This window comes from Triticum aestivum, chromosome 7B (genome assembly GCF_018294505.1).
Source record: "Triticum aestivum cultivar Chinese Spring chromosome 7B, IWGSC CS RefSeq v2.1, whole genome shotgun sequence".
Lineage (NCBI taxonomy): Eukaryota > Viridiplantae > Streptophyta > Magnoliopsida > Poales > Poaceae > Triticum > Triticum aestivum.
The window spans coordinates 409650331-409722419 of NC_057813.1; the positions used below are offsets into that span (position 1 = coordinate 409650331).

The 72089-nt window shown below is 46.6% G+C and overlaps 1 protein-coding gene across 10 annotated transcripts; it reads right to left on the reverse strand.

Annotated features, from left to right (window-relative positions):
* Nucleotides 1-32832: 32832 nt before the first annotated feature.
* LOC123156927 (tetratricopeptide repeat protein 27 homolog) lies at nucleotides 32833-54492 on the reverse strand. Of its 10 annotated transcripts, none has more exons than XR_006478546.1 (22): nucleotides 54009-54492; nucleotides 53499-53754; nucleotides 51882-52189; nucleotides 50969-51035; nucleotides 50353-50653; nucleotides 48639-48697; nucleotides 47771-47860; nucleotides 46085-46176; nucleotides 45900-45998; nucleotides 45744-45821; nucleotides 42306-42390; nucleotides 42149-42207; nucleotides 42002-42071; nucleotides 41394-41485; nucleotides 40473-40535; nucleotides 40332-40398; nucleotides 39555-39770; nucleotides 39359-39478; nucleotides 36945-37097; nucleotides 35621-35714; nucleotides 34852-34913; nucleotides 34458-34754 (listed from the first exon to the last, which is right to left on the reverse strand). XR_006478546.1 is itself a non-coding variant. In XM_044575123.1 (22 exons), exons 1-20 carry the CDS (start codon nucleotides 54410-54412, stop codon nucleotides 35654-35656), a joined length of 2739 nt encoding a protein of 912 aa, XP_044431058.1. In that variant the 5' UTR covers nucleotides 54413-54492; the 3' UTR covers nucleotides 34458-34754; nucleotides 34852-34858; nucleotides 35621-35653. The 10 variants fall into 10 exon arrangements, 6 of the variants coding, with proteins under 6 accessions (XP_044431059.1, XP_044431056.1, XP_044431058.1 ...); XR_006478547.1 differs by having other exon boundaries at nucleotides 35621-35698; nucleotides 50969-51050; XR_006478545.1 differs by having other exon boundaries at nucleotides 50969-51050.
* Between the last annotated feature and the right edge of the window lie 17597 nt (nucleotides 54493-72089).

The following is a 72089-nucleotide window of genomic DNA, read 5'->3' on the forward strand; positions in this document are numbered from 1 at the left end:
CTTGGTGGCAGTGATTGGAGAATTCTGTCAATGACGCTATCATCCGGAAGATTAACTCCCAGTTGAATCAAGTGATTATTATACCCCAGACATTTTGAGTATATGCTCACTGACAGAACTACTCTCCTCCATCTTGCAGCTGTAGAACTTATTGGATACTTCATATCTCTCAATCCGGGCATTTGCTTGAAATATTAACTTCAACTCCTGGAACATCTCATATGCTCCATGACGTTCAAAACGTCATTGAAGGCCCGGTTCTAAGCCGTAAAGCATGGCACACTAAACTATAGAGTAGTCATCAGCTTTGCTCTGCCAGACGTTCTTAACGTCGTCAGTTGCATCAGCAACAGGCCTGGCACCCAGCGGTGCTTCCAGGACGTAACTTTTCTGTGCAGCAATGAGGATAATCCTCAGGTTGCGGACCCAGTCCGTGTAATTGCTACCATCATCTTTCAACTTTGCTTTCTCAAGGAACGCATTAAAATTCAATGAAACAACAGCACGAGCCATCTATCTACAAACAAACATAGATAAGCAAAATACTATTAGGTACTAAGTTCATGATAAATTTAAGTTTAATTAATCATATTACTTAAGAACTCCCACTTAGACAGACATCTCTCTAGTCATCTAAGTGATCACGTGATCCAAATCAACTAAACCATAACCGATCATCACGTGAGATGGAGTAGTTTTCAATGGTGAACATCACTATGTTGATCATATCTAATATATGATTCACGCTCGACCTTTCGGTCTCCATGTTCCGAGGCCATATCTGCATATGCTAGGCTCGTCAAGTTTAACCTGAGTATTCCGCGTGTGCAAAACTGGCTTGCACCCGTTGTAGATGGACGTAGAGCTTATCACACCCGATCATTACGTGGTGTCTGGGCACGACGAACTTTGGCAACGGTGCATACTCAGGCAGAACACTTCTTGATAATTTTAGTGAGAGATCATCTTAAAATGCTACCGTCAATCAAAGCAAGATAAGATGCATAAAGGATAAACATCACATGCAATCAATATAAGTGATATGATATGGCCATCATCATCTTGTGCTTGTGATCTCCATCTCCGAAGCACCGTCGTGATCACCATCGTCACCGGCGTGACACCTTGATCTCCATCATAGCATCATTGTCGTTTACGCCATCTATTGCTTCTACGACTATCGCTACCGCTTAGTGATAAAGTAAAGCAATTACAGGGCGTTTGCATTTCATACAATAAAGCGACAACCATATGGCTCCTGCCAGTTGCCGATAACTTCGGTTACAAAACATGATCATCTCATACAATAAAATATAGCATCACGTCTTGGCCATATCACATCACAACATGCCCTGCAAAAACAAGTTAGACATCCTCTACTTTGTTGTTGCAAGTTTTACGTGGCTGCTACGGGCTGAGCAAGAACCGTTCTTACCTACGCATCAAAAACCACAACGATAGTTCGTCAAGTTGGTGCTGTTTTAACCTTCGCAAGGACCGGGCATAGCCACACTCGAATCAGCTAAAGTGAGAGAGACAGACACCCGCCATCCACCTTTAAGCACGAGTGCTCGTAACGGTGAAACCAGTCTCGCGTAAGCGTACGTGTAATGTCGGTCCGGGCCGCTTCATCTCACAATACCGCCGAACCAAAGTATGACATGCTGGTAAGCAGTATGACTTGTATCGCCCACAACTCACTTGTGTTCTACTCGTGCATATAACATCAAAGCATAAAACCTAGGCTCTGATGCCACTGTTGGGGAATGTAGTAATTTCAAAAAAATTCCTACGCACGCGCAAGATCATGGTGATGGCATAGTAACGAGAGGGGAGAGTGTTCGTCCACGTACCCTCGTAGACCGTAAGCGGAAGCGTTAGCACAACGCGGTTGATGTAGTCGTATGTCTTCACGATCCGACCGATCCAAGCACCGAACGTACGGGGCCTCCGAATTCAGCACACGTTCAGCTCGATGACGATCTCCGGCCTCCGATCCAGCAAAGCTCCGGAGATGAGTTCTGTCAGCACGACGGCGTGGTGACGATGATGATGTTCTACCGGCGCAGGGCTTTGCCTAAACTCCGCAACGATATGACCGAGGTGGAATATGGTGGAGGGGGGCACCGCACACGGCTAAGGAACGATCCGTGGATCAACTTGTGTGTCTATGGGGTGCCCCCCACCCCCGTATATAAAGGGAGAGAGGAGGAGGAGGCCGGCCTAAGGGGAGGCGTGCCCTAGGAGGGGGAAACCTACTCCAAGTAGGTTTCCCCCCTCCCTTTCCTATTCCAAGAAGGAGGGGGAAGGAAGGAGGGGGAGAGGGGGGAGGCAAGGGGGGCGCCGCCCCCCCCTTCCTTGTCCTATTCGGACTCAAGGGGAGGGGGCGCGCCACTTGCCCTGGCCGGCCCCTCTCTCTCTCCAATAGGGCCCATCAATGCCCATTACTTCCCGGGGGGGTCCGGTAACCCTCCGGTACTCCGGTTTTTCTCCGAAAACACCCGGAACACTTCTGGTGTCCGAATATAGTCATCCAATATATCAATCTTTATGTCTCGACCATTTCGAGACTCCTCGTCATGTCCGTGATCATATCTGGGACTCCGAACAAACTTCGGTACATCAAAACTTGTAAATTCATAATAAAACTGTCATCGTAACGTTAAGCGTGCGGACCCTACGGGTTCGAGAACTATGTAGACATGACCTAGAACCATTCTCGGTCAATAACCAATAGCGGGACCTGGATGCCCATATTGGTTCCTACATGTTCTACGAAGATCTTTATCGGTCAAACCGCATAACAACATACGTTGTTCCCTTTGTCATCGGTATGTTACTTGCCCGAGATTTGATCGTCGGTATCCAATACCTAGTTCAATATCGTTACCGGTAAGTCTCTTTACTCGTTCTGTGATGCATCATCCTGTAACCAACTCATTGGTCACATTGCTTGCAAGGCTTATAATGATGTGCATTACCGAGAGGGCCCAGAGATACCTCTCCGACGATCGGAGTGACAAAACCTAATCTCGAAATACGCCAACTCAACATGTACCTTCGGAGACACCTGTAGTACTCCTTTATAATCACCCAGTTACGTTGTGACGTTTAGTAGTACCCAAAGTGTTCCTCCGGGAAACGGGAGTTGCATAATTCTCATAGTTACAGGAACTTGTATAAGTCATGAAGAAAGCAATAGCAGTATACTAAACGATCAAGTGCTAGGCTAACGGAATGGGTCATGTCAATCACATCATTCTCCTAATGATGTGATCCCATTAATCAAATGACAACACATGTCTATGGTTAGGAAACATAACCATCTTTGATTAATGAGCTAGTCAAGTAGAGGCATACTAGTGACTATATGTTAGTCTATGTATTCACACATGTATCATGTTTCCGGTTAATACAATTCTAGCATGAATAATAAACATTTATCATGATATGAGGAAAAAAATAATAACTTTATTATTGCCTCTAGGGCATATTTCCTTCATAATGGACCTGCCGTAGCTCTCGTGTAAAGGTAGGGCAACCGTCCTCAAAAGGTAGGCACCCGCCAACACCAAGCGCACGCTCGTCGATGTTGAGGCCGCCGCACCCGTCGGTCTGGCGGGGGTCGTCGTGGCATCGATCCATGGTGACACGCGCGTCTCCCCGTCACCCCTCCGGGGCTCAACATTGGCCTGGACGTGCTTGAGGGTTAGAGGAGGCCATCGAGACGTCGTGGTGGTCTTGATTTAGCTGTGCCCGCGTCGGCTGCCGTGGTGGGGATTGCACCATGTGGACGGCCCCCTCCGTTCGGCCAGCAGTACGAGCGGTTGTTGTCGCTTGGGGAGGTCATGGTAGGCCAGCTCGTCGTGAGCCCCCAGCTTCGGCAAAACCGAGCAGGCTCTGGATGGTGGCACGCCATTCATCCATCTGCTCGGCTGCTGGCAGAAACCTCAGCAGCAGCTGAGCTCACGCCATAGCCTCCGTGGATGTGCTTGGCATGGATGTTAATGACGTCGACTGCACCGTTGCCTAGCTCCTGATGGTGCCAGCGATGGCGGTAGTGCCCACGTCCACTCACCTGTGGGACGACCACTTGGGCAGCGGGGTCGCGCGGCGGTGGCGCTCGAGGGTCAGCGGTTCTGTCGAGCACAGCAGTCTGGTTGGCTAGTCTGGGAGGAGGCGCGTGCGCCGCGGTCGCTCCCGTGGTGGGGACGGTCAGAGGGCGATATCCTAACCCGAACTGAGCATCGTCACTGCAGATGTGCTTGTCAGTGGGAGGAGGAGGTGCGAACAGAGTGACCCCCTCACCTGCACCTTGTGGAGCATGACCTCCATGGCGTTGCTGATGTTGTTCTCCTCCGACGTCTCCAGCCCCCATGTCGGCCGTGGGGGGAGTGGCGACGGTGCCACCTGATTCAACCACGCCCCCAGCAGCGTTCACACCCTTGCTCGCCCCCGCATCCTTCGAGGCACTAGAGGTCGTGGCGACGGAGCCTTTGAGCTGGACGGATGGGCCGAAGGGTTGGACTTCTTCTTCTTAGGCGCCATGGTCGATGGCATCGTCGAAGACGAAGATGGTGGTGAAGACGACGCGTTGTGCATGCTTTCAGGTTCGCGCAAGCGAGTCCCCTACCCGACGCGCCAAAGATGTCACGGGATATCCATGGCCACCTATGGGACCAGAAGGCCCCTTGCTAGTTCGGCAGGGGGACGTCGCGTCGCACAAAGAGCAGACCAGCGCACGGCAGCACGGCAGAGATCACACAAGCAATTTACCCAGGTTCAGGCCGCCGCGAGGTGTAAAACCCTACTCCTGCTTTGGTGGATTGATGGTGGAATGGAGGTGGTGGTGCGTAGTACACTTGCCCGGCAAGGGATGCCTATGGGAAGTAGCCACTACGCGTGTACGGGTTTAGCAATTTCCCAACCAGCTAACCCTTCCTACGAGTGCCATGGGCCTCATTTTATAGATTAAGGGGTCACCACAATGGAAAAGTAGTCATTATCCACTGATATGATAGCAAACAGTGCTATCATACCTAACTATGCGGGCTGACAGAGCGCATTAAATGTGTCGCTTAGTGTCACATCACTGGTTGCCCGGCAAGGCTTGCCGGGCTTATCTTGCCAGCTTCGCGCCTGTTCTCTTGACACGTCGCGGGACGGGTGCCGTCTGTAGGTTTCTTCTGTAGGAAATGGCCTCCATGTGGCCAATGAATGCCACTTAATCATCTTGCGGCTTGACACTGCACTGATGGACGACGTGGGTCATGCTTGAGTGGTTGGTGGAGTGGTTTTGCCTCCGCGAGCCCCAGCAAGCTCTGTCGGGGTGCTCTGGTTGCCTGCTTCTGGTGGTGGCCTTGCCCCTTGTCGGGCTCACCTGCCTGGCAAGGGAGGCCCTTCTCTTACCGATATCTGGCTCCTCTATCTTGATCTTGGCCTCTCTGAGCTGCATGTTGGTTCTTCAAATATCTTGGTCTCTCAATCCCTGACTTGGCTTGGTGCTTCAATCTTGTTATTGTGCCTATGCATAGTATGGGCAACAGACCAAGGGTTTGTTGCACTGACATATGTCATCCACATATAATATTAGAAATACTACAGAGCTCCCACTCACTTTCTTGTAAATACAGGCTTCTCCAAAAGTCTGTATAAAACCATATGCTTTGATCACCTCATCAAAGCGTATATTCCAACTCCAAGATGCTTGCACTAGTCCATAGATGGATCGTTGGAGCTTGCACACTTTTTTAGCACCTTTAGGATTGACAAAACCTTCTGGTTGCATCATATACAACTCTTCTTTGAGATATCCATTAACGAATGCAGTTTTGACGTCCATTTGCCAGATTTCATAATTATAAAATGCGGCAATTGCTAACATGATTCGGATGGACTTAAGCATCGCTACAGGAGAGAAAGTCTCATCGTAGTCAATCCCTTGAACTTGTCAAAAACCATTTGCAACAAGTCGAGCTTTGTAGATGGTAACATTACCATTAGCGTCAGTCTTCTTCTTGAAGATCCATTTCTTTTCTATGGCTCGCCGATCATTGGGCAAATCCACCAAAGTCCATACTTTGTTTTCATACATGGATCTTATCTTAGATTTCATGGCCTCAAGCCATCTGTCAGAATCTGGGCTCATCATTGCTTCCTCATAGTTCTTAGGTTCACAATGGTCTAGTAACATGACTTTCACTATAGGATTACTGTACCACTCTGGTGTGGATCGTGCTCTGGTTGACCTACGAAGTTCTGTAGTAACTTGACCTGAAGTTTCATGATCATCATCATTATCTTCCTCTCTAGTAAGTGTAGGCATCACTGGAACTGATTTCTTTGATGTGCTACTCTCTAATTCGAGAGAAGGTATGATTATCTCATCAAGTTCTACTTTCCTCCCACTCACTTCCTTCGAGAGAAACTCCTTCTCTAGAAATGTTCCGTTCTTAGCAACAAAAATCTTGCTTCGGATTTGTGATAGAAGGTGTACCCAATTGTTTCTTTAGTGTATCCTATGAAGACGCACTTCTCCGATTTGGGTTCGAGCTTATCAGGCTGAAGCCTTTTGACATAAGTGTCGCAACCCCAAACTTTAAGAAACGACAGCTTAGGTATGTTGCCAAACCAGAGTTCATAGGATGTCGTCTCAACGGATTTAGGCGGTGCCCTGTTTAATGTGAATGCAGATGTCTCTAATGCATAACCCCAAAATGATAGTGGTAAATCGTCAAGAGACATCAAGACCGCACCTTATCAAGTAAAGTACGGTTACGATGTTCGGACACACCATTACGCTGTGGTGTTCCAGGTGGCATGAGTTGCGAAACTATTCCGCATTGTTTTGAATGACGGCCAAACTCGTAACTCAAATATTCGCCTCTGTGATCAGATTGTAGAAACTTTATTTTGTTGTTACAATGATTCTCCACTTCACTCTGAAATTCTTTGACCTTTTCAAATGTCTCAGACTTGTGTTTCATTAAGTAGATATACCCATATCTGCTCAAATCATCTGTGAAGGTTAGAAAATAACGATACCCGCCGCGAGCCTCAACACTCATTGGACCGCATACATTAGTATGTATTATTTCCAATAAGTCAGTAGCCCGCTCCATTGTTCCGGAGAACGGCGTTCTAGTCATCTTGCCCATGAAGCATGGTTCGCAAGTATCAAATGATTCATAATCATGTTATTCCAAAATCGCATCTGCATGGAGTTTCTTCATGCGCTTTTCACCGATATGACCTAAACGGCAGTGCCACAAATATGTTGCACTATCATTATCAACTTTGCATATTTTCGCATCAATATTATGAATATGTGTATCACCATGATCGAGATTCAACAGAAATAGACCATTCTTCGAGGGTGCATGACCATAAAAGATATTATTCATATAAATAGAACAACATTATTCTCAGACTTAAATGAATAACCGTCTCGCATCAAACAAGTCCAGATATAATGTTCATGGTCAACGCTGGCACCAAATAACAATTATTCAGATCTAAAACTAATCCCGAAGGATGTAGAGGTAGCGTTCTGATGGTGATCACATCGACCTTTGAACCATTTCCGTCGCGCATCATCACCTCGTCCTTAGCCAATCTTCGTTTAATCCGTAGCTCCGGTTTCGAGTTAAAAATATGAGCAACCTATCGGCGTCCTAGGAGCGGGGGTACCTAGACCTGCCTGCCTACGGCCCACGGGGTGGCTCGGACAACGGCCTAGTACGGCCCAGCTTCAACAACAACAACTCAATACCCTCGTGAGGGGCCAAGCCTCGCGAGGCGAACGACAGCAAGACCTCCCTGGGGGGCAGCCTCGCTAGGATGGCTCCCGAGGAGCGGATATATCTATGCAAGGTGCACCTCGTAAGGTTCATGTGACGTGAGCCATGACGACCAAGGCTAGGCGGGCGCTAGCGGGTGCAGTGTACCAGTTTCCCCTTTGGTGCTAAGGAGGCAAGCGCAGGCGCAGAGTCTCGAGGAATCAAGCAAAGGTTTCCATATCGGTGCAACAAGACCAAGGACCATCAGGACGACAGGACGGAGGTCATCGTGGAGCCCAACGCATGCGTTACCACCAGAGCCTTTTGCAGGCAAAGACTACTTTTGTCAGGATAGCTTGTACTAGTTATCCCCCTTCAAACCTGGCCGTTGTGGGATCCCTTCCTGCCTAGATTTGGGAAGAGGACCAAGGCCACTATAAATAGGAATTAGCCACCACCATAGAGGGGATGGATCAATTCCACCCTGACCACCTCACCAGCTCATCGAGCTCAAGAATACCTCAGCTCCTGAGGCCGTTCCCACACTATACTAGTTCATCCTCAGCCCCTCGAGGCAATCCACCACAAGCTGGAGTAGGGTATTACACCGCAAGGTGGCCCGAACCAGGATAAACTGCCATGTCTCTTGTCCCTTTGGTTCGTCGAGCTAGGTCGCGGAATTGTTGAGTGGGCAGACTGGGGAGAGAGAGTTCTTCACATGCACCCAGAGTTCGGACCTCTCAAGGGTCTGTGGAACCCCGAATCCGACATTTGGCACGCCAGCTAGGGGTGCGTCAGAGCTTCTCTTCCGCCGATCGACTCGCCACCGCTCCACCACTTCCATGGCCGACGCTCGCCGAGCCGGTGCTGAGCGATGGGCCGCCCTCGCCGCCCGCATCGCCCAGACAGCTCCTACCGGCGGGCCTCCCCGTTGCTCCATCACCTGTCGCCAACGCCGCCACCGGCCCGATGGGGCACGAGCAGCAAGCCTCGTTGCTGCACCCCTCCATGCGGCGTGACGGGTGCACGGCCACCCCATCGCTGACTCCGGCTGGTTTGTCATCCCACGCTCGTCACGGCCCAGCAAACGCGCAGGCTGCGTTGCTCATGGCGCGTGAGCTCCTGCGCTACCGCCCCGTCGACGACTTCTACGAAGAGTGGCTGGACCGCATCGCCGAGCTGGTCAGTGCCGCTGGGGGCTCTCCTGAACTGTCCCTCTTGCTACCTCGCCCACCATTTGCGGCAGGTGATGTAGGCCACGGAGCACCTCCACCACCACTGCCTCGTCAGGACGTCGCCCTCGCACCAAGGTGCACGGAGTGGTGTGACACGTGCACGAAGAAGGAAGCTTCCAGGAGATCCAGCGGCCACAAGGGGAGGCACATGCGCTTCCAGCATTGCCACGTCAAGACCGCGCTCCGCCTCTCGCGGTGGCGCGTGAGCTCCAAGACCAAGCACCACCTCCACGACGGGCTCCGGTGACCACCGCGGGTTGCCGCGCCTTCACTCCCGAGCTTCGAAGCATCGTCTGACCAGGAAAGTTCAAGCCCGACCTGCCTCCGTGCTACGACGGCACCCCCGACCTTGCTGATTCTTGCAGCTTTATGAGTTGAGCATCAAGACAGCCAGCGGCGATGAGAAGGTCATGGTGAACTGGTTCCCCATGGCTCTCAAGGATGGCGCACGCTCGTGGCTCCTGAACCTGCCCCCAGGATCGATCTCCTCCTGGGGCGAGATGCGCGAGCGTTTCATCGCCAACTTCCAGGGCACTCGCGACTGCCCGCCCGCTGCGGGTGACCTGCGGCGCATCAAGCAGCGGCCGAGGGAAACCCTGCAGAAGTACATCCAACGCTTCAACAGCGTGCGCCTCAAGATCCCCAAGGTTTCAGACGAGGCCATCATCTCAATGTTCTCTGATGGTGTATGCAATGTCAAGATGAAGGAGGAGCTCGCCATCCACGAGGACCTATGCATGGCTTTGGAGATGTTCAACATGGCGACCAGGTGCGTGAGAGCTGAGGAAGGGCGCCTTTCCCTCCTCGAGCTCCCAGCGGCCGACCCAGGAGACAAGAAGGCCAAGGCTAAGGACGTGATACGCAAGGGGGCGGCCGTGCTCGGGGCTGAATCAGAGATGAAGTGCGGCTGCAACCACCCGGAGTCATCCAAGGGCGGTCGTCCATTCTGCGTCTTCCAGAACGTACACAACCACATCACCAATGTTTGTCACGAGCTCAAGGCCATCCGCGACAGGCACCTTGGTCGATGCCTCGAGCGCAACGATCGAGGCTACGGCCGTGGAGGATGCCGAAGTGGAGGATGCTGGGACAACCGCAGCCCCCGCCCGGAGTGGTGCGATCAGCCTCGTGAGGAACGCTGGCAGGGCCAGCCTCGTGAGGGCGCCTAGAAAGATCACCTTCGCGAGGACCGTCCATAGGGCAACGCCGGCCTCCCTCCGCTGCCACCACCATCAAGAAGGAATGAGGACCACCACCAGGACGAGGGGGCAGGGGCTTCCAGGAGCCTCATGCCATCGCCTACATCTTGGGTGGTGCTCAGGCCCCAGCCTCTTAGCGCATCTTCAAGTTGTTTGCCCGAGAAGTGAACGTGGCTCTCCCTAGGCTCGAGGCCATGCGACCGCTCAGATAGTCCAAGTGCACCATCACCTTCATCTTGTCAGACCAGCTCAAGTACGCGGCAACCCTTGGCACCCTCCCGATGCTCTGCTCGCCCGTCATCAGCAATGTCCAGGTCACCAAACCCCTCATCGATGGTGGTGCAGGGCTGAATGTTCTTTCCACCGAGACGTTCGACCGCCTCCAAGTGTCGTATGATCAGCTGCAGCCTACCAAGCATTTCTCGGGGGTGACCGACGGCTCCACCACCCCAATAGGGCAGATCCGCCTCCCTGTCACTTTCGGCCAGCGCGACAACTACCGCACAGAGCTCATCAACTTCGATGTCGCCCACATCCGTCTGCCATACAACGCCATCCTAGGGTATCCAGCCCTGGCCAAGTTCACTGTAGTGACCCATCATGGCTACAATGTCCTCAAGATGCCAGGGGACCGCGACATCATCACGATCGCCTGTGAGGAAAAGGACGCGGTGTTCTCCCTCGAGCGCGCCTACCAGGCCGCAGCAGTCGATGACCCAGACAATGAAGGCGCCATCTACCCTCCTGAGGTCGTCCCCAAGAAGAAGAAGAAGCTGCTCCGCCAAGAGCCTCAGGAGAGTGGCGTCTCCAGCGGCACCACCTCAGGACATGCGCCTACTGGAGGGGCGCCTCCCTCTCTCGCATAGGAAGGCACGCCGGGTGTCCCTCTCAGGCTGGGCTCGAGGGCTCTCCTCTGGAGGGCCTCTGACCTAGTCAATGTCGCGAGGGAGGCGCTCGGGCACCACCTGGAGGTGTGCTTCAGCATGTGTTTCTCTCATGAGGGCACCAGGCACGAGGTGCCAGGTGCTCAAGAATTCATCACCAAGGCGACCGAGGAGCTTCAAGAGGCGAAAGCCATGCATGGCGACCAACACCCACCACCTGGCGTAGCTCCTTGTCCTGGTAAGGACAGTGAGTTGCGTGTCTGCGTTGACATAACGGGGCTCAATAGGGCCGCATCTCGTGAGCGCTTCTGGCCATCACGCGTTGGTCGGTGCAAGGGTGTCACGCCCAAGATGCGACCCTATCCTAAAGGAACTCGAAGGTCCCACCAAGGATAGGAGCGCATCTTGAAGACGCTTTTGCAAGGTGGATATCATTACATCAACATTACATAATAGATGGGGATACATACAAAAGGCATACAATGCCACACGAATACAACAATACATCATACATAAGAGCAACATCCGACTACGGATGAAACACAAACAGAAGCTCAAACGACATCCACCCTGCTAGCCCAAGCTGCCGACCTGGAACCTATCCCCTGATCAAAGAAGAAGCAGAAGAAGAACTCCAAAACAAGCAAACATCGCTCTCGCGTCATGATCATCGCATAACCTGTACCTGCAACTGTTGTTGTAGTAATCTGTGAGCCACGAGGACTCAGCAATCCCATTACCATGGGTATCAAGACTAGCAAAGCTTAAAGGGAAAGGAAGGGGTAAAGTGGTGAGGTTGCAGCAGCGACTAAGCATATATGGTGGCTAACCAACGCAAATAAGAGCAAGAAGAGAGCAAACGGAACGGTCGTGAAGCTAGCAATGATCAAGAGGTGATCTTGAACTCCTACTTACGTCAAACATAACCCAAAGACCATGTTCACTTCCCGGACTCCGCCGAAAAGAGACCATCACAGCTACACACACGGTTGATGCATTTGAATTAAGTCAAGTGTCAAGTTATCTACAACCGGACATTAACAAATTCCCATCTGCCACATAACCGTGGGCACGGCTCTCGAAATTTTATACCCTGCAAGGGTGTCCCAACTTAGCCCATGATAAGCTCTCGCGATCAACGAAGGATATTCCTTCTCCCAGGAAGACCCGATCAGTCTCGGAATCCCGGTTTACAAGACATTTCGACAATGGTAAAACAAGACCAGCAAAGCCGCCCGATGCGCCAACAATCCCGATAGGAGCTGCACATATCTCGTTCTTAGGGCAACACCAGATAAGTCAAGCTACGAGTAAAACCAACCCTCAAGTTGCCCCGAGGTGGCCCCGCAGGTTGCTCGGTTCGGACCAGCACTTAGAGAAGCACTGGCCCGGGGGGGCTAAAATAAAGATGACCTTCGGGTTGGCCGACCCAAGGGAAGGGTATAGGTGGTGGTGAGGCAAATGGTAAAACCAAGGTTGGGCCTTGCTGGAGGAGTTTTATTCAAAGCGAACTGTCAAAGGGGTCCCATAAATCACTCAACCGCGTAAGGAACGCAAAATCCGGGAACATAACACCGGTACGACGGAAACTAGGGCGGCAAGAGTGGAACAAAACACCAGGCATAAGGCCGAGCCTTCCACCCTTTACCAAGTATATAGATGCATTAATTAAATAAGAGATATTGTGATATCCCAACCATAATCCTGTCCACCATGGAGCAATCTTCAACTTCACCTGCAACTAACAACGCTATAAGAGGGGCTGAGCAAAGCGGTAACATAGCCAAGCAACGGTTTGCTAGGAAGGGTGAAAGGGTTAGAGGCTGACATGGCAATTTGGGAGGCATGGTAAACAAGTGATAGGTAGCGCAGCATAGCGATAGAACGAGGCAACTAGCATAGCAATGATAGTAGTGAGATCCAAGGTGACGGTCATCTTGCCTGAAATCCCGCTAGGAAGAAGAACGAGTCCATGAAGAAGATAAAGCCACGAAGACGAACCCAACGCAGACGAATGAATCCTCACGATCGCAACGAAACGGGAACTATCAAGAAGAAGCACAACATAGTAAACACACCACACATAGACAAGACATGATGCACAACAAAATATGACATGTGACAAAGCTAGATGAGGCTACTCATGGCAAGAGATGATGCAAACAAGAACAACACATCAAAGCAAGTTTAAATGAGGCCGGAAACAACATATAACAATTTCGGTAAGTCCTCATATGCAAATTTAGAAATTGGTCCAGAACTGAATAAACCTTATGTTCAAGTTGTTAAACAGCAAGTTAAGATGCACCAAGATGATCTACACGAGATTCTATTCAAGTTACATATGAAGTTCATTTAATTCGGAGATACGGCCTAGAAGATATGAGCAAAACAAGTTAAACATGGCATTGATGCAAAATACATACAATCATCAAGCAAACACTCTCAAAACATGGATGCAACAAGCTAATATGAAACTTCATGCAAAATCAAGCAAGTTTCATATAGAGCACACTCAAAACGGAGCAACGGTTCAACACATACACTCCATACAAGTTTAAAGGACAAGCTGTCCAAAACAGCAACTAGGCATTTAGCAAGCATCAAAACACTATGCTACAGCACCTAAACATAATAACAAAAGGCATGGGCATGAAGTACAGGTAAAGCATGACAAAACATGAACACTGAGCTATCTCCAGAAATCACTAGAACATGCTCAAAAACACATGGCAAGATTGCAAATAATAACAGTTTCAGACTTAACAGAAATAACATTAGGTTGCAATGTTTAGAGCTATCAAACAACATGTTACAAGAACTTGTCATGGAAAATAAAGGCAAGGCATTAATCTACTAATTGCATATAACAAAAGTCCCTTACTGGCCATGAGCCAAAAGGGCACAGAAAATATGATGGCACCCATGTAAACATGGCAAGTTATATGACAGATTCATACATGGCAGGAACAACAATAAGTAGGCATGTTCGTGAGCTTGAACCACTCACCACAGAGCCACACATGACATGGAAAGGCAACCAACAGTAAGAATATATGTTTATGAAGCTAAGAATAGCAGGAGCACGTTCATAGGGTGCATGGATAACTAACAACAATCATGGCAACATTGAACTTAATGTTAACAGACTGACAGCAACATGATTTAGCAAGTTTGGAGCAAGATTACAACAAGCTACGGCAGGCTATAAATGCAACCAAGGGCATGGATGGATAGAGCATGATATGTATAACAAATCATCCTTAGTGAACATCTACAGATTATGCATAGAATGACTTGTAGCAGCAGGTTTACATAGCATCAGGATATAGCAGATTCAGACATGCAAAACAGTAACAACAAGTGCCCTACTTCACGAGCTCTATGCACTCAGTACAAGACTCAAACAAATACAAGACAAGCACTCCTGTGAAGATGGTATGATGTAGTTCATAATACATGTAGACTCCAAGCTCATAGGATGCACACACAAAATGCAACGAAAAAGACAAAACAGCAAGTTATAACAGTTTCAGCAGGTTAACATCATATAGCACTCTTGCAACGATGATTAGGGCATCAAGATGGACACAAACAAGCATGGCACAATGGAACTAAATGTAGAGCATCTCACGATGAACATTTTGATATATTATACGCACGAAACGGAGCAGCATGCACAGAGCTATGATGCGATGAACAGGGCAACATTATGCTGAAAACTACGGACACTTGGGGAAAAAACAAAGCCAACCTCGTGGATCCAGATCCAGATCGGGGCGGCGCACGAACCGAGGCAGGATGGGCTCGCTGGAGTGTGGCCGAAGGAGAAGGACCGGCGGGGTTGAGGAGGTCGGCCGGCCAGAGGGAGGCCGAGGCGGCGGGGACGTGGCGCCGGCGCGGAGGAGATCCGGCGGGGTCGGCGGGCACCGGCCGGCGGGGACGCGGGAGGCGGCCGCGCCGGAGCAGGCGACAGGTCCGGCAGGCGGCGCGGGAGGCCCGCGGCGGAGCTTCGGGCGGCGGCGGTGCGCCGGTGCGGGGGCGCGGGGGCGGCGCCCGCGGGAGCCGGGCCGCGGGGGCCGGCGGCGGGCCGCGGGAGGCGCGCGGTGGCCGGGGCCATGTGGCGCAGCGCGGTTGGCCGGGCGGCGGCGGCAACTTTGTCTGGCTCGGGCCGGACGTGTCCGGCGGCGCGGAGGGGAAAAGCTAGGGTTAGACCGGGATTTCGGGGGAGATGCACATATTTATAGATACAGGGAGCTAGGAGAGTCCAAATGAGGAGCGGTTTTCGGACACGCGATCGTGATCGAACGACCGAGAGCATGGAGGGGTTTTGGATGGGTTTTGAGCCAATTTGGAGGGGTGTTGGGCTGCACACGAAAGAGGCTTTTACGGTTCCCCGGTTAACCGTTGGAGTATCAAACGACCTCCAAATGGAACGACACTTGACAGGCGGTCTACCGGTGGTGTACCAAGGCCGCTTGGCAAGACTCGGTCCATTCTGAGAACGTTTAACACCCGCTCACAACAAGAGACAAAAGGGGGACGCCTGAGGACATAGGAGTGCCGGATTGCAAAATGGACAACGGGAAAAATGCTCGGATGCAAGAAACGAACACGTGTGCAAAACGAGATGCGCATGATGACATGATATGAAATGCAGATGATGACATGGCAAAGTGCAACATGCAAGCACATGACATGGCAAGGACGGCGAATAACTGGAAGACACCTGGCGCATCGAATCCGGGGCGTTACAACACTCCTCCACTAACAAGAGATCTCGTCCTGAGATCTTAGGACCGAGACAGAAGGGAAAAGGGATGAGGTGAAACAAGAACTCAAGAGATAAGCAAAGAATCGATAGCACTCGAGAAGAGGAGAGGAACGACGAGAATGACGAGAATCGAAAGCTCATGGAATCCGATAGACTAAGAAACCACTCCGGTTAGAACGAGATAAGGAACGGATAAGACTGAACGGATTTAGGCAGCACTTCAGCTGAAACATGGAGGAATAGAACACAAGCTTGAGAGGATGGAATGATACTTGATGAAGACATGACACAAAACCTCCGGAAAGAATTGAAAGAGTTGAATGAAAAGAACGGAGAAGAAAATGACAACTCGTGCCACGAATGAAATAGAAAGCAATCTTAGAAGAAAAGATTGAACAGAGTTGTTGAGAAAATTCAACAACGAAAAGAATAAGGTTGTTGTGGACTTATGGAAAAAACATCCCAAAATTATGAGGTGATAACCGACCACAAGCGGAATAGATTGAATAGCTGAGAAGAACGAAGGAATGCAAAACTCCACTTCAAAAAGAATACGGAGAATTAATTGCACTTCGAGACTCGAGAAGAAAGATACTTGAACTCCACCAACAAGAATCTTGATGAATTCTTGAAGAATGAATTAAATCGCGAAAAACCACCCTGAAGAACTCCGGCGACAAAAGCTGATGAGATAGGAATGAAGGATGAAAAGAATAATATTAAAGCTTTGGATAGAGGTTCCGACGAAAAGGCCGAGGAAATTTGAACTCCGGAAAAGAAAAGATGAAAACACTTGGAACTAGAATTTATTCATCACGAACAAACTCCGAAGGAAGGGATTAATCACTTGGATGAAATAAGAATAAGATTTATTGTATGATTATCCTTCATCAAATTAAATTGATGACAAGCAATGGATTTTTTCATACTACTTATTCTTCTTGAAAAAGGATTGAGAAGTGACATATCGCAAACTTGAGAAGGTCTTCATGAACCACCGGTAGGATTGAAAGAACGAATGGATTAAAATTATAATTAAGGAAAATGAATCTTGAATGAACCACCGTAAGAATTCAAAAATGACTGATGAAAAAGGATGAATCACTGAGAAGAATTAGAAGAACCAATATGCTAGAGGGGATTTAGATGCAAAAGAATAAAGAGATCATGAGCTGATTAAAGAACAATTGAACGAAGCACCGGGATAATTGGATAACGATAACTGAAATGTGAGGACGAAGAATTATTTTGGAACGATGGCCTTCGATGAAAAGAAATGGGAAAACAACTTTTGACATACTCCGGATGGGTAAGAAAAGGAATATCTGACAAATGGAATAATTCGAGAGGATAACATGAAGCTAGAACCGCGAATCTTTGAGAGAACAGACAAGATTTAGAGGGAAAACAACTCTTCTTCGGTCTTCAATTGACGACAAGAAAACACCATCAACATTTGTTAAGGCACTCCGGGAGACTGTAAAAGAGGAAGGGTTGAACCAAAGATGAAAAGAATTTGAAAGCGATCTTGGAGAACGCATGTGACTGATGGAATTCATACATACGTCATACTTGAAAAGAATTGAGAATAACTCCGAGGAAATTAGAAGAGTCAAGTAAGATCCTGGGAAAATACCTGTGGGTTAGGGCCCACTAAAAGAAAACGCCGTTGGAAAGGGATGTTGAACAGATAGATGATGCACCGGAACAATTGAAATATTTGAATGAGGTGACAACCTCGAATTAATTGGAACACAGACGAATCTCCTAAGATATCTTGAGCAATCCGAAAGGATAAACTGGCGAGAGGCGAACGAACAGGGAAAAACACTTGAGCTGAGGAAAAGAATACGATCAACCCGAAAAACTTGAATTGAGTCCACCGGAAAAGAGATGAAGAATGTCGAACAAATGAGAATTCACCGGTTGAAATAATTGACAAAAAAACTGAAGAGGCTCCGCACGAATGAAATTGATGGTCGAAAGAGACTCAGACTCCGGGAAGAAGAGGGTGGGAGGGCGGGAAAACAAAGGCAACTTGGAAGGGGGAACCGACGAATATCGTGAAGAGGAAACACCGGTTGAAATCATTGAGGAAAAAAAGCAAAGGCTTCGCATGAGTAGTATGGATACTCGGTTACGGACTCCGGTTCCGAGAAGAAAAAGGGGTGGGTGGGTGGGAAAAGAAAACAACTGAGGATTGAACTTGGCAAAGATGAAGAGGCTCGAGTCAACTTGACGAGAAATGCACCGGATAAAAAGAGCTGAGAACCAACGATCGAAAAACCAACTGCGTGAACCTAAAGAAAAATTTGAAGGGGAAGAGAAGTAATTCAAAACACCTATGTCAAGATTCCTCACCAGAGCAATGAAGGGGCTGAGGAGTAAAAAGAATTCCTACTCTCCGATATAACTAGACTCTGAAAACAGTTTTCTTCTAGACTCGACAACGGCCAAGCTACACGATCAAACAAGGGGGCTCCTAGGGTCGGTCGAGGCTCTGATACCAACTTGTCACGCCCAAGATGCGACCCTATCCTAAAGGAACTCGAAGGTCCCACCAAGGATAGAAGCGCATCTTGAAGACGCTTTTGCAAGGTGGATATCATTACATCAACATTACATAATAGATGGGGATACATACAAAAGGCATATAATGCCACACGAATACAACAATACATCATACATAAGAGCAACATCCGACTACGGATGAAACACAAACAGAAGCTCAAACGACATCCACCCTGCTAGCCCAGGCTGCCGACCTAGAAACTATCCCCTGATCGAAGAAGAAGCAGAAGAAGAACTCCAAAACAAGCAAACATCGCTCTCGCGTCATGATCATCGCATAACCTGTACCTGCAACTGTTGTTGTAGTAATCTGTGAGCCACGAGGACTCAGCAATCCCATTACCATGGGTATCAAGACTAGCAAAGCTTAAAGGGAAAGGAAGGGGTAAAGTGGTGAGGTTGCAGCAGCGACTAAGCATATATGGTGGCTAACCAACGCAAATAAGAGCGAGAAGAGAGCAAACGGAATGGTCGTGAAGCTAGCAATGATCAAGAGGTGATCCTGAACTCCTACTTACGTCAAACATAACCCAAAGACCGTGTTCACTTCCCGGACTCCATCGAAAAGAGACCATCACAGCTACACACACGGTTGATGCGTTTGAATTAAGTCAAGTGTCAAGTTATCTACAACCGGACATTAACAAATTCCCATCTGCCACATAACTGCGGGCACGGCTCTCGAAAGTTTATACCCTGCAGGGGTGTCCCAACTTAGCCCACGATAAGCTCTCGCGATCAACGAAGGATATTCCTTCTCCCAGGAAGACCCGATCAGTCTTGGAATCCCGGTTTACAAGACATTTCGACAATGGTAAAACAAGACCAGCAAAGCCGCCCGATGCGCTGACAATCCCGATAGGAGCTGCACATATCTCGTTCTCAGGGCAACACCGGATAAGTCAAGCTACGAGTAAAACCAACCCTCAAGTTGCCCCGAGGTGGCCCCGCAGGTTGCTCGGTTCGGACCAGCACTTAGAGAAGCACTGGCCCGGGGGGCTAAAATAAAGATGACCCTCGGGTTGGCCGACCCAAGGGAAGGGTATAGGTGGTGGTGAGGCAAATGGTAAAACCAAGGTTGGGCCTTGCTGGAGGAGTTTTATTCAAAGCGAACTGTCAAGGGGGTCCCATAAATCACCCAACCGCGTAAGGAACGCAAAATCCGGGAACATAACACCGGTATGACAGAAACTAGGGCGGCAAGAGTGGAACAAAACAAAAGGCATAAAGCCGAGCCTTCCACCCTTTACCAAGTATATAGATGCATTAATTAAATAAGAGATATTGTGATATCCCAACCATAATCCTGTCCACCATGGAGCAATCTTCAACTTCACCTGCAACTAACAACGCTATAAGAGGGGCTGAGCAAAGCGGTAACATAGCCAAGCAACGGTTTGCTAGGAAGGTTGAAAGGGTTAGAGGCTGACATGGCAATTTGGGAGGCATGGTAAACAAGCGATAGGTAGCGCAGCATAGCGATAGAACGAGGCAACTAGCATAGCAATGATAGTAGTGAGATCAAAGGTGACGGTCATCTTGCCTGAAATCCCGCTAGGAAGAAGAACGAGTCCATGAAGAAGACGAAGCCACGATGACGAACCCAACGCAGATGAACGAATCCTCACGATCGCAACGAAACGGGAACTATCGAGAAGAAGCACAACATAGTAAACACACCACACATAGACAAGACATGATGCACAACAAAATATGACACGTGACAAAGCTAGATGAGGCTACTCATGGCAAGAGATGATGCAAACAAGAACAACACATCAAAGCAAGTTTAAATGAGGCCGGAAACAACATATAACAATTCATGTAAGTCCTCATATGCAAATTTAGAAATTGGTCCAGAACTGAATAAACCTTATGTTGAAGTTGTTAAACAGCAAGTTAAGATGCACCAAGATGATCTACACGAGATTCTAGTCAAGTTACATATAAAGTTCATTTAATTCGGAGATACGGCCTAGAAGATATGAGCAAAACAAGTTAAACATGGCATTGATGCAAAATGCATACAATCATCAAGCAAACACTCTCAAAACATGGATGCAACAAGCTAATATGAAACTTCATGCAAAATCAAGCAAGTTTCATATAGAGCACACTCAAAACGGAGCAACGGTTCAACACATACACTCCATACAAGTTTAAAGGACAAGTTGTCCAAAACAGCAACTAGGCATTTAGCAAGCATCAAAACACTATGCTACAGCACCTAAACATAATAACAAAAGGCATGGGCATGAAGTACAGGTAAAGCATGACAAAACATGAACACTGAGCTATCTCCAGAAATCACTAGAACATGCTCAAAAACACATGGCAAGATTGCAAATAATAACAGTTTCAGACTTAACAGAAATAACATCATGTTGCAATGTTTAGAGCTATCAAACAACATGTTACATGAACTTATCATGGCAAACAAAGGCAAGGCATGAATCTACTAATTGCATAGAACAAAAGTCCCTTACTGACCACGAGCCGAAAGGGCACAGAAAATATGATGGCACCCATGTAAACATGGCAAGTTATATGACAGATTCATACATGGCAGGAACAACAATAAGTAGCCATGTTGGTGAGCTTGAACCACTCACCACAGAGAAACACATTGCATGGAAAGGCAACCAACAGTAAGAATAATGTTTATGAAGCTAAGCATAGCAGGAGCACATTCATAGGGTGCATGGATTACTAACAACAATCATGGCAACATTGAACTTAATGTTAACAGACTGACAGCACATGATTTAGCAAGTTTGGAGCAAGATTACAACAAGCTACGGCAGGCTATAAATGCAACCAAGGGCACGGATAGATATAGCATGATATGTATAACAAATCATCCTTAGTGAACATCTACAGATTATGCATAGAATGACTTGTAGCAGTAGTTTTACATAGCATCAGGATATAGCAGATTCAGACATGCAAAACAGTAACAGCAAGTGCCCTAATTCACGAGCTTGATGCACTCAGTACAAGACTCATAAAAATACAAGACAAGCACTCCTGTGAAGATGGCATGATGTAGTTCATAATACATGTAGACTCCAAGCTCATAGGATGCACACACAAAATGCATCGAAAAAAACAAAACAGCAAGTTATAACAGTTTCAGCAGGTTAACATCATATAGCACTCTTGCAACGATGATTAGGGCATCAAGATGGACTCAAATAAGCATGGCACAATGGAACTAAATCTAGAGCATCTCACAACGAACACTTTGATATATTAAACGCACGAAATGGAGCAGCATGCACGGAGTTATGATGCGATGAACAGGGCAACATTATGCTGAAAACTACAGAGACGGGCAAAAAAACGAAGTCAACCTCGTGGATCCAGATCCAGATCGGGGCGGCACGCGAACCGAGGCGGGCTGGGCTCGCCGGAGTATGGCCGGAGGAGAAGGGCCGATGGGGTTGAGGAGGAGGCCGGCCGGCCGGAGGGAGGCCGAGGCGGCGGGGACGGGGCGCCGGCGCGGCGGAGATCCGGCGGGGTCGGCGGGCACCGGCCGGCAGGGACGCGGGAGGCGGCCGGCGCCGGAGCAGGCAGCGGGTCCGGCAGGCGGCGTGGGAGGCGCGCGGCGGAGCTTCGGGCGGCGGCGGCGCGCCGGCGCGGGGGCGCGGGGGCGGCGCCCGCGAGAGCCGGGCCGCGGGGGCCGGCGGCGGGCCTGGCGGTGCCGGGGCCACATGGCGCAGCGCGGTTGGCCGGGCGGCGGCGGCGACTTTGTCCGGCTCGGGCCGGACGTGTCCGGCGGTGCGGAGGGGAAAAAGCTAGGGTTAGACCGGGATTTCGGGGGAGATGCACATATTTATAGATAGAGGGAGCTAGGAGAGTCCAGATGAGGAGCGGTTTTCGGCCACGCGATCGTGATCGAACGACCGAGAGCATGGAGGGGGTTTGGATGGGTTTTGGGCCACTTTGGAGGGGTGTTGGGCTGCACACAAAAGAGGCTTTTACGGTTCCCCAGTTAACCGTTGGAGTATCAAACGACCTCCAAATGGAACGAAACTTGACAGGCGGTCTACCGGTGGTGTACCAAGGCTGCTTGGCAAGACTTGGTCCATTCCAAGAATGTTTAACACCCGCTCACAACGAGAGACAAAAGGGGGACGCCGGAGGACATAGGAGTGCCGGATTGCAAAATGGACAACGGGAAAAATGCTCGGATGCAAGAAACGAACACGGATGCAAAATGAGATGCGCATGATGACATGATATGAAATGCAGATGATGACATGGCAAAGTGCAACACGCAAGCACATGACATGGCAAGGACGGCGAATAACTGGAAGACACCTGGCGCATCGAATCCGGGGCGTTACAAAGGGCCTCCCTCACAGCTACATTCGCATGCCATTCAGCCTGCTGAACGCGGCCGTCACCTGCCAACGCTACCTGAGGAGTGTTCTAGTGGCTCAGGAGGCCAGGCACCAGGCGGTCCTGGCGGAAATGGCGACGGTTCCTTGTGAGCCCCCTGAGCACCCAGAGCCCCCCAAGGTTCGGGACCCAGGCGGCTCGTGAGGAGAAACTTCTTAAGCACGCGTCTTTGGCTACTCCAACATCTCTCCAGTAACGGTGCCAAGTGACATTCTCCGGTTTATTCAGTTGGGGGCGCCCCTCGGGCTGCATTATCCCCAGATAGCATGGGCTTGTCCCTACAACGTGTATCATTTTGCATCTTTGATTTGCTCTGTTGGGGGCGCCCCTCGGGCTACATTATCCCAGGTCGCGTGGGTCCATCCTTGCGGCATGTATCGTTCTTGCATCTATCGGAACTAGCTTTACCCCCTTCCATAGGGTAATTTATGTTGTCACCTGCTTGCCTAATTGCCCTACATGGCCTCCCGCGTTGCTAATGGGCCTCCTGCTCATCCCGCAACGGGGGCTACACAAGCTAGCACGGCGCTTGTGCTCGGGTTCGTCCCTGCAACGCTGACAAACTTGAGAGATCGAGCTCTGGCTCGTGGCCCTTCCTCCGCACGTCACATCACCAGACTCTCAGTGCCTTCATCTTCTTGTGGAAAGAACAGCAGCAGGACAGCAAACGCGATTATAAGTTATATTCTCCCCTTGGACTAACTCACAGGAACCTCCAGAGCTTACCTATGGGTGGCCTCGCCAGCTACCCCTTTTCCATGCGATTCGCTTATGTGTTAAAGGGGGGCTCCCGAGCATCACGCCTCGGGAGCTCCTACTGACTCTCCAGCCCTCACCCCCTGGCCTTGACCACGGCATCGTGACCTGGCATACCAGCGGCGGCTGAGCCTCACTCGAGGATCGGGACCCGAGGACATAGAGCACTCAGATGAGAGACAAGATGGGAGGCCAGCGTGAGCTATACCTAGCAACACTGCCTTTGAAGCACGGATTAGGCGCTGCGCGAGGAATCACTTCGGGCCCATTAAGATAAGTCACCTATTCGTATAGTGCAGCGCCACTGTCTGAAATTTTCTACCCTCGCGACCTTGCTCCTGCAATGTCGCCTCCCTTTTCGGTCTTCAGGAAGCTGCATGCACGCCAAAGGGGACCTCTTGAGCATTGCGCATCAGGAGCTCTTACCGGACCTTGGGCCACTCACCTCCTGGCCTTGACCACGGCATCGTGACCTGGCATACCAACAACGACCGAAGCTTGCCTGGGGACTGGGACCTACCATCGTAGAGCGCTAGGCTACCGCGAGAACGAAAAGGGGAACAATGCTGAAGCAAGACTTGCAGCCGCAACCTTATAATAGGAATAGTAAACATTGGGGCAAAAGCATACATACCCCCTCGGGGTTTGACTCGATTCCTCGCAGGGAACAAAAGAAGAAAAACCTCAAGGAAGCCCTGACTACGGGCGCCGCCACCGATGCCATCATCAACAGTGGGCCACGAGAGGTCGACGCCAACCCCATCTAGGTCATCGACGACGTCGAGCGGATGCCGCTGCCGCGCTCCGGGCGCGGCGAGAGCTCGGATGCATGTAGCTGTCATCACTTGATTTTGTGGACTCGCTAGGCTCAGGAGAATCGCTGGACTCCCAGGAGTTGTCGCTGTTGCCGGAGGAGCTGGCAGTAGGGCCGAGAGCAGGCTCAACACCTGCTGACACGCCACACTGGTGGCTTCCTCCGGGGCAGCACTCCAGGCGATGGCCCTCCTTGTCGAAGACCTTGAAGAACAGCATGGAGGTGTCGTCATACTCAAAATGGATGGCAAGGGCCCCCTCCGCGCGGCAAGCACGGGTGACCTCGCCCCATCCACGGGTCATGAAGACTTTGCCTGGGGGGACGACCTCAACCTCTGCCCCCGTGGCCAGGCTGCAGCACCTGGTGTGCTACAGCCACAGCTCGAGTGGCCCCGTTGGCGGAATCTCCTCGGCGAAGAACCAAAGGAACTGAATCCACGTGCATGGGGGCATCGCTGCCCACACCACGAACTCACGCGAGGAGCCTTTAGCATGGGTTCACGGGCCACCAGCCCGCGCAACTTCAGCCCGGCCATTGCGGCCGTGGCTGGCATGGCGCAGGGCACTGCCACCTCCTCTGGAGCCTTGCGCCTAGGCGTACAAAGGAAGCGGGAAGCCGGGCGAAGGTCGCTCGTGCCAACGCCGCACCACCACCGGCATGTCACCGGCGTCGCGGGGGCAGCTCAGCCTCTTCTTCGGCGGGAGCGGCCCCTGCTCCTTGCGGGGTTTTTTCCTTTCTCCGCAGTGGAAAACCTCTAGATCGGCACCATAAGCACCACGGCAAGACGGCGAAGCAAAGAGGAAGAAGAGAGAGTGGGCGACAAGAAGAAGGAGATGAGCAAAGAGGGCTCCACCCCCCCCCCCTCTCATTTATAGCCAAGAGAAGGCCAACCGCCAACCTCCACGATCGCACGTAATAATGACTTTTCTCTGCATGTAGTAGGGTCTCGTCAAGTTGGACGGTTGCCGAGGCAGCGTGGGGAAGTGGGGACGCCCACGTGCCATCGGTCGCCACGCGTCAACCAAGGCCGCAGGCAATGGGGGCCTGCGGCGCTCCGCACTTGCCCCTTGGCTTCGCCTTGAAGCCAAGTTCGAACGTGACTTGGGTCTGGGGCTACTGTCGGCGTCCTGGGAACGGGGGTACCCAGACCTGCATGCCTGCGGCCCACGGCGTGGCTCAAACAATGGCCTAGTACGACCGAGCTTCAACAACAACAACTCAAGACTCTCGCGAGGGGCCAAGCCTCGCGAGGCGAACGACAGCAAGACCTCCCTAGGGGGGCAGCCTCGCTAGGTTGGCTCCCGAGGAGCGAAGATGTCTATGCAAGGCGCACCTCGCTAGGTTCATGTGACGTGAGCCATGACGACCAAGGTCAGGCAGGCGCCAGCAGGCGCAGTGTACCAGTTTCCCCTTTGGTGCTAAGGAGGCAAGTGCAGGCGCGGAGTCTCGAGGAATCAAGCAAAGGTTTCCATATCGGTGCAACAAGACCAAGGACCGCCAGGACGACAGGACGGAGGTCATCATGGAGCCCAACATAGAGTCACCACCAGAGCCTTTTGCAGGCGAAAACTACTTCTGTCAGGACAGCTTGTACTAGTTGTCCCCCTTCAAATCTGGTCGTTGTGGGATCCCTTCCCGCCTACATTTGGGAAGAGGACCAAGGCCACAATAAATAGGACTTAGCCACCACCATAGAGGGGACGGGTCGATTCCACCCTGACCACCTCACCAGCTTATCGAGCTCAAGAACACCTCACCTCCCGAGGTCGTTCCCACACTGCACTAGTTCATCCTCAGCCCCTTGAGGCAATCCACCACAAAGCTGGAGTAGGGTATTAAACCGCAAGGTGGCCCGAACCAGGATAAACTGTCGTGTCTCTTGTCCCTTGGGTTCGTCGAGCTAGGTCGCGGAATCGTTGAGTGGGAAGACTGGGGAGAGAGAGTTCTTTGCACGCACCCTAGAGTTCGAACCTCTCAAGGGTCTGTGGAACCCCGAATCTGACACAACCGAACCAGTATCAAATACCCAGGTGCTACTACGAGTATTAGTAAGGTACACATCAATAACATGTATATCAAATATACCTTTGTTCACTTTGCCATCCTTCTTATCCGCCAAATACTTGGGGCAATTCCGCTTCCGGTGTCCAGTCCCTTTGCAGTAGAAGCACTCAGTTTCAGGCTTTGGTCCAGACTTGGGTTTCTTCCCGGGAGTAGCAACTTGTTTGATATTCTTCTTGAAGTTCTCCTTCTTTCCCTTGCCCTTTTTCTTGAAACTAGTGGTCTTGTTAACCATCAAAACTTCATGCTCCTTCTTGACTTCTACCTCTGCAGCTTTTAGCATTTTGAAGAGCTCGGGAATTGTCTTTTCCATCCCTTGCATATTATAGTTCATCATGAAGCCTGTATAGCTTGGTGGCAGTGATTGAAGAACTCTGTCAATGACACAATCATCTGGAAGTTCCACTCCCAGCTGATTCAAGTGATTGTAATACCCAGACATTTTGAGTATGTGTTCACTGACAGAACTATTCTCCTCCATCTTACAGCTATAGAACTTGTTGGAGACTTCATATATCTCAACTCGGGCATTTGCTTGAAATATTAACTTCAACTCCTAGAACATCTCATATGCTCCATGATGTTCAAAACGTCTTTGAAGTCTCGATTCTAAGACATAATGCATGGCACACTGAACTATCGAGTAGTCATCAGATTTTGTCTGTCGGACGTTCATAACGTCAGCAGCTGCTCCTGCAGCAGGCTTTCCACCTAGCGGTGCACAAAATGTAATTCTTCTGTGCAGCAATGAGGACAATCCTCAAGTTACGGACCCAGTCCGTGTAGTTGCTACCATCATCTTTCAACTTAGCTTTATCTAGAAATGCATTAAAATTCAAGGGAACAGTAGCACGGGCTAAGTTTCATGATAATTTAAGTTCAATTAATCAAATTACTAAAGAACTCCCACTTAGATAGACATCCCTCTAGTCATCTAAATGAAGTGTGATCCACATCAACTAAACCATGTCCGATCATCACTTGAGATGGAGTAGTCATCAGTGGTGAACATCTTATGTTGATCATATCTACTATATGATTCACGTTCGATCTTTCGATCTCCAGTGTTCCAAGGCCATGTCTGTACATGCTAGGCTCGTCAAGTTTAACCCAAGTATTCTGCGTGTGGAAAACTGTCTTACACTCGTTGTATGTGAGCGTAGAGTCTATCACACCCGATCATCACGTGGTGTCTCAAAACGACGAACTTTCGCAACAGTACATACTCGGGGAGAACACTTCTACCTTGAAATTTTAGTAAGGGATCATCTTACAATGCTACCGTCAATCTAAGCAAAATAAGATGCATAAAAGATAAACATCACATGCAATCAAAATGTGTGACATGATATGGCCATCATCATCTTGTGCTTTTGATCTCCATCTCCAAAGCATCATCATGATCTCCATCATCACAGGCTTGACACCTTGATCTCCATCGTAGCGTCGTGGTCGTCTCGCCAACTATTGCTTCTACGACTATCGCTAACGCATAGTGATAAAGTAAAGCAATTACATGGCTATCGCAATTCATACAATAAGAAGACAACCATATGGCTCCTGCCGATTGCCGATAACTTACAAAACATGATCATCTCATACAACAACATATATCACATCATGTATTGACCATATCACATCATAGCATGCCCTGCAAAAACAAGTTAGACGTCCTCTACTTTGTTGTTGCAAGTTTTACGTGGCTGTTACGGGTTACTAGCAAGAACCGTTCTTAACTAAGCATAAAAACCACAACGATGTTTTATCAAGTTTACTGTTTTAACCTTCAACAAGGACCGGCCCCAGTCAAATTTGATTCAACTAAAGTGGGAGAAACAGACACCCGCCAGCCACCTTTGTGCAAAAGCACGACGGTGGAACCGGTCTCATGAACATGGTCATGTAATGTTGGTTCAGGCCGCTTCATCCAACAATACCGTCGAATCAAAATAAGACGTTGGTGGTAAGTAGTATGATTATCACCGCCCACAACTCTTTGTGTTCTACTCGTGCATGTCATCTACACATAGACCTGGCTCATGATGCCACTGTTGGGAATGTAGCATGCAATTTCAAAAGAATTCCTACGATCACGCAATATCTATCTAGGAGATGCATAGCAACGAGAGGGGATAGTGTGTCCATGTACCCTCGTAAATCAAAAGAGGAAGCGTTAGCTTAACGCGGTTGATGTAGTCTAACGTATTTGCGATCCAACTGATCAAGCACCGAACGTACGGCACCTCTGAGTTCTGCACACGTTCAGCTCGATGATGTCCCTCGAACTCTTGATCAAGTAGAGGGTTGAGGGAGAGTTTCATCAGCATGACGGCATGGTGATGTGATCCGCACAGTGCTTCGCCTAAGCACTACGACGCTATGACCGGAGGAGTAAATTATGGAGGGGGGCACCACACACGGCTAAGGAACATCTGATGTGCTTTGGGGTACCCCCCTACCCCCAAATATAAAGGAGGAGGGGTGGAGGCCGGCCACAAGGGGCGCGCAAAGAGGGGGGGTCCTACTAGGACTCCAGTCCTAGTAGGATTCGCCCCCCCCCCCCTTTCTTCTCATGGAGGGGGAAAGAGGGAAGGAGAGGGAGAGGGGAAAGGAAAGGGGGGCGCCCCCTTCCCCTAGTCCAATTCGGACTGCCCATGTGGGGGCACGCGCCTCCCCTTGTGGACTATCCTCTCTCTCCCCTATGGCCCATGTTCGCCCATTACTTCCCTCGGGGGGGGGGGGGGGGTCGGTAACCTCCTAGTACTCCGAAAAATACCCGAAATGATCTGAAACTATTTCGGTGTCGGAATATCATCGTCCAATATATCAATCTTTACCTCTCGACCCTTTCGAGACTCCTTGTCATGTCCGTGATCTCATCCGGGAAACAATCTTCGGTCACCAAAAACACATAACTCATAATACAAATCGTCATCGAATGTTAAGCGTGCGGACCCTACGGGTTCGAGAACTATTTAGACATGACCGAGGCACATCTCCGGACAATAACCAAAAGTGGAACCTGGATGCTCATATTAGTTCCTACATATTCTACGAAGATCTTTATCAGTCAAACCGTAATGACAACATACGTTGTTCCCTTTGTCATCGGTATGTTACTTGCCCGAGATTCGATTGTCGGTATCTTCATACCTAGTTCAATCTCGTTACCGGCAAGTCTCTTTACTCATTCCGTAATACAACATCCTGCAACTAACTCATTAGTCACTTTGCTTGCAAGGCTTCATATGATGTGTATTACCGAGAGGGCCCAGAGATACCTCTCCGATACTCGGAGTGATAAGTCCTAATCTCAATCTATGGCAACCCAATAGACACCTTCGGAGATACCTGTGGAGCATCTTTATAATCACCCAGTTATGGTCTGATGTTTGATAGCACACAAGGCATTCATCCGGTGTCCGGGAGTTGCATAATCAAATAGTCGAAGGAACATCCATTTGACATGAAGAAAGCAGTAGCAATAAAACTGAAACGATCATTATGCTAAGCTAACGGATGGGTCATGTTCATCACATCATTCTCCTAATGATGTGACCCCGTTCATCAAATGACAACACATGTCTATGGCTAGGAAACTTAACCATCTTTGATTAATGAGCTAGTCTAGTAGAGGCTCACTAGGGACATAGTGTTTTGTCTATGTATTCACACATGTATCAAGTTTCCGGTTAATACAATTCTAGTATGAATAATAAACATTTATCATGAATAAGGAAATATAAAATAACAACTTTATTATTGCCTCTAGGGCATATTTCCTTCACCCTGCCCTCCCGCACTTGAAACACTCCAGGCCGTCTGCCTCCTCGACCGGAATGGGCTAGGCCCTCGTGCCCTTGGAGGAGGAGGGGTCCGCTGGCAGCGCCGCCAGGGGCTTGGATCTCAACGCCCCCGCGGACTTGAACTTCTTCTTCTTCATGGCGTAGGGGTCACCGACGCGGTCGCCGCAGTACGGGTGCATCTCCTCCTTGCGCTTGAGCTCGAGCCCCTTCTTCGTGTACTCCTCCTTCTTTTGCTTCTTGCACTCCTGCTCCTTAAGCCACCACCACGGCGGCGGCCCCAAGCCACCCGTCTCGACATCGCGCTCCACACCTTGTGCCTTGGTATGCGCCCAGAGTTCCCGCTCGCGAATCCGCTTCGTCGCCGGACCAAGAGGCTGCAGAGGTCGCTTGTTCGCCCGCCGATCGGCCTTGGACCCCATCGCGACCACCTCGGCGAAGGAGCGCTCGAGGGGCAGAGGAGGGCGAGTGGGTAGGAAAGAGCGAGATCGACCGAAGCGTCACACCTCTGCTTTGGTGGCTGGAAACCCTAATGACGGATCTAGTGTTCCCTTGCGGATCCATAGCCATTTATATACCAACGCCGCTGGGCCCGGAGAGGGTGGGCCGGACTCCTCCCGAACCTCGAGGCCCAGCCCCAGACACGGCCTCACAGGGCTCCCGGCAGGCACCTGGGCCTGACCCAGCCTGGACGTGGGCCTGGGCACCGAACCCTGTGGCTCCACAGGGCCCACCAGCCCACACGACGCCATCGTCTCAACCCTAGGGCTTGGCTCCCCTGCCGTCGCCTGCGCCCCTGCGGCCGCCGCGACCACCTCACAAGCGTCGGTGGAGGGGCCCTGAGAAGGAGACCCGACTCCATGGTCAGGACGGGCAAGCCTGCGTACCCCTGTCGGGTTGCCCCCACCTGAGCAGCGCTACGCAGGGCCCAGCCCTGCGCTCTGCTCTGCCGAGGACCACGGCCACCGGGTGCGAACGCCTGCCGTCGGCCAACCTTGAAAGAGCCCCCGAGGTCCTCCGCCTGCGCCACGAAATCACTCGCCGAGCACGGAGCCCGGCCGCACTCCGCCCCCACGGCAACGGCGACGTACTGTCACGCGCTGCAAATAAGATAGCATCAGGACTCAGAGAGCTCACAACGACTCCATTCCTTCCATATACCACACATCTCTGTTGTACGGTTGACTTAGCAAGTTACCATGTCCAATTCATTTGAGGCACAGTACGACGTATCAACGCCAGATCTCTCTCCCCCGAGGCGGCAGCGGAGTCCCCGTCCACACCGCCCTCAGCCCTCCCCCTCCATTGCCTCCCACTACCACCGCTGTCGCTGAGGACGCCGCTGGGGGAAGCCCCTGTGATGAGGTGGCGGCGGCGGCGCAATCCTCGGCCGGTGGTAACGCATGGGGGCAGCGGCGTCCATCTTTCTCCTCCTCCAATAGCAGTGCGCAGCGGGTTGGCAGTGGCGATCTCCGGCGGTCGTTTGGCGGATGAGAGTTTGGCTGCGATGAGATCTGATCTGGGCCCGAGGGGTTTAGATCTAGATCCACTGTGATTGTGCCTCGTCTCGACAACGGCAAGAGGAGATCCCCCTGCGTAATCTTCGCGGCACGAGGACGTCCGGGTCTCTTGGCCCGGGCATGATGGTGGTGGCTGCCTTCTCCACCAAAGGCGGTTGGCCAGGCTGGTAGTGACGGATCTTGGATCCCACTATTAGCACCGGCGGCGAGTTGTGGAGACATAGTCGTCGGTGAAAACCGAGCCAAACTCCGGCCATGGCAGTTGATGGCGGTGTCTACGCCGTTAACTTGATGAAGGCATCGTCAAGCAACTATCGTCAACCTGCTCGTGCCGCTCAGGGAGAAATCCTAAGATCACCGGATCGGACGATGGTGGTGCTGCGGTGTCGGGTTCCCTATTGGGGGCATCGTTTGTGGAGCGGCGCCGGATGGAAGAGGCGTGAGGTGGTGTGGCGTGCCTTCTCTCACGTCCATGACGGCGGGTCTCGGCGACATGGAGCAGCGGGGTCTCGCCGGTGAGCGTGTCATGATGGACGAGCGCAGGATGGTGGCGTTGTCTGGCGTCATGGTGACGCCGACGGTAGCTAGACATCCTGGTTGAGGAGTGCGCTGGACTGGTGGGTGCCCCATACCCGATAGGCGTCCTGGTTGGGATCTCAGGTCTTAGAAGTTAGGTTTGGCTGCGAGGTATGTCTGGTATTAGGCCCAGACTATCAACATCTCTACATCAACTGGATAGGAGTGGCGACAAATGTTGCCTAGACGGTGCTTCAGTCTTACTGTTGTATGACTTTGTAAGGTCTTATGTGAATAATTAATAAAGTGATTGCATGAATCGTCCAGATGAAGAGGTCGGGGGTCCCTCTCTTTTTTTTAAAACGACATATAAAGGCCGAGAGCTCACAACCATATGATCTAGCTAAACAAATTATGAATACATGGAGCTAGCTACTGATTCGGGTTTTTTTAAATAGCTTGAACTTTATTAATTAGAAATAATGGTTACATCATCTATCACAATAGTTGCAAGATTTTCCATGGGCTCCTTTATCCAATCCCTAGTCATGGAATATTTTACTAATCTAGCAAGCTCATAAGCTACTTTGTTCGCTTCTCTATTACAATGTTCAAAACTGGTCTGTGAAAAATCACAGGCAATAAAAAAAACAATCCTCAAAAATTGCCGCCGCTGCTTCCGCTACTCTCCACCGTTCTTCATTGTGTCAATGACTTCCATAGTATCAGAGGATTCGTTTGTTTGAGAGGATTTCACATTTCAACCTTAGTCACCGCCTCACTAGCCTCGTCTCCCTGCTGCTACCATCGATGTGGAGGCGGCGCTCCAGGCCTTCTCGGACGGTCAGTTTGCTGACCAACAAGAACAACACGTCTGAATCGGAGGAGGCTTTGCGGCTGTGGCGGCCAAGGGTAATGATAACGCTCACACATGTGGCATATCTGCACTTCGCCCACACGCTTTGATCTATGTCTATTATGTTTTGCACGAATCTTGAAGGAATCTGTTGAATTTCAGTGCCACATAATCATAGCGTGTTGTATGGGTGTTTGGTGCGCCAACCCTAGAATGTCATATTATGATGGCGCTGGAACTGGATCAATCCACTCCAGGGCCAGGTAAGCTTGCTCCTTGCACTGGCACTGGCTTGCTTCGCCCAGATAGGGCTTCTGTTGGTCTCTCTTTTTCACTATCACTGAAATCCAGAGCGCTCGTCCACACGACCCGCAACGCGCGGTTGCCAGCTGCGCCGTGTGACAAATCAATTCCCGCCTACACAGTCACTACCCAGTCCACGCGTGTGTGGGTGAGCTGATTCTTGCCCACACAATCACCACCCAATCCACGCACTGTGGGTGAGCTGCTCTTCGCCCGCACGACGCTCGTATGGTGATAGTGTCAACTGCAGTTGCACGTATGTGACAACTAGGTAAACATACATAACAACTATGATTCATTGGTTCATTGAAACTGCAGTTATGCATACATGACAACCAGGATAACACACGTGGCAACCAGGGTTTGACCACATGTGGCAAATAGTTAATCAGACGCGGCAATGGTTTGATTACACGATGCAACTACCATAAATTAGACATGGCAATTATAATTAATCAAAACAAAGAGAGATGTCATATGCTTTTACAACTATATTTGCCATTCCGAATAACTGAAGTTGACATCCCTCGGGTAACTAATGCGTCATCCCATGGGTAACTAACATAGCTACGCCAGGACGTGTGATCATATTTGCTTCATGCCACACACGCGGGATGAAAGATGAATAGTATTTGCTGGACATATGACACAAAATAGCTGCGCCCACACGTATGGATAGATCTCTAATATGTGACACATGTGACAGATATTGCTCGCCGCAAAAAAGGTCTTAGATGGCATGGCTGGCGGACGAAGACGACGGAGTGGTGGCTTGTAAAGATAAATATGACATGTGGTGTTGGCATGTCAGTGACAGTACACTGCGATCCCAGTCGGGATCAATTGCGACGAGCTCTACAAACTGAAGGCTTAAAACGGACTTCGCTCCCCACGGTGCCTTGATCTTCACTATGTCTCGTCGTATTCCCCGTCACTCCCATTCCCAGAACAGAATGTCCATCAATCACAATTACTAAGCTTCATAGGCAAACATTTGGACCATATTTGTAAATAAGTTTTTTTAGTAAATAAGTATGCTGCAATTAATGATACAATGTCCAAAAACCGCAGCTAATACTCTACATATGGCATCCATTGGATGATAATTCTACAAACATGCATAAATAATTATGCACTAAGATTACATGCTCATCAACCTACATTTCATCAACGTAACTGAGATTTCAACCAGGCGCTGACATGACGATGCTCATCAACGTAACCAAGATTTCACCAATCAAGCTTGTGTGACCCAAGTATCCTTGATTCACAAGTCAGATCTACCAAGAAAAAGAAACATCATAAATTGGACCATCCATATCGGTATTTACAGGAGAAAACATAAACACATCTTCCAATTAGAGCATTGACATGCACCTGCCAGCTAGAGATGGGAACTTCAATTAGCAACAGTGCGACATGCATTGCAGGTATCGTGCCTAAAGGCGAAAACAAATAGCATTATTGCATCAACACCAAGCTTTGCAGCAGGAGATAACTCGTTTATTGTTCAAACATAGAAACTAGCTTGTACAATAATTAGGTGCCAGTTCGCACCTCTAGGTGGCGCATGGTTACAACAAAAGTTGTTTATAACGGATACATACATGCGCAGCTGGCAGTAGCCACACCTAATTGATATTTGCGGGTTATACCTTTATGGTTTTGCCAAGTTACTTGCAGATTATGCCAAACAATGCATTTGCACACATGACAAATTGTTGGAAAAATACTTCTTCCGATTCTAAAAGTAAGGCCTACATATTTTTCAAAATTCAAACAGTGTGAAGTTTGACCAAGTTTTTAGAAAAAAAATATTAATATCTATAATACCAAATCAATACAGTTAAATACATAATATAATATATTTTCATATGATGCCAATGAAGTATTTACAGGTTTTGGTCGTTTTTCTCAAAAGGTTAGTCAAACATTACATTGTTCGACTTCTGGGGGAAAATGCACGCCCTACTTTCAGGAACGGAGGGAGTATGAAGATTACCCAGAAACATATTTCCCACTTTCTAAGACCAGTGCCCACTGCCACACAAGTCTCAGGACTAGATACAGAGAATATTAACAGCCTCCGCCAAAGAAATCGCAAGATAAGAATTCACGACTAAAATAGGAAAAAACTCAAACCTACCTCAATAAGTCTAGGCAGCACCAATCAGGTCCTTTAATTCAACAAGGCAGTCATCAAGTTCTTTATACTCCTTTGAGCCTACAAAGTTCAAGCCCTACATAAGATAAGATCAATATTTTATTATCAGGGAGAACTTCTCAAATTCCAGTACTGAGAGAAATGGGTCAGCTATTATAAATGGAATGGCTTTCTTTTCATGTGTCATTCCTGATCTGTATTTCACATGTTCAAGAACAAAATTTTGTTGTTAAAGATGGCTATACTCTACATCCTTGTAGATCATTCAAGAATTAGTACTCCCTCCGTCTATAATGTAAGACGTTTTTTGACACTATACTAGTGTCAAAAAAAGTCTTACATTATGGGACGGAGGGAGTAGTAAATATTGCAAAACCACAACTGTTGAGCTTTCAACGTTGCTTTTTACCACCAATCTATGGGCAGCCTGTGTCTCAAAGCCCAGATCTCACACTTTCAGACTCTTAACAGCCTTACTGACTGCTTGCTCCCGTATGTCAGTGCTGAGGAGGAAGAGAAGCTCCACCAGAAGGTATATCAATGAATGGTGAATCACGGGTTGAGCCTGACCACCAGTATAAGCCACACTAGAGTGCTGCTGTCGCTCACTTCATTTGTGGAACTCGGTTCAGCCCAACTTTCAACTCGCCACTTACAAAGCAAATCCCCAAATATCGATCAGACCAGGTGTGACAGCAGCACAATCCATCAGTCAGCCAGACCAATTATCCCATGCAGCCGTAGCATCATTGTTGTAATTTCTTTACACCACATTTGAATGCTTGGCCTATTTGAGAGCACGTGCTGTTAAAAGATTATTACTCTTGACCATCACCTTCATCCCCAACTTGGAACTTATCGAGCTGCTTGAGTTGCTTGGCTGCTTGCTGACCATATCCATTCTTCACCTCCATTATGGCGTGCTCAGACGCGGCAGATGGTGGCGACAATGGCAGCAACTCGAAAGTTTCCTAGGCAGGAAAAAATAATAGCAGGGAGGCAAGAGACACGTGAGAGCACGCTCTACACCGGCTGGTCGGCCTCAACTCATGCCTCGTCCATCTGCTACATGGCTGTGTTACAGGACGGTTCTTTGCCTACCAGCACATGTGGGCCAAGGCTGTTAAGAGACCTAAGGGGTAAGATTTCGGCTTTAAGACACAGTCCCCTGTGGCTATAATGGTGGTCATGTGGAAAAAAAATATGAAAGTGGTGGTTAAGAGATATGGGTGCCAGAGTTGTTGAGATTTTGCGATATTTCCTCATGAACTATATATAGTGGGCAGCAAAACCAGAACTCAGGTACCTCTTTCAAGGAGCTTTTAAGATGCATCTCCGCTAACAATAATTCTTTTTTGCTTCCTGTCATGGATGAAATTTCCATGTAGAACTTGCAAAGCTGCAAAGAAGCTTGAGCATACTTTTTGAACTTCTTATGGTCATGACATAATTCTGAACCCTGTGAAGATAACAGTCACAAAGATGATGTGAAACGATGAGTAACAGAACATAAATATACAGTCTGTTGCATGTAGAAAATAACAATGAAATAGGAATACTTGGATTCAACGAGAAAATAAAGTCAGCACTTAAACACCATTCATAAGATTTTCAAACGAATAAGTAATTATACATATATTAAAGTCAGTGCTACTTAAGAAGATAGTGGGGATATACGAATACACATACACAGTAAACCGGAGAAGAGGAGGTTTTGGGGAGGCCACACATGATCCAACTGGCGTGGGTGGCCTTTTTTCATAAGGTGCTCAAGGAGCAATTAGGGTTTACAAACACTATTACAAGGTACGCAGAATCAGTAAAAGCAAATCATATATCGCAAACACGCACAATTTGTAGATGCCATTGCAAAGACGGAAAATGGGTTATTTTGCCACTGCCAAATACTCCCTCCGTAAAGAAATATAAGAGCGTTTAGATCACTAAAATAGTGATCTAAACACTCTTATATTTGTTTACAGAGGGAGTGCTTCCTCCGTTCCAAAATAAAATACAAGACATCTCGCCAAACCGTCTCTAACTTATCCACTCTTTCTTTCTCGTGCCTCCCCACACCATTCCCCTTCTCCAACTTATCAGTGTACCAGCCTTCTGTCACACTCTTTACCCCTGGTGACCAAGGCTGCTCATCATCACAGCCAACGACCATAACAATCTTGATAAGCCCCCATCCTATTACTACAATAGCTCCAACCCGGTCAGCGGCACCACGATGCATCTGAGCAGCACAATGAAACAAGAGCTGTGTTGGCCGGGCAAAATGGGCCGACTCACACTGGTCAGCATCTTACCATCAACCACCAATAGCATGCCACTTACATTCTACAGGCTACAAGAATGTCTATGTCAGAGGTGTGTCTTGTGACTCAGCATGCCCCAATCCGTCACCAGGGTGCAATTTAGTCCGCACACAGCACTGTATGGCATGGGCAGCAGAGCTACTCACACATCAGTGTCCAAAAACATTTATTGCCGAGTCAGCCATATCAGACTCTTGACACCTGAACCGAATTCCAAGACAAAAAACTAAATCAGAGTCAGTTCCGACACCCATGTTCGCATGCAAAGACGTGCGATATTACACACATAGCATGCATGTTGTACAGCATGATCCAGCAGACCAGAACAGCAGCACAAGAGGGCACGGCAAGGCGTTGTTGCATCTCGGCAACACAGTGCGTGTGCACTCGTTGGCTTGGCTCATTGCCAATTCTCAGTGCCCACTGCCCACCTCATGCTTGACAATGCCTCAAACATGAAATTTTGCATTTCTTTTCTTTTTCTGTCAGATGGCCAAATTGTCACTTTGGTACTCGTTGAATTTGGTTGCTAACAAATCCTATTTCTAACCGTTGCAATGATCCACAGCAATTAGCTCAATTTGAAGGGCAAACTATGGAGAAAAAACAAGAGACTTTCTTTTGACACTATATACAGTGCTCTCATTTCCTGTTCTCCTCACTGGAGACAATTGAGTTAAGCAGGATGCCACAATATTGCCGCCCTCCTGACTGCACAAAAACAGCAAAAGAAACAAACCCACCATACATGCCCAACAGTGAAATCCAGTATTCCTGGTATTTTTGACTCTATAGTAGACATCGGAATAGGAATACCAAGTTACTTTTCACACATGCCATTTCAGAGGTCAATGATTGTATAAGATGTAGGAAGTTCCAAAAATATAGAATGAAACTTAAGGAATCCCAGAAGAATCTGGTTTAGCTTAGCTTCCAGGCCAGATTTGGATTTTGTGTCAACCAAATTTCTGAACAATACAAAGAAGATGAATATTTAGGACACATCTTCCAATGAACCCATCACACTGTTGTGTTGGTGTAGAATAGGCAGTCGTACACATGTGCAGATGCAGATATATAATTCAAATTGCTTGATTTGATGAACTGTGTGTAGACGAACATGTATCTTGAGAGCTTGACTTGAAGAATCTGGTGTGTCTGCGCTAATAGGTCTCATGCTATATCAATTTGAGTGTGCTCGACTCTATTGTTTGAACTTGTGTTGTTCAATATATTTATGTTCAAACATGCAATTTTCCCAGTGTGTGCCCTATCTCCAGTTGGCTAAGCAGACTACTGGAAAGAAGTACTATGCACCATAAGTAAAACATCAAGACATATAGCAACCAAAAAGAAGATAAAAGAGGCAAGTCATTCAGTGTGGACTAAGTTTATTAACCTTTAGATACTGAACTTGACTGCGCAAAGCTTTAGAACATTTCTCAAGGTCACCCTTGCTCTTATGGTATCTAGCAGATAATCCACATATCTCTGGAACGCTAGCCCCACTGTTTACAATCTAGAAACACAACCAATCAGATAAACTGCAGATCAATGCAAGAATAAAGATGAAAGTCAAGTAAAAACTTATGAACCTGCTCAAGGATATCACCAATTATATCTAATAATTGACTTGATTGCCTGGTCTCTTTATTTGAATCATCTGAAGTGTTGCCGATGGATTTAGCGTCTTGAGTATCATCAAGATGAGTAGCTTGTTCTTCGAGGGTGGTCATCACCCTGTCCAATAAATCAACATTGAAGCGCTTGTTGAAGGACAAATTTAATACCATTTTGGTAGCTTCAAGTGTCTGCACAGGATACCATACATTATATTTTGTCATTCTACAACACATTATAGCTGGCGTATAGGCCTAAGATACTCAGATATTCAAATGAGAGAACATGTCAGCCCCACAGGGAGACATGGAGAAAAGCTATCTACTTCATGAGATTAACAAACTTGACACTTGGCATAATATGGAGATTTATTATTAAACCGTTGAGTACCAAAGATTATAAGTAAAGGAAGAAACAAACCATTGCATATCTGTAAGTATGATGCAAGAAGCCAAGTTACCAAAGGCCATGGGAAGAGCATCGCTGCAAGTCAGTTTCGACCTCAACCAGTTGCTGGAGTAGTTTCTTTTCTTATCTTTGTGTAATTATCTATGCATATATAGTACTAACCTATTTAGATATACTATACTAACAGAAGGGTTCTCATGTGCTCTATTACCTTCAACAGAAACAAGATAATTAATGAGTATAAAGTCACGATCAGAATCCGTAAAGGGGATTGTGCTTATGTGTGTGATCAGCAGAAAAGTATAAATGTAGCTTGGAAGTATTGACATCAATATACTTCTTACCAGTCGAATATTGTGTGTGTCCAAAGCAACCTTACTGTAATTTTCCCAAACTTGCCAACTATTCCTCCTATAAATAAATGATTTAATTTTAATAACAAACAATTTACTTAATATACTTATGGAATAGGAGGTGATACACACTTGAACTTAACAGCTTCCCTGAATGACTGGACTGATACTTGACTTCTCCCTCTAATCATGTGCCTGGAAAATTGACAATATTAGATAACATGTAAGAGAAAATCTTGTGAGAATAACCCTTGCTTAGGATTTAATCTAGTATGTTTATGTATCCACCATTCAATATGTAAGCCTTAGAAACTAAGCTATGGTAGCAGTAAGAAACTTTATTTTGTCATCTTGGTTAACACTAGTGGGCTGTCAGTTCCATACCGACATACCTATGTACAAACCTTGTATCCTATATATACCTACCACTATGAAAATACAAGGACTGCCGCCTTTGCAGCACACACAGAAACCATCTAGCCAAGTACCAGTGTACGAACCGACATACCTATGTACCGACCTTGTATCCTATATATACAACTATGAAATACAAGGACTGCAGCTTTTGCAGCACACACATAAACCATCTAGCCAAATACCAGTGTACAGATAGGAAGAAAGAATTTCCAACAAATTTATGTCACAAAAATCAAAATGTTATTGCTTGCATTATAAACGAAATATCATGAAAATTGCTTGGGCCAAAAAGCACACAAAACAAACAAGAGTGGTTGCAGCTTATGTAGCAGCTTTGACTTGCTTGTCTGGTACACTACTATAATTTCCAAATGAACTATATACACAAGTAGACGAAGAGACGACATAGCACTATCCAACAAGATGTCAAAACCAAAATGTTCTGGCGTTAGTTTGACCTGGTCAGCTGAAGTGTTCAATTGAAATAAAGAAATATCAACAGTGCAAAGGAGAGAAGCTAACTTTAACTACAAGGTGAATAAATACAGAAAGAGGACACCTGATTCCATCACAGCTACAACATAGTAACGAAGGAATAAATATAGAAGGGGGGGGGGGGGGGGGGGGGGGGCATACAGGCAGGCTATATTGTTCCATGCTTCTCCATTTTCAGGATCTATCTGCACAGCACGACTAAAAGCATCCAAAGCCTTCTCAAGATCTTTATCCTGCATGAACAAAACAAGACAGCTAATGTCTGTTCAAGTTGTTTTTTTTTCAAAAAATAAAAACCAATGTTCATCTATTATGATATGAGCAACCAAATATGTTGAAGCAACACATGCACAGGAACTATGAAAAATGCAGACATGGTGGCATGCCCACAATTTCCATGGTTGACAGAAGGTCACCAACAGGCAGAAGGATAAATGGTGAAAACGGTAGAGCAGGTTGGTTGAAGGCACAATCAACATTCAGGGTAGCACTGCATTGACTAGCCCTGCAAGAAAACTCTAAGAAATTGCACAGTACTTGCTATACTCCCAACAGACAAATCTCAGATAGTAGAACACATTTCTGTAGTGACTTGATGAATAATCACATATCCACATCGCCCAGCAGAATATACTCATACATAGGTAGTAAGCAAACATCCATATCGCTTTGTAAAAAACATATCCATATCCTCTTGTAGTACCGGCTCAAGAAATTTCCAATGTATAAAATGGTTTCAAAAAAGTTACCTTCCATGCAGTTATACCATAGGCAAACCAGCCATCTGGATACAACGCATTCAATGCCAATGCAGATTCCCTGCGCAAAGTTTGAAGGAAAGTGATTTTCAAGCAAGTAACTGTAAACATACATGTTTATTAAATGTATTATTTTACCAAAGAATTTTGGATGTATAGAAGTCGTTCTTGTTGTACGCACTACGAGCCAGAGAACGCTGCACCAAGAGATAAGAGAATGTAAGACCAATTCCCATTAAATTATGCACTAGTACCACAATGAGAGGCTGGTGAGCAAAACAAAAGAGATGAATACCAGAGCTCGAGCAGATTTATTATTGGAGACTTCCAATGCTTTCTTATAATGATCATCGTTATTTGTAGCGTCACCAAGTGAACACCTAAATAAAAAATAAAACTATTCAACAACAGACAGAATTACCTATTTGGTGCCGATAGAATACAAAATAGCACAAGCCAGAGCAGAGTCATCCCATAGAAATAGATACCATAAAAGAATTTGCAGGTCGCCGCATATTATCACCCACGTACCCTATATCTGCAGTCTTTGAGCCAATTATTGAGGTGAATCGTAAAATAGGCAAGGCCGGAGCACGCAGCCAAGCTCGGCAGCGGCCGCCGGAGCAAGCGAAGACACCTAGTAAGACCGGAAGGCGGTTGCCGCGGTAGTGAATTCTAGGTAGACGTAGCTGGAGTCGGGGTAAGCAACACTCCAGCCAAGTTTGCTAGACTCTGGAGCGCACCGGGGACGAAGGCACGCGTGGTGTTGCTAGTACCAGACATGCTAAGACAGGGACCATCACGAACCATGTGAGATAGTTCGAAAGAGTAGCAGAGAAGGCCTCCATGTACAATCGATGCACAGAGCGGCATCCCAATGCCGATGTAGCCCGCCGGTGTTGCTGGAATAGATGAATTGGTTGCAAGAAAAAAATTGAACACAAGCATGTGCAAATAAAAAATAGACTGTGACCCTGGCAGAGATCTTGGTGGACATAGATGGGGAGGTGGTTGAGCTGGAGCGGTAGTAGGTGCCGAGGGTCGAGCCTATATTATCCACATGCATGAGCTCTTTTGCGGTGTTAAACGCGAGGTAGTAGATGTCGGGGATTAAACCTGAGTCATCCACATGTAGTAGCATGGCAGCGCTAGTGGGTGCGAAGAAGAACCCGTTGGCATTAACCAAGACCATGAGCGGTGGTGGCGGCGACAATGCTGGGAGGCGATGTAGTTGTCAGCGATGATGACCACAGGCGATGCAGGTGCAACCTTGTGTAGACGGAGAAGCACATACTAAGGGACTTTCGTCTCAATCAATGTTCGCGAAGATGAGCCGGCGTGGTGGCAACATGCAAACGGAGCAGCTAGCGATGACGCGTCAAGGCATCCGTAGGTGCGTCGTGTTAAGAGGAGTTGCCGGAGATTGAGTCGACGCCGTTTGTTGGAGTAGAGGCGCGTGATGTTGATGTGCTCCGATCTATGATCGGCGAAAGAAGAAACGCCGAACAAGCGACCGGCAAGAAAATTTGACGCGCGAACTAATCTAAAAGTTACACGGCTTAGCCGTGATGTACTCTAAACACCTCTATCTCACAAAAACGGTTGGCGGGAGTGAAACTTCAGCAGAAACCTCTCCCGCGGCAAACGGCTGCAACGTCGAAGCTCCCATGGGAGGATGTGTGGGTCAACGGGGATGCTCGATCACGTTGAAATTGGAGAGCTCAGGCAAGCGGAGACACTGGACGACACCACGTGCTAGCTAGCTAGCTAGCCGCCACCTTGAGGTTGGCCACGAGCCATGGAGGGCTGCCACACGACGCTGTCCAGGAGACGCAAGGCGTAGTTGGCATGGCAACGGCAAGGACAAAGTTGTAATCTACATTTCACTATTACGGGACTTTATGCTATTTTTTGGGGACCGGTGTAAATGTTATCGGACCCAAAAAAATGCAATACGGGCTTGACGCACCTATTCCAAGCAATGACGCGCGGTGCCGCAAATCCGTTTTACCAGGGGGAGGGGGGCGTAAACTGATTGTCACAAGCACATGAGTGGAATGACAAGTGCACAATGACATCTATGCAAGGATTATGCGTCCCTCAACTAGTCGTAACTTGGAGATCGACTCACTCATTGGCCGAATCAAGCGACCAACAACCACAACATCAAAGCCTTCTGTCACAAGCAAGTTCGGGTAGGCTAGATATGAAAGAAACCCAACAGAAATGTACGGAAACCAAAAAGAGAGAGAAAAAAAAGTAAAATAAGTATCAAGTAAATTAAGATTCTGGCACATGGATTGCTGATTTCCATGCAGTCCTATCAAGAGCCAAATCTCTAGGTACATTCAAAAAGTCCCTTTTTACCGCCTACTCACATGTCAACTTTGGTCGCCCTCTGGCCCTCCTAGTATTTTTTTTTCCCTTGCTTTAAGAATCCCAATCTTGAGTGGAGCGACCACAAAAAAAAGCTGTCAGAATTGACTATCAGCTTGCCCTTTGGTTTGAAAACTAGAATCCAACCAACTCCTCTCTCGAGAAACAAATTGAGAGTTATTTTTTCCTTCTAACTAATGTCCAGTAGTCCATCACTACTCAATGAGTTTGTACCCCAGGTCAACTCGGGGGAAGGGGAGAGTTGGCTTAATTAGGTAATCGTTAACCACAATTGGGCTTATTTTCCTTCTAACTCATGTTGACTAGTCAATCATAATCCTTGCATTTATGACATGGCGGCAGCACCCTAAAGGGATTGAACCAGTGAAGGACAAGGGGGTGAGACGGGTCACATACCAACAACTCGAGCACACAGACATGCAGATCACAACAGAGTGATAATTGATTATTTTGGTGCGGAATGGCGCCAGCGGAGCACTCATCAATCATCATAGAACGGAGCTGGAGACACTATGATGTGGAGCTGCCTACAAAAATAGCCACCTTAACCACTATTGTCGAATGCAGGGTACCGACGTTGACGTTGCCATACGTCACCCCTTCATCATCCATACTAGGGTGAGGCAGTGATAACCGGTCGAGTAGCCACCCCATACCCCCTTCATCATCCATACTAGAGTGAGGCGCTGCTAACAGCCACCTTGACCACAATTGTAGAATGCACGAAACAGATGTTGCCACATGTCACGCTTTCATTATCCAGAAGGCAGGGTGCTTAATGCACAACCATCCGTCAAAGGCGACGGGAAAAGCATCAGATATGCCCTAAAGTTGCAAGGAAGACGTGCATGACTGACTGCATGGCACAATGACAAGAAGTGGAGCAAGATTACAACAGAATGACGTGAAGAGTGGCCATCGAGTAAAAGACAGCCACGGGAGATGAATGATGCATATTTATGACTGATGCCTGGTGAGAAAAAATATTTATGACGTACATAAACAGACACCTGTGCCACGATAACTCCGTAATAATATGATTTTGTTCTCTTTCGTAGTGGGAAGTCCAAAAAAAGTAAACATTGCAAAAGCTGATTTAAGCATAGCAGACTGTGAAAGAAATGCAAAATGTTATTTGCAACACTTATTAAGAACCACTAGTAATAATATGATTTTTGTTCTCTTTCATATGGGAAGTCCAAAATAAGTTAACATTGCAAAATCTGATTTAAGCATAGCAAACTCTAAAAGAAATGCCAAACGTTATCTGCAACACTTATTAAAAATGAAAATATCCCACAAAATCAAATCAATATAATCTCCAAGATCTACTTACCATAATTTTGGGTCATTGGGTGTAATGGAGAGCCGTGTATTTATTAGACTAACTGCATCAGCAACTTTACCCGATAATCTGTCAAATATTAAGAGTAGGTTATTACAGGGCAGTCAGCTGAAGGACATGAGTTACTTTGCACATGGAAATGCATACCGATAGCAATAGATAAGATTATCCCACAATTCGAGATCTTTGAAAACATTCAGGGCTTCTCCAAGTAAACCACAGCTTATCAACAGGTCGCCATATTCTCTGAGTTCACAAGAAGAAAAATAAGTTGCATTTGATGACAGGTGTTGCTGCAAAATGTATGAATGCTTGGGCATGTCAATACATACTTCCTTAATGCAGGGAGAGTCGGCATATGGACTCCAAAAACCAATCTGGCTCTTTCTGAAGCCACTGGAAATTCTTTGTTCGTTTCTTCAATCTAAGGAAAACATCAAATTGCATGTTAGCAGCAGCATTTGTATTGAACTTATTAGCACACAGACGAATACTTTGCCCTTTGGAATAAAGATCCAGCACTCACTATGATCAATTGACCAACACAGACGAATCTGGTCATACCTGTTGGTCCTAATTAATGCATGCACTACATGGCTGTCATTAGCATATTTATCTTTACAATAACTAAATGAAAACGCACACATTCCTGCAGAATTTTTGATTAGTTGTAAATTTTGCACATGTGAGAACTTGCTGCACAAAAGAAAATTCTTAATATAAAATGTGATTTTTAATGTAAAATATGCCCCAATTAAATGCAATGGGATTTAAAACCCACTTAGAATGTGCGTCAATACTGCATGTTGCATGGTGGAGTGACACTCCATGTCCAGATCGAACAGTTGTTGCTAGAACAAGATAGCAAATCCAACAGCTACAAGAATTTTGATGATGTGGCGCATTGTGGGAGCAGAAAAATATCAATTAATGCTTGATAGTGGGTTTGTCTATATATATGTATATAGACATGCAGACGTCAAGTAGTGTGATCTAAGTAGGTAATATTTTCACGGAAATTCGAAGGTGTATCAAATGTCAAAAGAATATGAGAAGCTTAAAGACATGCAGACGTCAAGTCTTTTTGTGTGCTTTAAAAAAATTGTGAGCGTAAGTCTAGAGCATCCAAATTTGATTTATTTCTCCCAAAGGCACAAATGTGTTCTTGGTTCATGGAAATTTATGGGCACAAGAAACACATGAACATTTATGAGTACAAATAATTGGGAATTAATTGACAATTTTTTGTATGTCGTACAAATTTACTGCCCATCCAAGGAGCCGTTTTTCTTAACTTGTATTTGCAAGGCAGTGTTCACTTCAAGCTTTATTTTAGTTTGTACTGGTGGACAACACTGATTGGGGTGGTGAATCAGGGGTTGGGAGAACGAACAGAGGATTAAGAATGGGAGGATGCGAGGAGGAGAATAAATGCCTAGAAGGAAACAAGAACTCAGTTCAACCAAATCCCCAGGATATAACTAAGATAATGGACTGCTCTCGTCCACACTCACCCTGCCTGTTACAAATAACACCGTAAATACCCAAGTGTTAGCAAAGCTTATGTTAGAGGTCCAAAGGCGTTTGATGGTCTACCAAGGGCAAGCATCACACCAAGACAACACCAGGAGATTAGTTAATAAGGTTCGGCGAACACGCCAACATCCCAAAGCATGAATTGCGCTCTTACCCCATGGATGCAACACTCGTGCGCCTGATGCCATCTGTCATCTCAAGTTACACTGGGTGGTAGCTAAATTATTGAATAAATAAAATATGGAAATTAAGTAAAACCTGCACAACCAACCTAAACTGCTAAATCAAATCTTAACTGTCATTAAGAGAATAAGTATCAACAATGAAAAAAAGTAATAAAGGAATTGAAGAGAGTCTAATAACTAAAATGCAAAATTTACGAAGAGCCAAGAGCTAAGAAAAAATTGGTCCTACCAAGATGAATGTAGTATATCTGAAACATTGAGGAATTTCACAAGTGTAGGAACTGATATTGCACTTACCAAATTCTCCATCATTAACAGTGCACGCTGTTTTGTCCGACTGCGGGTGGACTCCCACCTAATACGCAGAATATCACACAGGCACCTGACCTGAGTGAGACAGAGAGCTGAATGAGAGAGAGCAGACCTGAAGTAACTACAGTTAAACACTGTAGCAACTTTGGCTACGATTTACTCACAATATGTCTACAAAATTAGTGTAAAGATATGACATTGGGTGCAGCGTTTCGGTGCCCAGGCTCATCTGCACCCGGTCAGAAAAAAATCACAAAAAAATTCAAAAAATTCCAAATGTTTTTTGCATGGTAGAAAATTTAGTGTGTGAGGTCCGCTCCAATTTTCAAATCATTTGGACATCCGAGCAACTCTCGGCAAAAAAGACAAATCAGGTCAGAACAGTGTATGAACAGTAAAAAATTTACAGACCGCAAATTTGTCTTTTTTGCCAAGAGCTGCTCAGATGTCCAAATGATATGCAAATTAGAGCGGACCTCGCACATCAAATTATCTACCATGCAAAAAAATTTGGAATTTTTTGAATTTTTCAAGTATTTGTTTTGATTTTGTTCATCAGCACGGGACGGTACAGATGAACCTGGGCTCAGAAGCGGATTTTCGTATGACATTGAAGTATTTTGCAAGACAAATACAATAGTGTCATTCATATATGCCCAATCTACATATTTTGTATATGTTAGTGGTCAATGACGTCCACTGAACATCGTAAAAAAGGCTCTTCTATTTTGGGGAGGGAGTAACAAATAAAAACAAAGTCGCATACAGAGCAATCGTCAAATTGGGGAATAATCTTTTACCTATTCGTGTGCACATGTTTCCAGAAATTAATTAAGATGCAATTAAAACCTACCACATAGCACGAATCATCTTGAGAATCAATTGACTCTATGTACGGTGCCATCTCCCATTCTACGTAGATATAAAATGCATGAAACCAAAAAGAATCAGTGAAGCATGCTCAATCTTAAGCAAACACATAGATGAAAAAAAAATATGAAGATATAAAATATTGGGGCATAGTATTGAGAACAGGTCATATTAACATAAAAATTGATATGAAGTTAGAAATGTGCATACGTGCTAACTGTATATGCTAATACACACTACTCCCTCCGTCCGGTGAAGAGTGTACATCTAGGTTCAAAATTTGTCCACAAAAGAGTGTACTTCTATCTTCCCAATGCACATTAAAGTAGGAAAAAATACTTCTCTCTCATCACACGGTAATCAAGACCAATAGCAATCTACACATGGTCTTCTTAATTTCTACATGCACTTAGCTCATTGGAGGGTGGGTAATTAAAGAGGAGAAAGATAATGGCTTGCACCTTCCCAATGCATTTTTTACTCAACCCCATAATTTGTCCTAAAATTTCTAGATGTACACTCTTCACCGGACGGAGGGAGTACTTAGCTCTGTTTTAAATTACAGATTAACAAAGAGAATACAATGACAAACTATAAAACAAAATGCTTATAGATCATAAAAGGTTGCTTCTTCCCATTTTGTTTCTCCAATAACTTCAAGTATGCAAAACAAACTAAATGTCATTTGGAAATGATGCAAGTGTATTGTGAACAGACGACAAGAAAAATAACCTCTAATGTTCTACATTATGCTTTTACACTCAAGAATTTTAGCACCTTCACCCTTTAAGTAGTATGTACAATTATTTTACCATGCCCCTTTTTATGTATAAATATGAATTCTAAGAACTCACTAAAACCTATGGACCTTGCACAAACCACCAAACAATGTAGTATGTATACTACCTAAGTAGCCTTATAAGCTACTCCCTCCGTAAAGATACATACTCTTATATTTCTTCACGGAGGGAGTACACAGTATAGATACATACTCTGCACTATGTTAGATACTACCTAGACTGTATGAAACACATGTACGTGGGGATAACTTCAGCCGGTAGTAGAAAAAAGGTTTAAACGTGGATGTAACTTCTCCCAGTTAAACAAGTGGGTGTAACTTCACCCGGTATAAAAGATACTAGCTAGATTCTATATATACACGGTAGGCTTAGAATAGCTACACCGCCTAGTAAAACAGTCCAAACTATAGTAAAATAGGCACCAAAATGCAGAGATTTTGGACTACATTGTTTACGACCCAAGTCACTATTAACTACTTTGTTCCAGAATTACTACATTTGGTACACTATTTCACTACAATTTGTACTGTTTTACTAGGGGAATAAGCTATTCTAAGCCTAGGCTTCGTATATATAATATAAAAATATAGTACAAGAAATAGAAGGATCAACAAGAACCAGACAAAAGAACAAAGGCAAACCACAAAAAAGGAACAGCTAAAAGAGAACTGCGAGATAATCAACAGCTGGAACTTCTCCGATCATATCATGCTTTAACATCAACAGTTTTTGAAATCATTATTGCCAAAAAGGACATTTTTGTGACCCAGTACTAGAGCACCCTATTTGTGAACTGAGATAGAAAATTTGGGTACCGATCGTATATTGCATATTTAATATTTAAAACGGACCAGATGTATCTTGTACTGTCCAGAAGAAATGAAAATACGAGCGTACCAGACATTTCATCACTCCGACTCCTCCGACTAACATGTAAACATTGTGCAAGTACAGCAGCCTGCTGGACCGGAGTTAGTGATATCTGTGTGCTTCCACTACTCGAGCCGTTCACATTTTCTGTTAGCAAAGGCTTTCTTAGTATATCACAAAATTCATCGCTTTCACCAGGAACAGAGCTCCTCATCTTTCTCAAAGCCACAACATCATCCGGAGCTCCTCTTTGATCTGTCGATTGCCCCTCATCAGCTGCTGGTTTAGTGGTCTTTGTAATAAGTACCATTTGGGACTTCGCGTCCACCTATATCAAAGAATTGATCATTTCAAAAAGATCAAGGATAATGATTCCATATATGTTATGCAACAGCAACATGAATGATAGAAATGAAGTAGCATTTAAGTATATACGTGATGTATACATCATTGTTTTCTCATTTTCTAACAAGGTCCTCAAAAGAGTCAGACTAAGAGGGAACCAGGTGGTGTCTATTTTAATAAGAAGTCAATCAATACATTCATTTGAAAACATTTCTTGCAAAATGAAATGGTCCTCTATCATGAAGCTCCAGAAGCTAAAACAGAAGCAGGAAGTACCACGAGGTCGAGCACAATATACCTGGTGTATTGTTCGAAAACCAAGGATCCCTGTGAGGGAAAGATGAATCCCACATACCTTTTCAGCACTATCCAGATGCAACCTATACAAATACAAACGTCATAATTCTTTTAAGACAATATTATGCTCAGCTCAGCTACAGATTTTCAGTTCTCACTGCCATTCAGCATACGAGTTGAATAAATCAGCAAAGCTTCGGTACCCTATGATAGTAAATCAGGTATGTATACATCTAGAAATACAATACAGATAAGCTATCAAACATTCATGGAAGATACTTCTATAGAGAACATTTGTTTCCAAAAACATGTCCCTGGATGTGTAATAAACTCTTTACAGTTATTGGCTCGTGCTTTAAGTCAGTCTAGACATGTTATGCCCAGCATTTTAACTTCACAGCAGCCTCTGAACATCCCATGTAGTGAGAAATAGTATTTTGACTGTCTGACATACAAGATATTTGACTTCTTATCAACTATCCACTATCCAAGTTATTTCTAAATGTAAACTAATTTCTGAACATTCCATGTAGTAAGAAAAATACTATTTTGAACGTCTGACAAACAAGACATTTGACTTCTTATCAACTACTCCCTCCGTCCCATAATATAAGATCATTTTTTACACTATCATAGGTTATTTCTACTATCTAGGTTATGGGACGGAGGGAGTATCTACTATCTAACTATCTACTTCATTTTAGATGTAACCTAAGAGAAATTAACTAGTGATATATTAGATAGCAACAATTGGGCATCACTGTTTGACATCTATTCATACAAATGTCTTGATACATTCTTACTGTTATTCAGTTTACCACTAGTGATCCAGAATAATCGCCTTAGGCTTAGGTTCTTGTGAGAACACAAAAGGCACACATATCCTCTAGGAAACTTGTAAGATGATTTCTTACCTTGAAGCATCAACTCGACCATTCTTATACTCTGCAAGTCCAGCTTCTAAAAGAGCAGCTGAGACTAAAGAAGAGCCTTCTCCATCACCTAATAAAGAACCCCAGTAGCTAGAAACCGTTTCAAGTTCACCAAAGTGGGCCAACATTTTATTTTTGTACACCTGTACTTGATCAAACAAAGAGGATGATAGCTCATCTAAAATATTCTGCTGGGACATGGATAATCTGCACAGCCACCATGATATACTCCAAAAATCAGAGTCTAGGCTCTTTATGCTTGTCAACAGAAGTTCCGCAAAGACAATTAACTGCAAAATAACAAGATAAAGGCTAAGATGCTAAAAATGAGATACACTGTAATTTTCTGAATTTATGTCAAGAATCAATCACAACGCCCAACAAAAGGTACCCTCATACAACACTAGTTATAAGTTCTAAGTTCTAACCTTTCAAAAATTATGCATTTAATAAGCCCCAATTTCCAATGAAAAGGCGATCCAAGAGATGGAACAACAACACTGATAACATCCGATACTCCCACCCAAAAAGAGATGTATTTTGACTTGTTAAGACAAGACTTTGGGCCTGTTCGGCAACAGCCTAGCTTCCCAAACTCCTCAACTTCTACTCCTAGATTCAATTTCCAGCTTCTCACAGCAATGGAAATATGTTCGGCTGCGCAGCTCCTGCTTCTTGTCGCTGACATGGGCTGACAACCCATTTAGATGGGCTGAAGCCCGTTTGAGAGCAAAGGGAGCAAAGCCCAGCTCGGTAGGCTAGAGCGGCACCCTTTTTCTCCTTAAAAAATGTACAGCGACCGTGATGGAGAGGCTACCAAAAGGGAGATATGGGCTGTTCGGGGGAGAAATCAATGGAACCGGTACGCAGAGGTCACTTGGCGGTGGCAGCACCTCGTAATAACGATCAACTCCAGCTCCTTCGTTTTCACGGAGCCAGGAAAAGGCAGCTTCCCAACTCCTACAAATTTGCACTAGGAGAATAGTCAGCTTCTCGATTTGAACTCCATGGAGTTTTCTCGTTCGGCTCAGCTCCACTGCGGAGTTAATGGAAATTGAGAGTTGGAGTGTTGCCGAACAGGCCCTTTGACAACCAGTTACTCCATCAATATGCCATAGCCTTGTCTTGACGAAACAAATATGCCTTGCATTTGGGATGGAGGGAATACTGAATTAAATTGAATTACTAAATACTAGAGTAATAGGACATCCACCAATTGTGCGTAAATCAAAAGGAACATTAGCCTGCTTAACACTTCTTTGCATCTCCATATCCACATCACTGTCTAGTGTCATTAGACATATGTGTCAATGTCATTATGTGTTTTGTACATGTTATGTGCGCAAAAATGACTAATTCGGACAGGTCAAGCTTCATCCGGGATGATTAAATTAGTCAAATGAGCTAACAATTATCTACATTATAGCTCATCAAGAAACCTATAGTCCCAGTGTATTACCAAATTATGAGATATTTCAACATAAAGCAACTGTCTGCAGAAAGACCATAGAAAAGGTGCAAGTAGAGTATAAAGAAATAAAAACTGAAAGAAACTCCAATCGGGTAAATTACAAAGAGCAAGCCACCTGAAATATATACCTGCAAGAGCAAGAATTTCCCATTAACATGGGAACCAAAAGAAGCTAAATGATGAGAAGCCCATGCCTGCCATTTGCCTCCAGAGTCACTATACCACATTTCAACCAATGATGAAGTCCAGAAAGGAACGAATTTCCCATGAACATGTGAATCAAAGGAGGCCAATTGATCCTGCTTGCCTCCAGCATCAATATACCAGCCGTCATCCAATGATGAAGTACTAAAGAAAGGACCAGGTGGACATTTTCTTGGAGGCCTGCAAATAGTTGGAAACAAACTCAAATATTATTAGCCACATTAGCATCTAGTACTAGAGAATTTCCAAATGTCTGGAGGCTTGACGAATACACTAAATGAATTTTTTACAGAGGAGAGAAGATGCAAGTAATCGAATTGTCCATTCAAAACTTTACAAGCCATGCAACCATATGCTGAACAGGTTATCCCATAATAATGAAATGATGTACTCCGATGTTATCGATTCAAAACAGTGGACCTTTACCAACTCACCCTGTCACGTTCTGCTGCGTGAATGCGAGCAGCGCCGCCACCGCTGCGGAGAGAACAAGCGCGCACCTGCACTCGAACCCCTCGTCCGCCGCCCCCCCTCCGACATCCCCCAGGACGAACAGCTCGGCAGCGGCAGCGAGGTGTTCGTAGAACTGCGCAGGGGAGTCATGGTCAGCCACGGTTAAGGCAGAGGCGCGCAGGATGTGCGGGACAGCGGAGGCGAGCGCAGCCGCGTAGTCCCCATGCTCGACAGCTGCGAGGGCGGAGGCGGCGACGGGGCCGAGCGGGTGGACCGGGGGAGGTGAAGGGGTCAGTGGTCGGGAGGCTGCGGTGGGGAGGGTACAGCGCAGGAGGCGGAGCTCGGCCTCACGGAGGAAGGTAGGAGAACGGCTGCATGCTGCCATGGCGGCGGCGAGTGGTGTGAGGCTAGGGTTTACAGAACGAGGAGAGGTATGTATCTGGGCATCCTATAGCGGGAGCTCCTTTTTTTTTTTTTGAGATAATATAGCGGGAGCTCCTAGTCAGCGCCTTCGGCGCCAACTAGGGGTTTCGGCGACCATGCTGCCGCGCTATTGGGCCGGCCCAAAACAGGAGCGCGCCGAACAGGGAAATATAAATGAAAAAAATGGCGCGTGCGAGGGAACCACTTCGCCACAACGGCACATCTAAGTTAGATCATTTCTTATCTTTTTTAGGTTCTTCTTTCATTTTTCATTTTTCATTTTTCCATTTTTCTTTTCTGTTTTTTCTTTTTTTTTCTTCCTTATATGATGATTTTTTTTCAAACTTGTGAACTCTTTTCAAATCGATGAACTTTTATAATTTTGATGAAATTTGAAAAAGTTCACATACTTGAAAAAAAGTTAATGGATTTGAAGAACGTTCACAAATTTGAAAAAGAAATTCATCAGATTTGAAAAAAGTTCATGGGATTAGAAAAAAAGTTCATGGAATTTCAAAAAAGTTCATCGAAATTGAAAAGAGTTCATGGACTTTCAAAAAAGAATGAAAAAAGTTCATCAAATTTGAAAAAAAATCATTGAATTGAATGAAAAAATAATCAGTTTTGAGAAAAAAGTTCATCAAATTTCAAAAAAGTTCATTGAAATTGAAAAGAGTTCATGTATTTCAAATAAAAATTGGAAAAAATTTCATTGAATTGAACCAAAAAAACAATCAGTTTTGAGAAAAAAAACTCATCCATTTTAAGAAAAGTTCACGAATTTGAAAGAAATCACCAAACCAGGAAAAAATAGAAATAGAAAAAAAAAGAAAAAAGAAAAAAGGAAAGAGGAAAGAGGAAATAAGAATAGTTGGAAAAAGAGGTTATCACGTCGGGCATGTTGGCGCGGTGGTTATTGTGGTGTGGTTCAATCGCTGAGGTCCCGGGTTCAATTTTCGTCACCCGCGTAGTTTTCAGCAGAAAAAGGGAGGTGAGATGGGTCGGCCCGCGAGTAGCTTCTGCAGGCGTCGGTTAGCAAAAATAGTAGAAACCGGCGCCTGCAGCGCCAAATAGGAAATGCCTCTCATGACACCGGTGCATACATCTTTCGGCCTTGTTTGGTACGCGTGGATTGGGGGGTTTCGAGCAGATATTCCTCGCGTGGCCCAGAAACGCTCAAACCCCCGACAGCTCGTTTGATACGCGAGGATTTCACGGGCCAAACCCTCCGAGCCCCGTCCGATACCCCCTCTCCATGCAGGTTTCAGCCCTTGAGAGGGGAATCGAGGATTTGGAGGAGACGTCGCCGCCTGCTCGACGCACCGCCGCCCGACTCCTCTCGTTAAGACGCCGCCGCCCGCCGCCTCTGCACCGGCGTATCTCCTCCAGCATACCCCCGGTTGTAAGTCCTTGCCTCGCCTCTCCCCCTTTACGAAATAGGGTTTCCCCCCGCTTTGTATTACAAAGCAAACATCACCGATACAAGCAGATAGGTGCTGGGGCGAAAGCAGCACAGGCACGCCCAAGAGAAAAGAAAAGAAACAAATGCTGACACCGGCGGATCAACAAAAACAAAGAAGCTTCGCGACCGCCGCGCCCACCGGGGATCTACCACTAAGCTCCTATACTCCGAAGCGCCGGTACCAATCAACACCTCCAAGAAGGAACGCGACGATGACGACGCTGCTGCCAAGGGTTTCCCCCGGTACGCGGCGAGGAGAGAGGAAAGGTACCTCCGACACCCTCCAGGAAGGTTCGGCGACACCCTCAGGCACCACCGCAGCGGAGTCGGCTCGGCTAACAGGGATTTCTCCTGATCCCAACCGTCACCTCGGGCGCTCCGGAGCACGCCACCAAACAAACCACCACTCTCTGCGCCAAAACGGTCTTGAAGCTTCCGCGCCGTCTCACAACAGCACCGCGAAAGAGGCCTGCACAACGAACAAGAGGAGCCGGGACTCGCGACAGCAGCATCGTCGGCATGCGGGAGGGCCCAACCTCCACCGTCAACGACGGTAACCGACCGGACGTGACAGTAGGAGCATACCGGTCCCGTGGGCCCACAGGTCCGGCCGGGTCCTCAGATGCCTGTAAAGCTCCCGCCTTCACACTGCAGAAGGCCTGCCGTCGGCGCCACCACCTCGAGTTCGAGGCACACCTCCTCCGTGCCACGCAGAGGACGTCGAAGCCATGTCAATGGCCAGCCCGCTAGGACCCAGATGGGGCCGGGAGGGCCCAGATCTGGGCCAGGGGCGCCCCTCCAGCCACCACACGCCACCATGCCGCCATGCCGCCAAGGGCACCACCACCACCGCGCCCACTACCGGCGACCGCCGTCGGGTCGCCGGGCCGCCGCCCAGCCGAGCAGCACCGCCGCCGTCACCTGCCCTGCGAAGGAGACGAGTGTTGGGGGCAGAAGGGCTCGCCACCGCCGACACCACCCGGGCCAACGTCGGGGGCACCCGCCGGCGGCGGCGCGGGAGATCCCACGAAGGTGGGGGCTGAGAGGAAGGGGAAGGGTGCGCCGCCCCGGCCACTCTTCAGGGAGGCAACGCAGGGGCGAGAACGGGAGGAGGGAGGAGGGAAGAGGGGCGGGATGGGCTGGGGCACGCACACCTATGGCTGGCGGTGGCGGGAGGGGGCTAGGATTAGCAGCAGGAGGAGCAGCAGGAGGAGCGGCAGCAGGAGCAGGAGCAGCAGCTGCAGTAGCAGTAGCAGTAGCGGTAGCAGTAGCGGTAGCAGTAGCAGTAGCAGCAGCAGCAGCAACAGTAGGAGCAGCAGCAGTAGGAGTAGTAGTAGGAGTAGCAGTAGGAGTAGCAGTAGGAGTAGCAGTAGGAGTAGGAGTAGCGGTAGCAGTAGCAGTAGCAGTAGCAGTAGCAGTAGCAGTAGCAGTAGCAGTAGGAGTAGTAGTAGCAGTAGGAGTAGTAGTAGTAGCAGTAGTAGTAGTAGTAGTAGTAGTAGTAGTAGTAGTAGTAGTAGTAGTAGTAGTAGTAGTAGTAGTAGTAGTAGTAGTAGGAGTAGCAGTAGCAGTAGGAGTAGCGGTAGCAGTAGCAATAGGAGTAGCAGTAGCAGTAGGAGCAGCAGCAGTAGCAGCAGCAGCAGTAGCAGCAGCAGCAGTAGTAGTAGCAGCAGTGTAGTAGCAGTAGTAGCAGTAGAAATTCTTGATATACCACGCTCCCGGGTGGAACGAGGGGCGACCGGGGAACAATGGTGTTCTTTGTTGCCGTCAGAATCCATCTGATGGCGGCGGAAAGAGGCTCCTCATCCAGAGCTGGGGAAAAAAATGAGATTGATCTAGAAGAGATGCTCAAGAACATGGAGCTAGTTGACGAGGAGCAAGACGACGTCGTGATCGAGAAGTAGAGGGCGAATAAATTCGAATCAGAGGCCAGATGATTAGCAATCGCTCTGGTCAACACTGGTCACCCCTTTAGTTCTTAGTCATTTTTTGACACGATGAAGTTCATCTAGGGTTTGGCCCAGACCCCCAAATTTTGTGAGGCGGGAGAAAATCTCTTCATATTTCAGATGCATTGCCTCGGCGATTGGAGGAAAGTAGTTCATGGGGGGCAAAACTGATCCTGCTTCGGTTATTCTTGATGGGTTGTATGTTTGGGCGCAAATACACAGCGTCCCTGATATGTATCGCCATGTTGAAGTTGTTGATCAGCTGGATGCTCGCATTGGCAAGGTGAGAGAGGTCCAGCTCCGTCCAAACTTATATTTTGAGGGTGATTACGTCAGGGTCCGAGCGAGAATCCTTACAGCAAAACCACTAACCCATTTTACACATCTCGCGGTGGAAGGAGAGGGACGACATATGTTAATTGTGAGGTATGAAAAGATCCCTTTTTTGTGCCAAATCTGTCGGATGATGGGGCATAGTCATGAGGAGTGTAGTAATGGTGTTTGGAAGGAGGAGGACAAGAAGTGGGATCATTGGATGGTAGCTCAAAGGAGAACTATTTCGTACTCACAGCCATCTAGTGGTAGAGGGGCTTTTTTTTAGAATCACCGGGGGGAGCTCCCCGCCTGAATATATTACTCAAAGGCTGCCGAGGCAGCAAGTACAGAATTACATAGGCATGACGCAGCGTGTAGAGAGGCAGGAATGCCACGAGAATACGTCCTTCTTGTAACTTGTCTCCATGAGACGGTGTGACCAAAGATCCAAATCGGCAACAAGGGCCCTGAGGGTTATTACAGAACATTGATCAACACTCCTAAACAACATATCATTATGTGCTACCCAGATCTTCCATAGCAGTGACATGAGGACCAGAGACCATGCTTTTTGGGGAAGGTGATGGGGCAGAGGAGTATCCCAAAGCTCCTAGGGGTTCACCACTTCCATTGGTGCCTCTCCGATGATGCGTGAGTAGTTCTTTGTAGACCTACGGGTCTGTAGTTAGCAGCTAGATAGCTTCCTCTCTCTCGTTTGATTCTTTGTAGACCTACGGGTCTCTTGGAGATCCATATGATGTAACTCTTTTTGCGGTGTGTTTGTTGGGATCCGATGAACTTTGAGTTTATGATCAGATCTATGTTTTTATCCATGAAAGTTATTTGAGTCTTCTTTGATCTCTTATATGCATGATTGCTCATAGCCTTGTATTTCTTCTCCGATATTTGGGTTTTATTTGGCCAACTTGATCTATTTATCTTGCAATGGGAAGAGGCGCTTTGTAGTGGGTTCGATCTTACGGTGCTTGATCCCAGTGACAGAAGGGGAACCGACACGTATGTATCGTTCCTACTAAGGATAAAACGATGGGGTCTATTTCTACATAAATAGATCTTGTCTACATCATGTCATCATTCTTATTGCATTACTCCGTTTCTCCATGAACTTAATACACTAGATGCATGCTGGATAGCGGTCGATGTGTGGAGTAATAGTAGTAGATGTAGGCAGGAGTCGGTCTACTAATCTTGGACGTGATGCCTACATAATGATCATTGCCTGGATATCGTCATGATTATTTGAAGTTCTATCAATTGCCCAACAGTAATTTGTTCACCCACCGTTTCTATTTTCCTCGAGAGAAGCCACTAGGGAAACCTACGACCCCCAGGTCTCTTCTCAATATATTTTGCCTTTGCGATCTATCTTCCTTTGCTTTTATTTTTAGATCTATATTTCCAAAAACCCAAAAATACCTTGCTGCAATTTATTGTTATTTATTTTATCTCGCATTCCCGTGAGATCTATTTATCCAAACTACTACGAAATTATCTATCCTTTTACCGGTGAGGGATTGACAACCCCTCTCTTACGCCGGGTTTGCGAGTATTTGTTCTTTGTGTGCAGGTGTTGTTTACATAGTGTTGCTTGGTTCTCCTACTGGTTCGATAACCTTGGTCTCATCACTGAGGGGAAATACCTATCGCTGTTGTGCTGCATCATCCCTTCCTCTTTGGGGAAATACCGACATAGCTTCAAGCCGCATCAAAAAGAATTTCTGGCGCCGTTGCCGGGGAGACATCATCAACATCTACTAGGTTGCTAATCACAAATCTCGTCTCCTTGCAATTTACATTATTTGCCATTTGCCCCTCGTTTTCCTCTCCCCCACTTCACAAAAAATGCCGTTTTATTCGCCCCTTTTTTTCGTTTGTTGTTTTCTCGTCAAGTCTGTCGTTTGCTTGCAATTATGAGTGATCTCGGTATGGCACCAACAGATGATGGCCTAACTCCTAAGATTGGATGTACGGGCAATTTGGATGCTAAAAATTTTATCTTGGGGCAAGGAAATGTTATGGGAAAAGACATATCCAAGATTTTTCAATTGTGTTGGGAATCTAAGTCTTAATGATGCCCCTATACTTAAAACTACTAGATCTTATGCGGATGCTATCTCAGCACTAGTTCTGAAACTTGAAAGCAAATTTATCCGTACTCATCCTACTTTGCAAAGATTGTTTTTTGAGCTTCCCGTTATAAAGAATCCTAGGGCTAAAAAGTTGGCCACCCTTGTCCTTATGAATGAATTTTATTACATAATGCAGGAAACTAGGGAAATCTTTGATTTTTATGGTATGAATCGTGAAAAACCCATGATAGATGAAATTCTTTACAATAGTGATGATGGCTAAGGCATTTGCTTGGGGATAACAAAATCTTTGATGAGAATCTTAAAAAGGAAGTCCCCGTTTTAGATATAATCCAACAAGTTTTCAATAATGTTAATCAACACCACTCTTGGATTGTTGCTGGAAATCAAAGGGGATATGATGAAAACCAACTCAGGAATGCTAAGGTTTCTATGGATAATATGTTTTATGTTGTTTTTACAAAACCTCGTGACGAGAATACCCCTAAGGAAATTAAGAACAAGGATGACAACACTTAGATCCTTGCTTTATGCCTAGCTAGGGGCGTAAAATGATAGCACTTGTTAGGAGGCAACCCAATGAATAAAATTTATTTTACCTTATTTTTTCTGTTCTTGAGTGTTTGCACAATTATGCTACTGTTATGATTGTGTTTTTCATGTTTTAATTTGTGTGTGTGCCAAGTAAAGCCTTTAGGATCTTTTTGGGTGATAGTTGATTTGATCTTGCTGAAAAACAGAAACTTTTGACTCCAGTCCCCGGATTTCTAAAATTCACTAGAGCGTGATTTTAATCTGATTTTTTTACAGTAGATTGATATACAAATTTCCTGGGATGTCCTAATTTTTCAGAATTTTTAGAGGCGCGGAAGTATTCTAAGTTTTCAGATTGCTACAGACTATTCTGTTTTTGACAGATACTGTTTTCTTTGCGTTGTGTGCTTGTTTTGATGATTCTGTGGTTTTCTTTAATGAGTTTTTGCCATAGAAAATTTATAACACAGTAGATATAATGCAAAAATAAAATATGAATTGGTTTGCAACAGTACTTAAAGTAGTGATTTGCTTACTTATACTAACGGATCTCACAAAGGTTTTGTTGAGTTTTGTGTGATTGAAGTTTTCAAGTTTTGGGTGATTTTACGATGGATGAAGGAATAAGGAGTAAGAAGAGCCTAAGCTTGGGGATGCCCATGGCATCCCAAGCTATTATCCAAAGAGAAACAAACAACTAAGCTTGGGGATGCCCCCGAGTGGCATCCTCTCTTTCTTCTAACAACCATCGGTATTTTACTCAAAGCTATATTTTTATTCATCACATACTATGAGTTTTGCTTGGAGCGTCTTGTATGATATGAGTCTTTGATTGTTTTGCTTTGTGTTTTTAGTCATCAATCCTTCCTGGAGACACCTATTTGAGTGAGCCAAAATTATATCATGACTCGTTAGAATTGCTCTCTATGATTCACTTAAATTTTTATGAGCTATGGATTTGCTCTAGTGCTTCACTTATATCTTTTTGAGCATGGTGTGCTTTAGTATTTTTGAAGAAATGCTCTCTTAATTCACTTAGATTTATTTGAGAGTTAGTAAATTTTTTAAGAAATTCTCTCTTGCTTCACTTAAATTATTCTGAGAGAAAGAAATATCATGCTCATGATCTTCACTTATATTTGTTTGAGCTTATCAAAAGCAATACATGAAAATTAGTCCCAAAGTGATAGATATCCAAGAAGGATATAATAAAAACTTTCATGAAGATCATTGGACAAAATAAACTTGATTCCTTGTAATAGTTTTTGAGATATGTTGATGTGATATGTGAGTCATGTTGATGAGTAATTGTGCTTTAGTAAGAATATTGGTGTTAAGGTTTGTGATTCCCTATGCAAGCACGAAAGTCAATAGTCATGCAATGAAATTACATCCTACTCGTGGTGCATTATTCGGTGTTAATTATGCTTAATGCTCGCTTATGAGATTATTTGTTTCTTGGTTGGTCGCTTCTCAATCTTTTTGCTAGCCTTCATTTTGCACTAAGTATGATCTCTACTTGTGCATCCAAATCCTTTAAACCAGTTTTTGCCACATGATTCCACTATATCTACCTATATGCGGTATTTCCATGTCGTTCTAAGCAAATTTGTATGTGACATCTCTAATTTCAAAATAAATTTCTCTTTTGTGTGCTCGTGCCGCTCACGAGGCGGTGAGGGGTGGCCTATATTTTCCATGCTAAGATATGTTATTCTCACGATGAGTGTTTATTCACTTGTCATTGCACGAGAGTAAGGCAAAGGTATTAGGGATGCCCAGTCCCGAAATGAAAAATAAATTTACTTTATGTTGTCAAATAATAAATTCTTGGAAAGTGTTGGTATGGAGGGCACCCGTGGATACGGTTAGCCATGGAAAGTGAAAGTATGGTGGAAAAAGGAATAAACTTTATTTTCTGATTGGGAATCGCCTATGATATATCTAAGCATGGAAGGTGTGGGGAACTCTAAGTCGTTTTCGTTGGTGGGAAAAGTATACCTCCCAAAATGTTTTTATCTCTCAATTTTTTCGCTTTGAGCTCTGGCACCTCTACAAATCCCTACTTCCCTCCAAGAAGGGCCTTTCTTTTACTTTATGCAATTTTTATTTTAAATTTGAGTCTCCATCTTCTCTTATAAAGCACCAACTAGGAGGCACTATGATCGTACTTGAGTATTGAGTGTAGCTAATATGCGAATGTGTTTCATGAATGGATCAATGATTGAGCATGATGGGCTAGGGATACCTTATTTTAGCGTTGATACTTTGACATGGTTGCTTGTTGATATGCTTGAGTATTCAAGTTATCATGTCAAAACTAGACTATTGCTTTGAACCATATAAAAGTCCAAATGTCCATGCTATAAAGAAAGAATATGATATGACATGTTAGGCAGCATTCCACATCAAAGATTATGTTTTTATCATTTACCTACTCGAGGACGAGCAGGAATTAAGCTTGGGGATGCTGATACGTCTCCAACGTATCTATAATTTTTGATTGGTCCATGTTGTTATATTATCATTCTTGGATGTTTTGTAATCATTTTATAGTCATTTTATATCATTTTTGGTACTAACATATGGACATAGTGCCAAGTGCCAGTTGCTGTTTTTGCATGTTTTTTACATCAAGGAATATCAGTACCAAACGGAGTCCAAACGCAGCGAAACTTCATGGAGAATTTTTATGGACCAGAAGGCACCCAATGGGCCAAAGCAGCACCTAGGGGGCTCCGAGGGGAGCACAACCCACCAGGGCGTGCCTGGGGGCCCAGGCGCGCCCTGGTGGGTTGGGCCCACCTCGGGCCCCCTCTACATCGACTCTTTGCTCTATAAATACCCCAATATTATAGAAACCCTAGGGGAGTCGACAAAATATTGATCCAGCCATCGCAGAGTCCAAAACCACCAGATCCAATCTAGACACCATCTCGGAGGGGTGCATCATGTTCATTTGTGCCTCTCCGATGATGCGTTAGTAGTTCTTTGCAGACATACGGGTCCGTAGTTAGTAGCTAGATGGCTTCCTCTCTCTCGTTTGATTCTCAATACAATGGTCTCTTGGAGATCCATATGATGTAACTCTTTTTGCGGTGTGTTTGTTAGGATTCGATGAACTTTGAGTTTATGATCAGATCTATCTTTTTATCCATGAAAGTTACTTGAGTCTTCTTTGATCTCTTATATGCATGATTACTTATAGCCTCGTATTTCTTCTCCGATATTTGGGTTTTGTTTGGCCAACTTGATCTATTTATCTTGCAATCGTAAGAGGTGCTTTGTAGTGGGTTTGATCTTACGGTGCTTGATCCCAGTGACAGAAGGGGAACCAACACGTATGTATCGTTGCTACTAAGGATAAAATGATGGGTCTATTTCTACATAAATAGATCTTGTCTACACAATGTCATCGTTCTTATTGCATTACTCCGTTTCTCCAGGAACTTAATACACTAGATGCATGCTGGATAGCGGTCGATGTGTGGAGTAATAGTAGTAGATGCATGCAGGAGTCAGTCTACTAATCTTGGACATGATGCCTATGTAATGATCATTGCCTGGATATCGTCATGATTATTTGAAGCTCTATCAATTGCCCAACAGTAATTTGTTCACCCATCGTTTGCTATTTTTCTTGAGAGAAGCCACTAGTGAAACCTACAGCCCTCTGGTCTCTTCTCAATATATTTTGCCTTTGCAATCTATTTTCCTTTGCTTTTACTTTCAGATCTATATTTCCAAAAACCCAAAAATACCTTGCTGCAATTTATTGTTATTTATTATATCTCACGTTCTCACGAGATTTATTTATCGAAACTACTACAAAATTATCTATCCTTTTACCCGTGAGGGATTGACAACCCCTCTCTTACGTCGGGAGTATTTGTTCTTTGTGTGCAGGTGTTGTTTACATAGTGTTACTTGGTTCTCCTACTGGTTCGATAACCTTGGTCTCATCACTGAGGGAAATACCTACCGCTGCTGTGCTACATCATCTATTCCTCTTTGGGGAAATACCAACGTAGCTTCAAGCCGCATCAGTTAGTTGCGGGATGATGCATTACGGAACGAGTAAAGAGACTTGTCGGTAACGATATTGAACTAGGTATGAAGATACCGACGATCAAAACTCGGGCAAGTAACATACCGATGACAAATGGAATAACATATGTTCTCATTATGGTTTGACCGATAAAGATCTTCGTAGAATATGTGGGAGCCAATATGAGCATCCAGGTTCCGTTGTTGGTTATTGACCGGAGAGGTGTCTCGGTAATGTCTACATAGTTCTCGAACCCATAGGGTCCGCACGCTTAACGTTCAATGACGATTTTGTATTATATGAGTTATGTGATTTGGTGACCGAATGTTGTTTGGAGTCCCTGATGAGATCACGGACATGACGAGGAATCACGAAATGGTCGAGAGATAAAGTTTCATATATAGGACGATAGTATTCAGACACCGGAAGTGTTCTGGGGGTACCGGGTATGTATCAGGTCACCGGAAGGGGTTCCAGGCATCCCCCCGGCAACTACATGGGCCTAACGGGCCAAGAAGGGGACAAACCTGCCCCTAGGGGTTTGGTGCGCCCCATGCAGGCCAAAATAAGGGGGAAGGAAAGAGGATAAGAGGGAAAGGAAGGGAAGGGATTCAGCCTCCCCCTTTCTTCTCTCCTCCCTCCTCCCTCCTCCTTCATTTCCCCTCAGAATGAATATGGAAGGGGGAAGCCGAATTGGGAGGCGCCCAAGTAGGATTCCTCCTACTTGGGGCGCCCCCTTGGCTTCCTCTCCTCCCCTCCAACCTATATATATGAGGGGGCACCACTAGAAGATACAACATTGATTCCTAGCTATGTGCGGCGCCCACCTCCACAGTTACGTCTCCGGTCATATTCTCGTAGTGCTTAGGCAGAGCCCTACATGGATCACTTCACCATCACCATCGTCACGCCGTCGTGCTAACGGAACTCATATAATTTCTCGATGCTCTACTGGATCAAGAGTTCAAGGGACGTCATCGAGCTGAACGTGTGCAGAACTCGGAGGTGCCGTATGTTTGGTACTTGATCGGTCGGAACGAGAAGAAGTTCGACTACATCAACTGTGTTGTCAAACGCTTCATCTTTCGGTCTACGAGGTTACGTAGAAACACTCTCCTCCTCTCGTTGCAATGCATGTCCTAGATAGATCTTGCGTGATCGTATGATTTTTTTTTGAAATTGCATGTTCCCAATAGTGGCATCATGAGCCAGGTCTATGGGTAGATGATATGTACGAGTAGAACACAAAAGAGTTGTGGGCGGTGATCGCCATACTGCTTACCACCAATGTCTTATTTTGATTCGGCGGTATTGTTGGATGAAGCAGCCCGGACCAACCTTACATGACCATGTTCATGAGACTGGTTCCGCTGACAGACATGCAACTAGTTTTGCATAAAGGTGGCTGGCAGGTGTCTGTTTCTCCTACTTTAGTTGAATTGAATTTGGTTGCGGACGGTCCTTGTTGAAGGTTAAAACAATAAACTTGATAAATCACTGTTGTGGTTTTGATGCGTAGGTAATAACGGTTCTTGCTAGAAGCCCATAGTAGCCACGTAAAACTTGCAACAACAAAGTAGAGGACGTCTAACTTGTTTTTGCAGGGCATGTTGTGATGTGATATGGTCAAGACATGATGTGATATACGTTGTTGTATGAGATGATCATGTTTTGTAAGTTATGGGCAACCGACATGAGCCTTATGGTTGTCTCTTTATTGTATGAAATGCAAACGCCATGTAATTGCTTTACTTTATCACTATGCGTTAGTGATAGTCGTAGCAATAGTTGGCGAGACGACCACGACACAATGATGGAGATCAAGGTGTCGAGCCGGTGACAATGGAGATCATGACGATGCTTTGGAGATGGAGATCAAAAACACAAGATGATGATGGCCATATCATGTCACATATTTTGATTGCATGTGATGTTTATCTTTTATGCATCTTATTTTGCTTAGATGGACGGTAGCATTATAAGATGACCCCTTCACTAAATTTCAAGGTGTTCTCCCCGAGTATGCACTGTTGCGAAAGTTTGTCGTTTCGAGACACCACGTGATGATCGGGTGTGATAGACTCTACGTTCACATACAACGGGTGTAAGACAGTTTTACACACGTGAAATACTTGGGTTAAACTTGACGAGCCTAGAATGTACAGACATGGCCTCGGAACACTGGAGACCGAAAGGTCGAACGTGAATCATATAGTAGATATGATCAACATAGAGATGTTCACCATTGATGACTACCCCATCTCACGTGGTGATCGGACATGGGTTAGTTGATTTGGATCACGTATCACTTAGATGACTTGAGGGATGTCTATTTAAGTGGGAGTTCTTAAGTAATTTGATTAATTGAACTTTAATTTATCATGAACTTAGTCTTGATAGTATTTACAAATTATGTTGTAGATCAAAAGCTCGCGTTGTAGCTCCCCTATGTTTTTATGTTCCTAGAGAAAAATAAGTTGAATGATGATAGTAGCAATGATGCAGTCTTGGTCCGTGATCTGAGGATTATCCTCATTGCTACACAGAAGAATTATGTCCTCGATGCACCGCTATGTGACAAACCTATTGCAGGAGCAGATTCAGACGTTATGAACGTTTTGCAAGCTCGTAATGATGACTACTTGATAGTTTAGTGTGGCATACTTTACGGTTTAGAATCGGGGCTGCAAAGATGCTTTAAATGCCACGGGGCATATGAGATGTTCCAAGAGCTGAAATTGGTATTTTAGACTCATGCCTGTGTCAAGAGGTATGAGACCTCAAAGAAGTACTTTGCCTACAAGATGAAGGAGAATAGCTCAGTCAGTGAGCATGTGCTCATAATGTCTGGGTTCTACAATCGCTTGATCAAGTGGGAGTTAATCTTCCAGATGAGATAGTGATTGACAGAGTTCTCTAGTCACTAAGCAAGCTACTTGTTGGGGATATTACCACTGGGCGTGAACCGGCCTACTTGGGCCGGGTTAACTTCATTAGTAGCACGAGCAGGTAAAGGCCCAAGGCTTGTAGTCGGTTTAGAACATGTAGCCTTAAACCGGCTTGATATGTAAACTTGCACTATAAGTTAGGAATAGAGAGAGACCAACCGGGATACGAGTATGAACCGGTATGGGACTCCATGGACCGACGGGCATCACCCGTGTATATAAGGGGACGACCCGGCGGCGGTTCAGGAGAGACAACAACAACTCGAGCCTGGGCGAAGCTTGTTTGCTCCCTAGCCATCGAAACCACATCAATTCCATCAGAACTAGACGTAGGCTTTTACCTTCATCGAAGGGGCCGAACTAGAATAAACCCTTGTGTCTTTGTGTCCGCTTTAACCCCTTCAAGTTAACCCATGGCGATGGCTCCACGACTAAGTCCTTTCACTAGGACATCTGCCGTGACAAATCCACGACAGTTGGCGCCCACCGTGGGGCTATCGCACGACGGTTTGATGATCTTGGAGGGCAAGCTCAAAGGACTCGAAGGCTATGCTGTGGGCCGGATGACCAAGAGTCGTCGCGGTAAGCTCTACATCGACGATTCAGGATGGGGTCCCGAAGCCAGCTCGATTGAGTACGGATACCGGGTCCCCTTTGGTGGCATACACGTTTTCATCGACAAGATTGGTGAGCCTAGGCCTGAGCCGGACATCTGCACCGACCTCGTCGAGACGGCTCGGCGTGCGAGATCTACCCAGGTTAAACCGGCCGTGAAGCGTGCCTTCGTCGGAGTCATCCACGGAGGAGAACATGAGGACGGGTCAGAATACGATGGCGAGACCGTCGTCTATTCCGGTGACGAGTCCTCAACCGGAGAGACTAAGTCATTGTACCGGTTGCAAGATGACCAGATTAGGGGCTGTTCCGACGGCGACAATATTCCGGACCACCCAGATCAGATCAACCGGGTTGGAATATTCATGGCCGGCACGCAGGCGGCGAATCACTCTTCAACCGCAGCAGCAATGCTCTCCGGGTCAGCAGCGGCGGCGGCAGCAGGGGCAGGAGGCCTTGTGCGCCCACCGGTTCAAGTTCTGTCTAACCTGTTTGACGCACTAGCAGTACTTATGGCAGAGGCCAATCCGGCGGATCAGGAGGCCCATGATGCGGAGGTTGCAAAGGTGAGAGAACAGATCGTACAGGCCAAAGCCGATCTGGCAGCAGAGAAGGACAGGATGGCCGCGGGAGCGGGCCGCTTTGGACGCCCAGGCCTATAAGCTCATGCTCGACCAGAACGCATCACAAGAGGTCCTGAAACGGAAGCACATATCACGCCTGCCGTTAGGGTTTGACCCTCGAAATCTCTTTCACACTCCGGGAGCAGGAACTAGTAATCCGCCGGGGCACCAGGAGGTAAACCGGGTCGAGGCACCAGGACCAGGAGCGACGGTCCAACCCCGCCTGAGGGAACCTCCTCGGCAGAACATTGTGATTCCTCCGCCGGTCCAGACACCTCCGCGTCATTATTCTAATCCTATGGACAATCTTGTCGCAGCTGCTGCGCGATTAGAAGCGATCCCGGTCGAAGGAGACTCTCCACAAGAAATAGAGACGCGCCGGGTTAAGGAACTTCTCCGGACCGCTTTGATTCAACAGGAGGCATATTCATACAGCCGCGATCGGATTCATTCCACACCTCGTCCAAGCCGGAGCTATAGTAGGTGCCTGGATGAACCGGCCATATCAAGCAATGCGCGGGGCTGCGAAGCGGCCCGTGGCAATAACCCGGCAGGTGGTGTTCGCGATGCTCAGGATGTAGTGGATCGGGCCCGGGCACGAAGGGAGGCCGAGTTAGCAGCACAGAACGAGGCGGATCAGCTTACACCGGTTCGTCCTACCACCTCAGCCGGGCCAGGGGTTGCGTCTAGCTTGGGAGTGCCCTGTTTAGTCCCCGCTTTACGCAATGTACGCCTGCCCAAAGACTTCAAGGGTCCGCGCAAGGTGCCGAATTACACCGCTGATTTATCTCCAGAAGCGTGGGTAGAGAGTTATGAGATGGCCATGGAGATGCTGGATGTGGATGAGACCGCGTGTGCAAAGTACTTCACCATGATGCTTGAAGGCACGGCCCGTACTTGGTTGAAAAGCCTGCCGCCTAATTCTATCAGCTCATGGGCCCAGTTGCGGGCCCGGTTTATCCAGAATTTCAAAGATACGTGTAAGCAGCCTAAGTCCATAGTAGACTTGGCCGCTTGTGTTCAGGAGGACGGAGAATCAATAACCCATTGGGTACGCCGCGCTTCGGAAGTCTTGCACTCGTCTGACAGGATCAATGCCGACTCGGCAATCTTAACCTTAGAGGGCAACTGCCGGTTTAAGCCTTTAAAGTTGAAGTTGGGGCGTATGAAGCGGTTCTGTAATGACATGGGAACTCTCATGGCCGCTTTAGTGAAGTATGCTGATTCTGATAGTACCAAGGATCCCGAGACTGACGATGACGAAGCAGGGAAGGGAAAGAAGAATAGCAATTCCAAGGGGCATCAATACAAACCGGCGGGCCATGGAAACGGAGGCAAGCATAAAGCGGATGGCAGCATGGACTTTGTGGCTAACACTAATGCGCAAGACAAGGGTCAGCGGCGCAGAGGTAAATCGGCGAATCGTAATGGGGCTCCAAATCCTAACCAGGATCGCTTAAACTATTTGTTGAATCAGCCTTGCCCAAAACACGGGACGAAGGAGGCGCCGGCTAACCACCTTTGGAAGGATTGTTACATTATGCAGGAATTTAAAAACTCTAATGCCTTCCGGTATGACCGTGGGTCAGGTGGTGGCTCAGGATCCGGTTTCCATGGGCCGGGACATGATGGAGCTTTCGGTTCAGGTTTCAATCAGGGCGGTAATAGTAACCAGAATAATCAGAGCGGTCAAGGGGGTTACAACCAACAGCAGCAGCAGCAGTCGGGTTATCAGAGCCAGCCAAAACAGTTAAACAATGGGCAGTATCACGTTTTCACAACTAGCTTGGATAAGCGCGACCGGAAGCTTCACAAGCGTGCGGTGAACTCTGTTGAACCAGCTGTACCATGTTACTTACGCTGGTCGGAGCAGCCTATCGTATGGAGCAGGGAGGATCACCCCCCCGGATTGACAATCCGGGCCAGTTGGCATTAGTGGTAGACCCTCAGGTGGGAGGTTATAAATTCACCAAGGTGCTCATGGATGGAGGGAGCAGTATTAACATCCTGTACTATGAGACATTCCGCCGCATGGGGCTAACAGACAAAGATCTCAGATCATCCCTGGAGGTGGCTTTTGGGGACGAGCATGATTCCCGATCCGAAACACTAACCTTTGAGGTGGTGAAAATCCGGAGCTCGTATCACGCCTTGTTTGGGCCGCCGGCTTATGCCAAATTCATGGCACGGCCTTGTTATATCTATTTGCAGCTTAAGATGCCGGGTTACAAAGGGACAATAACGGTTCATGGGGGCCGTAAGATTGCTTTGGAATGTGAGGAAGGTGATGCGGCCTATGCAGAGTCGGTTTGTGCCACGGAGGAGTTGAAATATTATAGGGACAATGTTAATCCGGCGGACATGACCCCTTTGAAGAAGCCGACCACGGAGCATGATTCAGATCTGAAGTTCAAATCGGCGGCTGAGACCAAGCTTGTCGACTTCGTGCCCGGCGATTCGTCCAAACAGTTCACGGTCAATGCCAACTTGGACCCTAAATAGGAAAGCGCGCTCATCGAGTTCATCCGTGAGAATCGGGACATTTTTGCATGGAAGCCTTTTGACATGCCAGGTGTACCGAGGGAACTCGCTGAGCACACTCTTAATGTTGATCCCAAGTATAAACCGGTGAAGCAGTTTCTCCGCCGGTTTAACGAAGAAAGGTGCAAAGCCATTGGAGAGGAAGTGGCCAGGCTCTTAGCAGCTGGTTTTATCATTGAGGTGTTCCATCCAGAGTGGCTTGCCAATCCGGTGCTGGTTCTTAAGAAAAACGGCACTTGGCGTATGTGTGTGGATTACACGGATCTTAACAAGGCTTGTCCAGCAGATCCTTTTGCCCTCCCCCGCATTGACCAGATTATTGATGCCACGACGGGTTGTGAGCGTTTGAGTTTTTTGGATGCATATTCTGGGTATCATCAGATCAAAATGGCGGTTAAGGACCAGGAGAAGACGGCGTTTATTACTCCCTTTGGAGCCTTCTGCTATGTATCTATGCCTTTTGGGCTCAAGAGTGCCCAAGCCACTTATCAACGGT

What these genes read in the sequence shown, in the direction of transcription:
- LOC123156927 (XM_044575121.1), bottom strand. Translation starts at nt 54,412, where the DNA reads ATGGCAGCATGCAGCCGTTCTCCTACCTTCCTCCGTGAGGCCGAGCTC. An exon ending in AATCTTATCTATTGCTATCG is followed by an intron (nt 45,822 to 45,899) that starts GTATGCATTTCC and finishes AATATTTGACAG; the next exon opens with ATTATCGGGTAAAGTTGCTG. An exon ending in TTGGTGATATCCTTGAGCAG is followed by an intron (nt 39,479 to 39,554) that starts GTTCATAAGTTT and finishes TTGTGTTTCTAG; the next exon opens with ATTGTAAACAGTGGGGCTAG.